Below are 72,089 nucleotides of genomic sequence, written 5' to 3' on the forward strand. Positions count from 1 at the left end.
GAGGTAGGTTACAGAAATGTAAACATACATTTACAGCAGAGGGAGATTTTGACAATATTAACTGGAATACTGTCTTTGAAATTCTGAAGACGGCAGTGATAAAACGGAGGGAGTGAAATGTTATAAACGACTTATACAGAAACCAGTCAGTAGTTACAAGAGTCGAAAGACATGAAATGGTAGCAGTAGATGACCAGGGAGTAAGACAAGGTTGTAGCCCATTCCGGAGGTTAAAATAAAGAAGATATTTTAGCAGGGAATCAATCTTCAGTGAAAAGGATTAAAAACTCTTAAGTTCGCAGACAGCACTGAAATTATGTCAGAGGGAGAGAACTTTGAAGAACAGTTTCACAGAATGGACAGTATCTAGAATAAGATACAGTTGAATTAAACCAGCCGGCCGGTGTGTCCGAGCGGATTCTAGGAGCTACAGTTTTGAACCGCGTGACCGCTACGGTCGCAGGTTCGAATCCTGCCGCGGGCATGGATGTGTGTGATGTCCTTAGGTTAGTTAGGTTTAAGTAGTTCTAGGTTCTAGGGGACTGATGACCTCAGAAGTTAAGTCCCATAATGCTCAGAGCCATTTGAACTAAACCAGGTGGCCTTGCATTAATTACAAGAGGAAATCAGGCACTAAAAGCTGTAGATGGGTTATTCTTGAAATTAAAGCTAACATTCGACAGAACACCTTTTGCATATGGACCACAGACGCAGACCACAAACCAACAGACATCAACACCGACCTAAGAATTCTCAAATGCAGTAACAGCTCGCCACCAAATACAGAAAACCATAATTGAAAGAAAACAAGTAATAAACGAGTACACAGCTCTTTGCAACGGAACTCTGTTCTCTGCCCTCAACGAATTCTCAGACGACCCTAACTCATAAACTCGCCTAGACACAAAGAGAGACAGACAAAAATCCACCCCCCCCCCCCCCCCCCACACACAACATAAATTAGTAGAAACCATAACACTCACAGTCGTAAATGTTCGATGTAAATAACTTATCAACCCTTTGTAGTTGCAATGAAAAAATGTGAAAGAAAAAGCACTGTAACGCAAAACACAGAAAACCGCAAGAACCATAACACGTTTTACAAATTTGTAAGTATTTTCTTAAAACCTCAAATTTCTATGTGCACAGACAGCAAACAGCAAAGAGTAAGCCAAAATATTCCTTTTATTGAAGAAATAAAACTAAAAAAGCCCACTGATGATGCTGCAGACTTATCGAAACATGTCTGGCTAAAAAGAAAAACCTGTGTTTCCTCAAGGCGGATTCCATTCAAACACAATGTTTGCGGTAGATGAGTTTTGCTATTTGGTCAGCAAATTATTCGATGATGGCCAAAGTAGAGAGGACATTATATGCATGTTGGCACTACTAAGAAAAGTATAACTGACAAACAGAAAATCGTTAATACTCAACGTAAATTTATGTTTTAGAAAGAAATTTCTGAAGGTGTTTATTTTGAGTGTAGCTTAGCACGAAAGTGAAAAATGGACGATAAACAGTTCAGATAGGAATAGAAGCTTTTGAAAAGTGATGCTGCAGAAGAATACTAAAGGTTAAATGGGTAGATCGAATAACTAGTGCCGGCCGTTGTGGCCGAGCGGTTCTAGGCGCTTCAGTCCGGAACCGCCCTGCTGCTACGGTCGCAGGGTCGAATCCTGCCTCGGGCATGGATGTGTGTGATGTCCTTAGGTTAGTTAGGTTTATGTACTTCTAAGTCTAGGGGACTAATGACCTCAGATGTTAAGTCCCATAGTGCTCAGAGCCATTTGAACCATTTTTGAATAACTGGTAAGGAGGTACTAAAGTGAACTTTAGTAAGAAGAAATTTTTGGACAACCTAATTAAAAGTTGGGATCGGTTAAGAAGACACATCCTGAGACCTCAGGGAGTCGTGAATTTGGTAATAGAGGGAAGTATGTCGGGAATTTAAGGGGGGGGGAGGTATAATAACAATTATGTAGGGAGACTTAGGCTCGAATGCAGTGCGTTCAGGTGAGGGTTGCAATAGTTATGTAGAGTTGAAAACCATCGCACAGCATAGATTAGCTTGGAAAACTGCATGAAACCCATCTTGAGACAAGACAATAACTTCTTCTTATAACACACTGTTTCCAGTTCTCTAAGGTACTGATATCTTATCTGTCTTCTGTAGCCACGCAGATTCTGACAAGCATTCTTTTAGTTTTGCGCGTCAAGAGCGCCCCAAGTAATACGAGCGGACAGCCCTGCTTTAGATGCCTTCCAAATAATTAAATTCCGGGACCCAGTCTGACCAGGCGGAATTCTTGGCAATCCCTGGTATAAGCGTTCTCGCCAAGAAAAGAAAAAAATTCTCGCCAACCCTACTTCAGTGCTGCAGTTTTACTTCCACTGATAACAGTGCTCTAAATATCAAGACGAATGTTGAGCGCCAGCAGTTTCCAAATGACTCTGTCCTCACCACACAGAGCTTTTCACAATAAGGCTGGAAGTCTTAAGTATTTTAGCGGCCTTCTGGAAATTTCATTCAGCGACGCAGCGGAGCACTGTTAAAATGGAGGGAACACCTACGTCCATCTCGACCCCTGGACTTGTTTTCCTGTGGGCATTTCAGAATGTGGTATTATATGGTAGCTGACGGATGTGAGACAATGATTTATTTCGCCAGTATACATAGCTAAGGAAGATTATCGAGCTGTGTTACCCAGCTTGCAGCGAGTGCGGCCTTCGATAGAACGCTAATGTCAGACATGCTGCAATTCTGGAGAACATTTAGCAGTGCCTGTAATTTTGATTGTTTCATTTCGTCATTTATTTCAACAACAGTGGCTACTTCCAACATGTTTACGGATTACAGTAGGTTTATTTATGTTTCCTTTCGTTTTCATAAAGGAAAGTTGTCGAATTTTTCGGATCCTTATAGTTATGTAAGGGTTTTGACAGACTGCTACAGTAATGATAGAAATGGCGATAGGTGGCATACTGCTAAGTGTAGCTTCGAATAATACGATGTGAAGTGATTTTCGAAGTAATCAATATATAGCATAGGAAGTCTTTTCTATTCCATTGCGAGTTTCAGAAAGATTCAACCTATATCAAGAAAGTACATCTCCTTCATGAAAGAAGATACAAACATGGAGTGAAATTTAACTTACTCGTTGGAACACAAAGTTTTCATTTTGAAAAGAGCCGTCACTTTCAGGGGTATATTTCTTACAAAAATGCACAACCGACCAAGGGGTACGTTTTACAAAATTTAGAATCGAAGTTTTCAGTTATAATGTTTAAACTTATCTCATTCTTTTTCGAGGATGTATGCAGGTTTGTTTTCTTGCCACGAACTCCTCTCCTACGCTAGCCTCTTTATGTCACAATCACACTTGCACCACGCGTCCTCATTTATTTGATGGATGTTTTCCCCTACTGTTTTTACCCTGTACCGTGAAGGTTACTCCACGCTGTCTTAACACACATCTGATCACCCTGTCCCTTTTTCCTGTCAGAGTTTACCTCATTTTCCTTTCTCCACCGATTCTGCAGAGGACCTCCTCATTCCTTATCTTATCAGACGACCATAAAGAATGAGGCGGTTCCTTAGCAGTTAATGAAAAGTAACTGTGGTCTAGGATATCGTCTTTGGTAAATAATCAGAACGTGTACAGCTCCGGGTTCGAAGCCCGCCACCGCTTAAATTTCGAATAAAATCATCAGCAGTGGCAATCGAAGACTTCTAGGATAAGAAATCACCCACAGTCAACTAACGCCTTACCAAAGAGAACGGAGGATCTGACATAGGATCAGAGCACTGTCATCACCTGGAGTGGAAGACTCAGCAATGATCAACAGCATAAGGGTGCAAAAGGAATGGAAACCAATGGATTAACGATAGACAGTGTGTATCCACAGGACATGTAACCTGTAATTGGGAAAGTGCCACGATGATCTCTCCATTGCTAAAATATTCCAGACTAGTCCCCATTCAGATTCCTGGGAGGGGATTGCCAAAGGGGAATGTGACCATGAGAAAAAGATTGAATGACCAACAAAAAGATAGCGTTCTACGAGATGGGGTGTGGAATGCCAGGTAATTTAACGTGTTTGGGAAAGTAGGAAATGCTAAAGGAGAAATGCTGAGGTTCAGTCCGGATATAGTGAGGTTCAGCAAAGTGAAATCGAAACAAGTCAAGTATTTCTGGTCCGATGACTGTAGGGTAATATCAACAGCAGCAGTAAATGGTATACCTGGACAAGGATTCGTTATGAATAGGAAGGTAGGACAGAGAGTGAGTTACTGTGAACAGTTCGGCGATAGGATTGTTCGCATCAGAATCGACAGCAAATCAACACTGACAACAATAGTTCTGGTATTCGTGCCGAGTGCGGTTAAAGGCGCTGCAGTCTGGAACCGCAAGACCGCTACGGTCACAGGTTCGAATCCTGCCTCGGGCATGGATGTTTGTGATGTCCTTAGGTTAGTTAGGTTTAACTAGTTCTAAGTTCTAGGGGACTAATGACCTCAGCAGTTGAGTCCCATAGTGCTCAGAACCATATGAACCATTTTTTTTATTCGTGCCGATGTCGCAAGCCGAGGATGAAGAGACAGAGAATGTATGAGGATACTGAACGGCTAATTCAGTACGTAAAGAGAGATGAAAATTTAATATTCATGGAGGATTGGAATGTAGTTGTAGGGGAAGGAGTAGAAGAAAAGGTTACGAGAGAATATGGCCTTGGTACTAGGAATGAGAGCGAAAGAAAGACTGAGTTATGGAATAAATTTGAGCTATCAACGGCGAATACTCTGTTCAAGAATTACAAGAGGAGGAGGTATACTTGGAAAAGGCTGGGAGATACGGCAATATTTCAGTTAGATTACATCATGGTCAGGCAGAGCTTCTGAAATCAGATAGTGGATCGTAAGGCGTACACAGGAGTAGATGTAGACTCAAATCACAATTTAATAATTATGAAGCATAAGCTGAAGTTTAAGAGATTAATGAGGAAGAATCAATACGCAAAGAAGTGGGATACGGAAGTGCTAAGCAATGACGAGATACGCTTGAAGTTCTCTAAGGCTGAAGATATAGCACTGAAGAAGAGTCCAGTAGACAGTACAGATGAAGAGAAATGAACATCTCTAAAAAGAACAATCACAAAATGTTTCAAATGGCTCTGAGCACTATGCGACTTAACTTCTGAGGCCATCAGTCGCCTAGAACTTAGAACTAATTAAACCTAACTAACCTAAGAATATCACACACATCCATGCCCGAGGCAGGATTCGAACCTGCGACCGTAGCGGTCGCTCGGCTCCAGACTGCAGCGCCTAGAACAATCACAGAAGTTGGAAAGAAAAACGTAGGTACAAAGAACGTAGAGGCGAAGAAGCTATCGATAATAGAAAAAATACTTCAACTGGTCGATGGAAGAAGGAAGTAAAAAAAATGTTCAGGAAAATTCAGGACTACAGAAATAAAAACTACTTACGAATGAAATAAACACGCAGTACAGGGAAGGTAAGGCGAATCTGTTGCGTGAAAAATGTGAAAAATTCAAAAAGAGAAATATTGGTCTGAAGAATTGACTCAGCATATACAAGTCGAAACAACCTGAGGTAAAATTAAAGGTAATGGCGCCAACATTAAGAGTGCAATGGGAATTCCACTATTAAAGCAGGGGAAAGATCGGATAGGTGGAAAGAGAACATTGAAGGCCTCTCTTAGTGGGAAGACTCGTCTGATGACTTGATAGTAGAAGGAAAGGGAGTCGATACAGAGGAAATAGGGGATCCAATATTAGAATCAGAAATTAAAACAGCTTTGGAAGACTTAAGATCGAATAAGACAGTAGCGGTAGACAATATTCCATAGGAATTCCGAAAGTCATTGGGGTAAGTGGTAACAAAACGACTATTCTCGTTGGTGTGTAAAATGAATGGGCATGGCGATATACCATCAGACTTTCGGAAGAACATCATCCACGCAATTACGAATACTGCTAGAGCTGACAAGTGCGAGAATTCTCGCACAATCAGCTTAACAGCTCATGCATACAAATTGCTGACAAGAACAAAGAAGGATGGAAAAGAAAATTAGGGATGTGTAAGACGATGATCAGTTTGGCTTTAGGGAAGGTACAGACGCCAGAGAGATAGCTCTGACGCTGCGGTTGATAATGGAAGCAAGACTAAAGAAAATCGCGACACGTTTATAGATTTTTCGACCTGGAAAAAGCGTTCGACAATATCAAATCGTGCAAAACGTGCTAAATGAATGGGGGTAAGCTATAGGGAAAGATGGGTAATATACAATACGCACAGGAGCCATAAAAGGAACAATAAAATTGAAATAGCAAGAACGAAGTGCTTGGATTAAAAGGTTGTGTGACAGGCGTGTAATCTTTCGCCCCTACTGCTCAATCTATACATAGTAGAAGCAATTGCGGAGATGAAAGAAAGGTTCAAGAGCGGAATTATAATTCAAGGTGAAAGAGTATGAATGATAAGATTCGCTGATGACACTGCTATCCGCAGTGAAATTGAGGAAGAATTAAAGGATCGTCTGAATCATTTAATTTGAGTGAGAGATTTCTGAGAATCTACGTTTGGAGCACATTGTATGGTAGTGAAATATGGACTGTTGGAAAACTGGAAAAGAAGAGAATCGATGCATTTGAGATGTGGTGCCACAGAAGAATGTTAAAAATTAGGTAGACTGATAAGGTAGGTTCTCTCAAATCGGCGAGGAAAGGAATGTATGGAAAACAGAGAAGAAAAGGGACAGGATGATATGAGATTAGAGCGCGCACGGAGGCTTTCAGACAGTCGTTCTTCCCGCGAACCATACGCGACTGGAACAGGAAAGGGAGGTAATGACAGTGGCACGTAAAGTGCCCTTCGCCACACACCGTTGGGTGGCTTGCGGAGTATAAATGTAGATGTAGATGTAGAAGACATCATTGTATAACTTCCATTGCACTGGAGAGACCTCTAGAGAGTAAGGACGTATGTTGCAAGTGCTACTCTGAGACGAAGAGGTTGTCACAGGAGAGGAGTTTGTGGCGGGTCGCGTCAGACCGGTCTGAAGATTCAAAAATAACTAAATAAATAAAAAATAGGTATCTGAAGAGCATAATAAGTGTAGAGGAAGACAGAGACTGGAATACATCCACCAAGTAATTAAGAGTCGCGCGGGATTAGCCGAGCGGTCTGGGGCGCTGCAGGCACGGACTGTGCGGCTGGTCCCGGCGGAGGTTCGAGTCCTCCCTCGGGCATGGGTGTGTGTGTTTGTCCTTAGGGTAATTTAGGTTAAGTAGTGTGTAAGCTTAGGGACTGATGACCTTAGCAGTTAGGTCCCATAAGATTTCACACACATTTGAACATTTTTGAGTAATTAAGAAAGTGTGTTGCAAAAAATACTCTAAGATGAATCGGTTGACCTAGAAGAGGAATACGTGGCAGGCTGTACTTAAAAAAATTTAAAAATACAGTGACGTAATTTTCAACATTACTCCGTAGCACAGCATTTCAAACACTTCTCTTCTCTTCTGTTCCGGTTTTCCCACCGTCCATTATTCGTGCTCCAAACGCACATTCTCAGAAATGGAGTTACTGCATTCAATTTTCGCTGCTGTGCGGCATTGTAGGTTACGCAACGTTGTTTAAGGGGGGGGGGGGGGGGGGGGGGGGTAGGACGTCAGACGGGCCGACTTGGAGCAGGAGAGGCATCACACGACACTTTAATTTCCCGTGTCTACACTTTTACAAATAAGTTCCTAAAACTTTGTCAGCATCACCGGGAAGGGTTCCGGATTCACACTCATTGCAGTGGAAGTTCGAAAACATAACGAAATAATTTTCTTTTTTACGTGCGAAATTTCATTATTTTTTCACTTACTAATGGCTGCATTTGTTGCTATAGGTACACGTTTCTTCATAAGTTATAGAGATTCTTCGATGAATTTTGCACAGCATACATACCATACTTACAGGTGTATGAAACTCTAGAATTTATTTAATTTATGAAAAAACGAAAAAGCTGTTATATTTTAAACTTCATGTTTAGGAAAAACACAAATTTTATAGTTAATTACCTCAATTTTTACCACAGTTTTTAATAGATTTGTAAAATTCTAGAGTTTCATACACCTTTAAGTATGGTTTGTATGCCGTGTAAAATTCATCGAAGAATCTCTCTTACTTATGAAGAAAAGTGCACCTATAGCAACAAATGCTGCCATTAGTAAGTGAAAAAAATGATGAAATTTCACGTTTAAAAAAATTACTTCGTTACGTTTTCGAACTTCCACTGCTATGAATGTGAATTCTGAATCCTTCCTGGTCATGCTGACAAAGTTTCATGAATTTATTTGTAAAAGTATAGACAGTGCAAATTAAAATGTTCTGTGTTGCCTCTACTGTTGCAAGTCGGCCCGTTTGATGTCCTCCCCCCTTAAATGAGAGGGAAATAGATCGCGTCTTTCACACACATACATAATCAAATTTCATGAGATATGGATACGTTTGAGGCCAATCGTGTAGTACTCTCGCTACTGTCGACGCATCGTTGAGGCGACTCACTGTTAAGAAATGCTCTTACATAGAGTTGCTAGAGGGGCACTGCTCAAACCAGTTGCAAAATAAAATTTTCGACGATGACAAACACAGGAATCTTTGGAGAGTCTCTCCTGCTCGACGACGTTAGGTGGCTGCAGCGTTCCCCGTGCTCTTACGCTGTGGTTCACTTTTCCAAGTGTATCTAAGATAGCCTCATCACTAAATTCTAGCCGTGAAAGGAAATATTGTCTTCCACCTCCTCATCCGGAACGAATTTACAAAAGTCTACTCGTTGTTATTTACCAGCGTGGTGAGGGACTTGTCACGATTCAGTTATGTGTGGTTTGGAAAACAAACATCGCTGCAAAACACGTCAGACACAGACATGACGAACGGCTGGTTCTCTGCTGGCGCAACGAGTAGAGTCCCGTGGAGTGCGTGCAAAAACTCTGATGTATGCGGCCAAGGTCTTCGACGAGCACAGTAGGTGAGCTCGTGGCTTCCCCTAACAAACGTACCCTATGTCTTGAATCTACTGGTGCCACTGTCGAATGGCTTGCGCTTTATGAGCTGCATTGCAGCATAGCATTCTCGACGACAGATACTCCGCACACTGTTAACTGGGTTGCACCTGTAGATAAGCAGAAAGCTAACCACGTTTTGTTGCTGTGTTACCGCCACATCGACTCCAGTCGCACAGGGTATGAACGGAAGAGCCAGTAGCTAGCTGTGACGGACCGTCAAATGAAAACGAGACAGATGGAAAAAAAGTAAGTAAACTTTTTATTATTTTAAAAGTAATCGCCATCCCACTGTGAGACAAGACGGTCAATACCTCCATACGGAACCGTAATTGTACTCAGGCATGCACCAGGTCGTCCGAAGTAAATCGATGGCCACGAACTTCTCCAGGGCTCCAAAGATATGGACATCGTTTGGGGAGATATCGGGACTGTATGAACGCAATTGAAGGGCTTTCCAATGAAACTTTTGCACCAAAGTCGAAACAATATTGACAACACGTGGGCGGGCATTACCCTGCAACAGAACAATGCCGCCCGTGAGTGTTCCTGGGCGTTAGGACTTGATGGCCCGCTTCAATTTTTGTAAAATGTTCCGTACCGCAGTATGTTAATTGCGGATCCGTGTTACAGAAAAGTCAACGAGCAGCGGCTCTTGCACTCAAAGGAAAATTTCATAATGACTTTTCCAGAGCTGGCTTGCCCGTTGTTTTCACTACGATGCCGAAGTTTCGCTCGGAAAGCTTTACTCACCCTCCATACACTTCCGATACCTCCTCATGTGATTTCCATAGCTCTGGAGCCCCCAAGAAAGGCATTCGTGTCTGTCTATTTGCTTCGGGCGAAGAGGTACAATCATGGATCCGTAGGCAACCACAAACTTCACTTCATGAAGGCACTGACCCTGATGTCTCACAGTCATCATCATCATCAACATCATCATTTAAGACTAATTATGTCTTTCAGCGTTCAGTCTGGAGCATAGCCCCCCTTACAAAATTCCTCCATGATCCCCTATTCAGTGCTAACATTGGTGCCTCTTCTGATGTTATCCTATTACCTCAAAATCATTCTTAGCCGAATCCAGGTACCTTCTCCTTGGTCTACCCGGACTCCTCTTACCCTCTACTGCTGAACCCATGAGGCTCTTTGGTAACCTTGCTTCTCCCATGCGTGTAACATGACCCCATCATCTAAGCCTGTTCGCCCTGACTGCTACATCTATAGAGTTCATTCCCAGTTTTTCTTTGATTTCCTCATTGTGGACACCCTCCTGCCATTGTTCCCATCTACTAGTACCTGCAATCATCCTAGCTACTTTCATATCCGTAACCTCAACCTTATTGATAAGGTAACCTGAATCCACCCAGCTTTCACTCCTATACAACAAAGTTGGTCGAAAGATTGAACGGTGCACAGATAACTTAGTCTTGGTATTGACTTCCTTCTTGCAGAAGAGAGTAGATCGTAGCTGAGCGCTCACTGCATTAGCTTTGCTACACCTCGCTTCCAGGTCTTTCACTATGTTGCCATCCTGTGAGAATATGCATCCTAAGTACTTGAAACCGTCCACCTGTTCTAACTTTGTTCCTACTATTTGGCACTCAATCCGTTTATATCTCTTTCCCATTGACATTACTTTCGGTTTTGAGATGCTAATCTTGAAACGTGTACCAGCGATGGCGAGGCATGACAGAATCTCTGACCAGAGAGTTATTTATCGTTGGTAGTCTGCGCTTGACCGCGCGAGTGTTCAGTTGTGAGTTGGACTCAGTCGGAAGTTGTGTGTGAGGAGTCGGCAGTAGCAGTAGCGAGTGGACAGTTGTACTGAGCGGGCGTCGACATGGGTCTCTGGTCACGGTTCTGGACGAGGTATATTGTTATCGAAGGTAATGAAGCAGCATTGCGCTCAGCTAATAACATATGTTAATTGTAATTAATTTTGTTCAAGAATTGCCGCAATAATAATTTTTCTACAAAGTAACCTTTTTTAAAGAAAAAGATTCATTTCAAGTTAAATAATATTTCCTATGCATTCCCTCCAAGAATCAAAATTAAACATGGGCCAGCATTGCACGAAGCTGTGCCATAAAATAAGAGCAGATATAGATGCAGTTTACTGAGGTAAGAATTTTGGTTTTTGTGTTCAGGTTTAATTATTGCACAGGGCCGAAGGTCAGCGCAGGTGGCCTTATAAAATTTATCAGGTTCATCTTAACGTTAATTTTGTGGGGACTTAACATTTTTGCACATTTTTATTATCATTGGGTTTTATTACTGTGGGAAGCTAACATTTGGCACTATTTGCATTTTTATTCAATTCTTTTCATTTTAAATATTCTTACGGAGAGGTTACACTTGGCGACATCCGGTCCAGGACCGTATTTCTTTGAGAATCTTCTGAAAAGTAGCCAGATATCTGCTCTTATTTACTAAAATATAATTAGCATTTGGCGCAACGCTTTTACTAATTTTGTGACTTTCTTTCCTCAGATCATCGGCAATTCGTTGCTCTTTGTTGTATTTGTATTTGATGGATTTTGCATTGACTTTGTCTCATTTGTGACTAATTGTGACTAGTGTAAAAATGCCGCGAAAGACTATTAATAGTGCATCGCGAGGTATAATGAGCGAAATAACCGACTTAAATAACTTCACCGATAGTACTTGTGACACACAATGTATTGATGACAATCCTCCGTTTACTGACAATCAGTACGTACCGACCACTAATGTTAATTTTGATCCTAGTGATGAACAGACGAACTCAATTGTGTCCTATGTTAATTTGACGACAATTGATGACGCGAGGCGTTCTGTTGCAATGAGTGCTGCCCAGCTTAACGCACCCGGTTTGCAAAATTTAAGTAATGAACAGACAAATTTGTCTAATGAAACCGAACAGTGTAATCAGAATGCGTCGGATTTATTTAATTCCGAGATGATGACTGTCAGTGCACATCCGATTAGCAAACCTTTTCAAGAATCACAGAATATCCAAATGGATACACAAAACGTGACAATTGTAGGTACACCATCAAACAACCCAGAGAATAGAAATGCTAGTTTTGGGTCGGATCAAATTATTGCATTGTTGCTACAAATGGATGAACGTCTTAAAAAACAAGACGAAAATTCCAAACAGTTGAATGGTGGACAAGAAAAAAGTTTCAAACAACTTAGTGAAAAAATAGACAGCAATTCAAAACGGTCGGATGAAAAACAAGATAACCTTAATGAAAACGTCAACAACTTAGTGAACAGAACAAACGACAAATTAATGAGATTAATGAAAAAATAGACATCAATTCCAGGCAGCTTAGTGAACAGATTAGAGCCGTTGCCGCACAGTGTCATGATACTAAGGAACAATTACGCGAGGAAATTGAGGCTTGTGCTAGGAAAAGTAGCGAAAAAATTAGATCTGTTGCTCAAGAATTAAGGGATATGCAAACAGCTACAACAGAAACACTTAGAGAGGAAATTAGTGCAGTCGGTAAACAATGCTCTGAAAAAGCAACACAATTACGCGACGAGTTTAAACGAATGACAGCAGAACTTTCGCGCACAGTGGATGCAAAGATTGACGCGAAATTCGACCAACAGAACACTCAAATTGACGAACGTTTTAATCTTCACCTACAAATCAGTGATACGCGTTTCCGCAAATTTATACAGGATCAAAATAAAGTAAAACGTCAAGTCATGGAAACAATCACTGCACAGAGACAAGAAGATAAACGTAAAATGTTTGCCAAGGCAAAAACATACGTAGACAACAATTCTGCTAAGGTATCGGACAAAATTAATACCATCGCACAGTTGAACACCGAATTACGTGATGAAATTTCTGATCTTAAACCAAAAACAGATACACACACAGTAGATATTCAAACAGTGACCGACAGACTCGAACAATTAGAACTAACACAGGATTCCAATGTCATCAAAGCTGACGTAAAAAAATTGAACGAAACCACACGTAAATTACAAAAACAGATTAATACTTCTGACACTAAAAACGATGATCAGGTAAAAACACTGACTGAAAAATGTGATGAATTGGCCAGTCGTATTGATATTATTGAAAGTAATAATGACAGCAAATCAGACGATACTGCACCGATTTTGTTTAACCAAACACCTCAATTCCAAAATTTACAGCAGACAATCAATGAGATCGATTCGTCTAATAACACATTGCGTAGAAAATTGTCAAGTTTACAGCAAGAAGTAACAGAGATAAAAAATATTTCAGTTAATAACACATCACAGCAGACGCCACTTTGCAGACATTTGTCAGACTCACGCAGCGTGTATAATTTGGGTAATCTACAGAGTGTACGCGTCTTAGATTCCAAACAGTCACAGTCAAACAGATTTCCATACAATCCTGAATCTGTTCCGTCATACAGAGATGATAATTTTGATTACAAACATTTTCTATGAGTGAGAAAATTTAAAGTATTTAAAAATGACAGAACACAGATTCACCCTCTGGATTGGATACAACAATTCAGCTTTGCTTTTCCACTGACTTGGCCTGTAACACATAAACTTGAATTTATTTGCAGTTTTTTGGAAGGCGAACCGGCAACTCGTATGAGACCGATCGCGAGACAATGCTATTCGGTAGAAGAGTTTCAGAATGCTTTTCGATCAGCGTATTGGCCGAAGACGACACAGCACGGAATTAAAGATCAGTTAATTAGTTTACCAAATTATGAGAACTCAAATTTTCCCAGTGTCACCCAATTTTTTGAGCACATGGTCCAACAAAACCAATACCTAAGTGAACCATACAGCGAATCTGCACTTATTCAACTATGTATCTCTAAATTACCACGATCATTACGAGTGTCTCTTTTAACGGGTCAGCAGAAGGAAAACATTTCGGCATTCAGAGATCTGTTACAGCTTTTGGAAGTACAGCAATCGGATTATTCCTTTATAAACAAACATTTTTCTTATAATAACCAAGGTCAACAAACGTACAGCAATTACGATGAGCCATGTAATTTCAATAGCAAAGGTAACAGACGCTTTAGGAACGACAACCACCAGAACTTTAATAACAGACAAAATTTTAATTATCAATGTCATCAAAATTATCAGCAACAGGAACCACATTTTGGTAATAATAGACGTTTTTCACCACAACAGCATGAAAGCCAGCCGGTTAGTATACTTGACCAACAATGCAGTGTGCAAGGTCAGCCAGGCTTTAATGTTTCGCCGCGTGCACGTATAGTCCCAGCTACAACAAATAGTAACGCACGCCTGGGATAAGCAAGCACATTCTGAATTTATGAATCTGAAACATGCTTTGTTGAATGCACCACTTTTATCGCATCCAGATCTTACCAGAAATTTTTCCATTGCCACCGACAGTTCTAACACCACTTTAGGAGTACATATTTTCCAGGAAATTGAAGAAGATGGCTCTACAATAATTAAAAACATCGCATTTGCAAGTCGCATTCTGTCACCTGCTGAACGAAATTATTCTGTTACAGAACTGGAAACATTATGTGTCGTTTGGGCTTTTACAAGATTTAGGCACTTTCTTTATGGAAGTAATACCACCGTCTACACTAACCACAGAGCGATACAACTTTTACTTTCAGCTAAATTTACTCACGACAGGTTAAGCAGATGGAAACTTTATTTGCAAGAATTTAATTTTTCAGTTGTTCACATTCCCGGCACACAAAATATTGTAGCAGACGCACTATCTCGCTCTCTCAGCAACAATCAGCAAAACATCGCAACCAACTTCTGGGAAGCAAATTTCAGCAAGTTGCATTTGAAAATTTTATTTCGTCGTGATTACAGGACATAGCACAAGAGCAAAATAAAGACAACGTGTGGAAAGAGATTAAACACCTCTGGCAAGATAGGAATAATGTTACGATTAGAAACCATTACACTGTACGCAATGACATTCTATTTCGCCCCTCTCATCCTGACAGCAACAATTGGTTATTATGCATTCCTGACGAGCTGGTTAACAAATTAATCTGGTACACTCATTTAAGTTACGCACATTACGGAGCTAGAAAATGTTTTCTTATACTGAGACAGAACTGTTATTTTGCCAACATGGAGAAACGTATACGACGAGTTTTAGCGTCATGTAAAATCTGTCAGAAAGGTAAGTCAGACACAACTTCACATATTCCTCCATTATATCCCACCGTACCTGTTAAATTGAGACATATGGCCACTGTAGACATTTTTGGTCCGATTCCCAGAACCAATAGAGGTTTTTGCTACATCTTTGTCGCTGTTGAACTCACTTCAAAATTTGTTACCTTCACTCCGTTACGCAAAGCTACTGCTAAAACTGTTTCGAAAGCATTTGTAATACATTTTCTATTTCATGTAAGGCATGTGATGAAAGTAATTTCCGACAATGGATCACAATTTCGTTCTGCTATGTGGACACGTATGTTACGAGCTAGAAACATTTCTCCGATCTATATATCCAGGTACCATGCTTCTTCGAACCCTTGTGAACGATAAATGAAAGAAATTGGTAATCTGTGTAGAATATACTGCCATAAAAGACATATTGATTGGGACACACACATACTCTCATTCCAGGATGTAATTAATTCCATACCAGATGAATCTACTATGCTATCTCCGTCTGTTATATTGAAAAATGTTGAACCATCTAACAAAATTACAGAATTAGTAAACTTTCCTACATCTCGTCGACTACGACACCATGAAATAATTGACATTGCGCTGAACAACATCAAACGTGCCGCAGAGCGCCGGAGAAGACAGCAAAAACGGGTTTGTATACGCCGTGACTTTCACATTGGACAGAAGATATTAGTACGTACACACCATTTATCTAATAAAGGAAAAGGTAGGTGCAGTAAATTTGAACTTCTATACGCAGGACCATATCGGATTCGCAGCATTCCTCACCCCAATGTTGTACACGTCGAAACTTTGAGAACCAGAAAATCGAAAGGAAACCACCACAGGTCAAACATCAAACCTTTTATTGAATGAAGATACTTTATGATTTAACATGTTATAATGCCATTTGCTAATTTTATGATCACTTATGCAATTATATTCACATGACTACTTACTGATGATTATCGTATTTTTTCTTGGCAAGTACCCGCCAAGGCAAGGTTAGCAGGTCGCTTTTCTTGTCGTTACACATCAGACCGTGCATATTTTTCCAGATGAATTTACACATTTTATGACCATTTATGCAATTATATTTATGTGATTTCTTACTGATGACTGTCGTATTTTTTCTTGGCAAGTGCCCCGCAAGGTAAGGTTAGCAGGTCGCTCTTCTTGTCGTTACATATCAGATTGTGCACATTTTTCCACATAAAATTACGTATGCTATGAATAATTATGCAATTTTATCTAGTGACATATTAATTTTATTAAATTCTTTCTCCATTAAAGTCTTTAATTCTCGCCTCTATTAAGTACACAACATACAAGTTGAACTCAAAGAAGGTCACATTTCTTGTCATCATTTTTTTTATGTATGTACGATTGTTTTCATATTTTGTTTGTATGCACTGTGAAATAGTTAAGATATAACACACACCAGCTGACTTGGACATTTTTGCCTTATGATATCTCAACATCGTGACTGTTTTACATTTTTTGCTGCTGCATTGTGATATTCTGTGTACATTTTTGGATTTGAACACTGTCTATTTCTTTCACATATTACGTTTTCTGTCATGTTATGCTGTATGCTCAATTATGTTACCATAAACCAGTCATTATTTAGTGAGTATATGATGTAAATGCAAGACATTAATCTTTGTTCATCAATTTCAGAAAGAAATGATGCGTGAAAGACATAAATTAAACAAAAATGGGAATTTCACCTTCGGAATGGTCGAAAGAAGATGCAAACCTTGTGAGGAAGAGTAAATGGATCAGAATTAACAAGTATTGACAAGAATATACTATACACATCGTAGAATAGCAGTCTTAACTAATTTTTTCTTTCAGAATACAAGGCGATTGATGCAGGCTGTCTGACAGAACTACACATCTTAGTTTTAATGATGAAATATGATAGAAATAAGGAATAGTTGTATAATGAGTAATGAAGTGATTTTTTTTCCAGATGATAATGAATGGCGATGAATAATGATGAAGAATATGCTACTACGAATAATGTAGTTTTTCTTTACAGGTGATGATAATAATGGAGTTATGATAATATGGATAATGAAGTGATGGATAATGAAGTTTTTTCTTTACAGATGAGGATAATGTTGAAGTTATGTATTTATGCTATGTAGTTATTTAAGTATTTCTTGCAGTTCGTTTTGACAGTATGTGTTATATTGCATAGTAGGATGAATGAAGGTTTTGGAAGGGACAGCTATGGAACTCATTTTTATACACATTTCACTGCCTGTTAATTCGAGGTCACTACTTTTCAGCACAAAATGCGTTTCTTCCTTCAGATTAATAATCCATTTTTTGTATATTTTTTACAGGAGAAATTATTTATGAAATTAATGTGCTATAAACAGTTGTTCATTAAGTCTATGTCATTTATGAATGTGATCACATATACTCTACTTGTTTCGTAACCTTGCTACAGCTGACTCATGACGAATGACGTTACACATCTTCATTTGCAGCAATAAGTCAAATGCAAATATTATTATCCCCCAGCAATTAGTTATCGATCTCAACGCAATGCATTGCTAGCAAATAATAAAAAATATAATAATACCTTGTAACTAGGAAATGGGTGCCAATGTTCTCTGTAAAACACCATATGAATATTTTGACTTCTGATGATTTATAATTAGGCAATGTGTGCCAACGTTCTGTGTAAAATGCCAATTTATGAACATTATTCTGTAATACTACATACATGGTACAGAAATGTTCAATAACTGGGCGATGAATGTCGCAAACTACTAATGTAATTCTCAGTGAAGACTAGTATGTGACTTAATGTCCTTCACCTTCTGGCCTAACTACCCTGAATTACTGCAATATCCGTTTATCCTGTATATCCTCTTGATCATGGAGCACTATATTTGGGTTTTGCACTAATTCTACGTTGGTGTACCTTACAAGAACGTGGTGTTGACACGACATGCTGTCCACCACCTTGAGCGATGGAGATGTTATTATGGTCCCACTGTTTGGTGTACCTAATGTACTGCTAAAATGATAACATGGAATATTACTACGACATTTCAGTGTCTTGGCTACGCTGATAAATACTTCTGGGAAAAGAACTTCAGATTGTTTCACTTGGTGTTGTGCTACAGTAGAAAGATATGGACTTTCAGTGCAGCTGCGTGCAACCTAAAGTGCTACAACCATGATGCAATCCTTCCCTTTACTATCCTAATTCTTGTAACATAGTGAAAATCATTTTTTGCCAATATGATTTGCATTCATGACTAATGCGTTTTTTTTTCATTTGCTGATATGTTCTGAACTACAGTACATGTGCACTTATGTCATTTGTCAGTGAGATTTGTACTCATTATGTCTATTTGTTGTGCAAACTTTGAAGAATTTTTCAGTGCATATGCACTTATGTCATTTGTTAATATGTTTTGTACTCACATTTTGTTATTGCCTAATATGTATTGTACTCGGTGCGTGTGCACCATATTTACTTCATGTTCTTTATCTGTATATTCTCTGTTTGTAAAGTTAATTAGTTAAGAAAAAATTTGTTGCTCATGGCAAGTCCAAATGACTCACCATCGCTGCCAAATTTTTGCCCCCCCCAGTGGAGGGTTATGAAACGTGTACCAGCGATGGCGAGGCATGACAGAATCTCTGACCAGAGAGTTATTTATCGTTGGTAGTCTGCGCTTGACCGCGCGAGTGTTCAGTTGTGAGTTGGACTCAGTCGGAAGTTGTGTGTGAGGAGTCGGCAGTAGCAGTAGCGAGTGGACGGTTGTACTGAGCGGGCGTCGACATGGGTCTCTGGTCACGGTTCTGGACGAGGTATATTGTTATCGAAGGTAATGAAGCAGCATTGCGCTCAGCTAATAACATATGTTAATTGTAATTAATTTGTTCAAGAATTGCCACAATAATAATTTTTCTACAAAGTAACCTTTTTTGAAGAAAAAGATTCATTTCAAGTTAAATAATATTTTCTATGCATTCCCTCCAAGAATCAAAATTAAACATGGGCCAGCATTGCACGAAGCTGTGCCATAAAATAAGAGCAGATATAGATGCAGTTTACTGAGGTAAGAATTTTGGTTTTTGTGTTCAGGTTTAATTATTGCACAGGGCCGAAGGTCAGCGCAGGTGGCCTTATAAAATTTGTCAGATTCATCTTAACGTTAATTTTGTGGGGACTTAAAATTTTTGCACATTTTTATTATCATTGAGTTTTATTACTGTGGGAAGCTAACATTTGGCACTATTTGCATTTTTATTCAATTCTTTTCATTTTAAATATTCTTGTGGAGAGGTTACAATCTTCATACCATAGTCCTTACATTTCTGATCTAGCTCTGAAATATTACTTTACAAACTTTCAATCGAATCTGCCATCACAACTAAGTCATCCGCATATGCGAGACTGCTTATTTTGTGTTCACATATCTTAATCTCACCCATCCAGTCTATTGTTTTCAACATATAATCCGTAAATAATATGAACAACAGTGGAGACAGGTTGCTGCCTTGTCTTACCCCTGAAACTACTATGAACCATGAACTCAATTTACTGTAAACTCTAACTGCTGCCTGACTATCTAAGTAAAGACCTTTAATTGCTTGCAAAAGTTATCTCCTATTCCATAATCTCGTGGAACAGACAATAACTTCCTTCTAGGAACCCGGTCATATGCCTTTTCTAGATCTATAAAGCATAGATACAATTCCCTGTTCCACTAGTAACACTTCTCCATTATTTGCCATAAGCTAAAGATCTGGTCCTGACAACCTCTAAGAGGCCTAAACCCACACTGATTTTCATCCAATTTGTCCTCAGCTAATAATCACACTTTCCTTTCAACAATTCTGAGAAGATTGTACCCACAACGCTGATTAAAGAGATACCTCTGTAGTTGTTACAATCTTTTCTGTTTCCATGTTTAAAGATTGGTGTGATTACTGCTTTCGTCCAGTCTGATGTCTCACAGTCGGATACATCATTATATTTACAGTAATGGTGATTACTTTTGAACTAACAAACAATTTACTTACTTTTTGCATCTGTCTCGTTTCCATTTGATTATCCTAGCACGAATGAGACTCCTGCTGCAAGCCAAATTACGCGGCACGTTAACACCTGTTGGCAGGTAAAGATTTACTTTCCACGTGTAAGCTAAAATCCTCTCCAAGTTTCTATTTTCAGTCCTGTGATTTGGGGTTAATCTACCTGAAACACACTGTCTAATGAAATATTCAACTAACGGTTATTCACCACTGCAATGAAGTGGTCAGTGCGATTCATTCGCTCTCAGGACGTTTAATAGACAGCCTGCAATATTTCCATTCTACCTGACACTAAATATGTTGAAATAACGGCTAGCAGCACGTTGTCAAATACACTCTAATTGGACATTGCTGTTTTCATTTTCTGTATTAACTGGTCCCAATCCGAAGATATGTGAGTTCAGCTTTAATCAAACAATCTTTCCCAAAATGTATTAAAAATTTGCCCTCGTTTCTATGTTGTCATATATCATACATCTTCCACTACACATATATTCATTAATGCATTTGCTGTTCTATGTAGCGGATTAAGGGGTAGAGGAACCCGGAGGCCATCATCATGTGGCGTAGGTGGTTAATTGCTCCAGCGGTTACATGCAGGGTGCCACAGATGGAATAATCGGTTTTCAGTCATATAACGAGAACGACCATTCTAAGTAAAAAAAGTCTATTAAACACAGACTGTAAAATGAATACCTTAAGAACTTTGAGCACTTTACCATCTTTGATACTATGAAGCAAACCTCTTCTAACGAACGATTGCTTACAATTCTTAAGGTATGCATTTTAGAATCATGTTTACAAGATAATTTTTTCTGGTTTTGATCAATACTACATTCACCCAAAACAGACAAAGCAAAGAACTTGTAGTAGAAGTGATTTGTTTCGCAGTATAGAAGAAGTCCTCATAGTCCTTCAGGTATGCTTTTTGGACCCATGGTTACTACACCTTTTTGCTTCTGATGACTGTTCCTCTCATATCCCCGGAGCTTGACCATTCCTCCTGGAACACGCTACACTCGTATTTGTGAGTAATATATACACAGTCACGAACACATAGCTCTATTATTGTTCACACGTGTTTTTCTGGATATGGTGTAACTGAAAATTTCATTTATCATCAAGTTCTATGTTAAATTAACGTTGATGAATATGTAAAACTTTTTCTTTACTTACAAAAATACTCTCGAAATATTAAAAACATGGAGCTAAATAATATTTCTAGTGCATATAGATTTCATTCCTTTTTCTGTGTAAAAGAGGAATGGTATAGCTGTATAACGGGAAGTAATGAGCTTGTTGATAATTTCAATTCCTTATGCTTCTGCAAGTAATTGGCCACAGTTTACATTTTAATGATGATTCGCATATTGTTAATGCGGTACTCTGTGTTTAGTATTTAACAACAAATAATGCCCATCTCATATCAGTAATTACCAGCTTGTTCACAAACTGCAGCATCTCCTGAATTTTTCAAAGTAATTAAAGCCATAGGAACGTGGTCTTTCTCGAATGTAATTCTGACCAAAAGGCGATACTGGTAGTTGTGGTCCAAGGAATTGGTCATACCTTTTGCCTTTTTGGGGTCATATTTCCATAGGAACTTTCATCCTGTAACTAATATTTCTTTTCATCTAACAGACAAGTAAAACACCGATTCTCGTAGATGTAGCCTACAAATGCTGCAGTAGTTCTTTAATAATTATTTATTTCCAAAAAAAGCTTTCGCACAGTATTTTACTTTCATAATTGAATTTCCAAAAATGTTGAAACGCTTTTTTTTTATTTCTCACAGAAATCAAATATCACTTTTCGTATTCCTGTCTCCAAACATTGCCCCAATAGTGAAAAATTTTCAAAACACGTTTCATTCCCAATTTCATCCCCTTGGGAGCTGAATTTCGAACAATTCCTTCTTAAAAGATACCTACACTATTAGATCCACGCTAGATTTAGTTTTAAAAATGGTTTAACAGTGAATTCTTTTCATAAAACATTTCAACTCCTGTTTCATCCCCTTATAGGTTTGAATTTCCAAAAACACTGAAACACGCATTTTTTATTTGTAACCGAGAAGCCAAATACCAATTTTCATACATTTAGCTTTAAAAATGCTTTGACAGTTAATAATGAAATCTTTTCATAAAACATTTCACCCCCTGTTTTACACCACTAGGTGTTGTTTTTCCAAAAACAATGACATGCGTATATCTTTTACTTTTAACAAAGAAACCAGTACAAATTATCATAGATTTAGCTTCAAAAATGCTTGCGTAATGAAATAATTCCACAAAGACCTTCCTCGTCCTACTTCCAAAAACAGTGACAAACATGTTTATTATTTCTAACTAAGAAGCCAAATACAAATTTTAATAAATGTAGCTTTGAAAATGCGTTCATAATGAACTATTTCATAAAATATTTCATCTCCTATTCCACCCACCTAGGGGCTGAATTTCAAAAAACGTCGATGTGATGATGAAGTCCCATACTCCTTGACAGAGCTTGGGGGACGATGCGGGAGACCCGCACCGCATTTGCAACCGAGAAGTCAAAAACCAATTTTCGTAGATGTAGCTTTAAAAATACTTTATTAGTTCATTTACAATAATTTATTTTTTAAATGAAACTTTCACCGAATGTTTCACCCGCCTCCCCCTCCTCTCCCTAAGGTATAAACTTCCAAGAATGCTGAAACACGGATTTCCTTAATTCTGACCGAGAAACCAAATGCCAATTTTCGTAAGTCTGACTTAAAAATTACCTTAATAGCGACACATTTTCAAAAAAACATTTCATCTCCTGTTTCACACTCTCAGGGATGGAATTTCGAAATGTCTCACCCATATTTTAAGTTTATATCCTTAACCTTTTGAGCTGGGCGATGATGGGTCAGTCAGTTAGGACTTTGCCTTTTATATATGGAGATGATACTTACTTCTCACCAAATGATGGGAGACCAATTGATTTTGCGAGCGTTCCTGTTGAGAGGAAACTGCTGGCATAGACTATTTTCCAGAAAAAAAGAAAGGCATGGTAACCGTGGTAAACATCGCATGTCGAGTTGGGTATATAAGAAACAATAGCAAGGGAACTTTTTCTAATACTCATTGTGGATATCCTGCTCCATATCTCTTTCTGTAATTCCAAGCTTTAAGTCGTTTATGTCTCCAAACTGTACACAAATATCGGTGTGTCGATATGGGTTCAGAACAGATATTACGATTTGACCTACTAACTGAGCGGAATTGACCACACACGCTACTGTGACCGATAACATCAGAAAAAGGCAAATATTACGACTTCTATATCGCAACCCACTCAGAATTAGTGACTTCCATTTTTAAGCATGTTGCAGATATCTTCCCACATTAAATTAATAATTCACTTAATCAGTTTGTCTGCGTAGTTGTAAATTTTCGCTGAAACTCATCCTATCCGACACATTTTTCACTTATAAACTGACCTCTAACGGAAGACAATTACGAAACGTATTTTTCTTTCCATCCGTACATAAAGTCCACGACGAAAGCATGTGCAGATAATTTTGGATTTTATCACCGATAATGCTATTATTATTATTATTATTAGTTGAACAGTAGTTGAGAGACATTACATTACGCCGAAGTATACAGTCTTGTAAACAAAGCGCAAGCATGTACAAAGAAACATGTATCATCAATATGAATAATTATTGCTGTTAACTGATACTGTGATTATATTACACATACCATACCTCCACAGTCAGATATACCAATAGGCATACAGCTCTATTTACAATAATTCACCCACATATGTTTATAATTCTTCTTTCACCATTCTCGCTGCACTTGGTTGCCGTGTGGCCAATAGTACCGAAACCGTTTAGAAACATTCTAATACACTAAACACTGTTACTTATTTAGGGCCTATGATCTCTCTCTCGGAAGGAACGAATTAGACGTCTTTGTAAGGTGGTCAAGTGTTGAATGTAGCAATAAATTATATCGGTCAAGAAGTAATTATTGTATTTTGCCGACAGTGTTCCGTCAAGAATAGAGTCACACCGGCAGCAAAATGCAGTGCTTGCAGGGAGATAAGGCAGCTTTCTGTACTGCCGGTAGCTGGTCGTCGTAGTTCGTAAAGCGGCCGCCAGATAGCACGACGCGTACCTTATTTTGTGTCGATGAACTGCTTAGCGATGAAAATTATGACAGGAAATACAAAAATGAACAAGACACACTCCTCTGCGCAGCAAATGTTCAATTTGTAGTTATCACTTTGCTCAGAACCTATCAAGTCATAAGCTTCTCGTGCAGTGATAATAAGTGTATACAGCAGTGGTTGGAAACATGTTATATTACGATATGGAAGATTATCTTTGTAGACACAGAAGATGCTCATGGGAACTATAACGCAATGTTGTCCTTTGAGATATGACCGCTTTCTTTGTCTACCGGCTAGTTTTACTAGGTCAATTTCTTCAGTCTCTCAATTTGCTAGAAAATAAGTGGCTCAAGCATACTGTTGTCATCGGCGAAGACTTTAATCATCCAACAGTTAGTTGGAAAAATTACAGTGTCGTACGCAGTGCGCATGGTCTAAGGCGTCCTGTGAAACATTAGGCCTACCAATCGCCTGCTATGAAAACTACTTAGAATAAATACTTCGGAAACCAACTTATGATTGAAATACGAGGCTCGTTCAATAAGTAACGCCCAATTTTTCCACCCGTTAATACAGATAGTAAAACGACCTTTTAGGTACTTAAAATCTATTTTTACTTGTACGCGTGCGAAATTTCGAAAAATTTCGACAGATGCAGAACAGTAGTGAAGAATCAAAAGGGCGCCTAACCTAGATGCACGTTACAACCAACTTGCTGTAACTGATTTTTGATTTCGTAGAAAGAACAGTCATAAACGTTTGTGAGCATAGTATGGTTACGATTAAGTTGACTGAATGGAGTGCAGAAACTGAGCTCCTTGATCGCCCACGTTATGGACGTCCTACCACAGCCGCAGCTTCCGACATGGTGGCTCGCATGGGACTATTCATGCAGATCGATGCCTCACAACTCGACAGTTGGCTCTACACACTTCGAAGATGACGAGAGTGTACGTCGTTCATTGACATGGCTGGGAGAACAGGACAAGGGCTTTTACAAGTAGGGAATACGGGTTTTCCACAACGCTGGCATAAGGCCAGACAGCATGATGGAGATTGTAGAAATATAGTACACATAATGTAAATGTTGATAGAGCTTGTCGCTAAATTCTAATTGTTAACAATAAAAACCTTCTGAGAAAACATTGTGCTTTATTATTCATTGACCTACTCTCGTATATTATGAGTAGATATAACGACAACGAATGTATCTGACCTCTTTAAAGATACCCACATTGAAACGTATCAGTGAGCACGAGCCAGTTCTAGCAACAATGAGTATCAAAGTACAAAGGGCAACTGAAACAAGCAGAACGGCTGATAAGTTCATCCAGCGAGACAAAGAGGCAGTGGTGTCATATCCAACAGTGAACTTCAAACATTTGTCTTATGAGAGGAGCATGTAGAGAAACTATGCCTCAAGCTTGAAAGAATAGTTGACAATGACCTTGACTGATGTGTACTTAGTAGAGCGGTTCATGACTGGAGGGTCTTCCGTGATATACAGTCAATGTATAAAAACGTCTAAAGAAACGGAGGCTACTGGATAGTAAGTGTAAAACAAAGAATACGACTATCGACAGAGAGACGCTAAATGAAACGCATTTGGCTGTCAGCAGAGCAATGCTTGAAGCCCTCAACGATCGGTGTAGCAGAATATTATCGAAAGATCTCTCACATAGCCCAAAGTAATTCTGGTCATATTAAAAGTTCCAAGTGGAACCAAAGTTAGTGGCCAGACTCTCATGGACGAGACGAGAACTAATACTGAGGATAGCAAAGCAAAAGCAGAAATGCTGAACTCCTTTTTCAATTGTTTCTTCATAATGGAAAGTACACCCAATTGGACTCTCGCACCACTGCAATTATACGTATATATTTAAGTGATCCATTGAGAAACAACTGAAATCGGTAAAATCAAACAAAGATCGAGGACACGATAGAATTCCTGTCAGATTCTACACAGAATTTCCACCCGAGATAGTTCCTCTTCAAACCATAATGACAACGAAATCCTAAGATCAGATTGGAATGTTTATCGTAAGGATAGGTTAGCCGCCAATGGTGGTGGCGCGTTTATTGCAGTGAAAAATTCGATAGAATCTACCGAGGTGTGTCAACAACATAAATTCCTAATGTAAATTAATCTGCGTGATATTGAGTACCAAATAACGGTAAGAAATTATGATCGGAAGCTTTTACAGATCACCTGGGTCAGCATCTGTAGTTGTAGAGCGCTTCAGACAGAATGTGCAGAATATTGTTAGTAATTTTCCTGATCATGCCTTTGTAATAGGGGATGATTTCAACTTGCCAGGTATAGAGTGTGAGTGTTATGCCATCAAAGTTACCTTGAGCAGACAGTTAGAGAACCAACTCGCGAGGGTAACGTCTTAGACCTTCTGGCAACAAACAGACCGCAACTTATGGAATCAGTTAACTTAGAGGAAGGTATGTGGCTGTGACAGCATCTGTGACGACGGATCCTACATGGAATGTTAAGAAAGGCAGGAAGATATATTTCCTCAGCAAGGGTGACAGGATACAAATTTCAGAATATCTCTTGCAGTCAGTATCAAATATTCGGTGATGAAGACGAAGGTGTGCAGAAAAATGGAAAAAATTCAAAGCTATCGTTCAGTATGCCCTAGACAAGTACGTTCTGAGTAAGATTTTAAGCATCGAGTATAGATTTAAGTGTCAAGAAGTCCTTTCTGAAACTATTTGTATGGAGTGTAACCATGTATTGAAGTCAAACATGGACGATAAATAGTGTGGTGTCACCGCCAGACACCACACTTGCTAGGTGGTAGCTTTAAATCGGCCGCGGTCCCTTAGTACATGTCGGACCCGCGTGTCGCCACTGTGTGATCGCAGACCGAGCGCCACCACAAGGCAGGTCTCGAGATACGGACTAGCACTCGCCCCAGTTGTACGACGACTTTGCTAGCGACTACACTGACGAAGCCTTTCTCTCATTTGCCGAGAGACAGTTAGAATAGCCTTCAGCTAAGTCAATGGCTACGACCTAGCAAGGCGCCATTAACCATTTTAAGATAGAGTCTCACTTGTATCATCAAGGAATGCTGTATACAAATGATGGATTAAAAGTTAAGTATTATAGCAGCTACGTACTTTTCTTGCTACCATTCATTACGTATCCTGTTTCAGACCTCTCTCTAGCCTACGTGAGATTAACGCGTGCCTTTAGGCTACTTCAGTGTGGCGTAGCTGTCTTGTTACGCCACAACAAATAGTTTAGACAAGAAGAGAATAGAAGCTTTCGAAATGTGGTGCTACAGAAGAATGCTGAAGATTGGGTGGGTAGATCACATATCTAATGAGAAGGTACTGAACAGAAATGGGGAGAAGAAGAATTTGTGGCACAACTTGACTAGGATAAAGGATCGGTTGCTAGGACACATTCTGAGGCATCAAGGGATCACCAACTCAGTATTGGAGGGAAGCGTGGAGGGTAAAAATCGCAGAGAGAGACCAAGGAATGAGTACACTGAGCAGATTCAGAAGGATGTAAGTTGCAGTACTTACTCAGAGACGAAGTACCTTGCACAGGATAGGGTAGCATGGAGAGCTGCATCAAACCAGTCTCTGGACTGAAGATCATAACAACAACAACAACAACATGGTTTTAAGGGATGGGAAAGTTCCACCGTGATTTAATAGCGCTGTTTAAACAAAGAACACTTCATCTCACATTCAAGAGAATTAAAAACCTTGCTGACAAACAAAAGCTGAACGAAGCGAAAATGAGCGTATGGAGAATAATTAGAGATGTATTTAATGATTTTGAAAGTAAGGCGTTGTCAACCGACCTGAGGAAAAACCCTAAAAGAGTTTGATCGTATTTAAAATCAGTAAGTTGCGTCAAAATCGTCTGTTCATTCTCTAAGCGACCCCACCGGCACCGAAACTTAAGATGACAGAGAGAAGGCCGAAATACTGAATTCGATCTTCCGAAGTTGTTTCACCGAAGAAGATCGTAACACTGTCCCTCCTTTCAATCCTCGTACGAACGTCGAAATGGCAGATATTGAGGCAACCGTTCGTGGAACTGAAAAGCAGCCACAATCGCTTAATACCGGAAAGGCTTGAGGACCAGATGAGATACCTATAAGATTCTATAAGGATTATGCGAAAGAACTTGCTCCCCTTCTAGCAGTAATTTAACGAAAGGTACCTAACGACTGGAAAAAAGCGTAAGTCATTCCCGTTTGCAAGGTAGGCCATAACACACATCCAGACAATTATAGACCTGTATCGTTGACGTCATTCTGTTGTAGAATTATGGCACATGTGTCATGCTCAAGAATTATGACGTTTTTGGAAAATGAACATCTTCTCTATAAAAATCGACATGGATTCCGCAGAGATCCTTCGAAACTCAGTTCGCTCTGTTCCTCCACAAGATCCACAGCATAGTGGAGAACGGCACTCAGGTTGATGTCATGTTCCTTGATTTCAGTACGGCATATGACGCCGTCCCGCATAGCTGTTTAATGAAAAAAATATGAGCTTACAGAGTATCGGAGCAGCCCTGCGATTGGAATCAGGACTTTCTTGCAGATAGAACTCACCACGTCGCTCTTATCGGAACTAAATCGACAGATGTAAAGGTAATATCCGGAGTACCACAGGGATGTCTGATAGGACCGTTGCTGTTTACAATATATATAAATGAACCAGTAGAAAGCAACGGATGCTCTTTAAGGCTATTCGCAGATGATGCAGTTGTCTGTACCAAAGTACCAACTCTAGAAGATAGTAAGAATTTGCAGAACGACCTGCAGAGAATTGATGAATGGTGCAGGCTTTGGAAATTGATCCTGAACGTAAATAAATGTAACATATTGCGCATATATAGGAAAAGAAATCCACTGCTGTACAGCTACACTATTGATACAAACAGCTGGAGACAGCGTCTGTCGTAAAATATCTAGAAATTAGAGCCAATACAGAGGCTTACAGACAATGATTCTTCGCACGCGATATTCGCGAATGGTATAGGGTCGTAGGGATCAGATAGTGATGCCGAAAGTACCCTCTGTCACACACCATTAGGTAGCTTGCGTAGTATGATGTAGATGTAAATGTAATATATCACGGATCACTCGAACAAAAAAATCATTCCCGCATTTAGAGCAAAATACAGGTCACATCCGTCTACAAGAAGAGTAGCAGAAGTGATCTACAAAACTACCGTCCAATATCCCTGCCATCCATTTGTTGTAGAATTTTAGAGCATATTCTTGAGATCAGTTATAACGAGACATCTCTAACAGAAGGACCTGTTTCGTGCCAGTCAACACAGATTCCGAGAGCATCGCTCATGTAAAACCCAACTCGTACTTTTCTTACATGACATCCTGAAAGTCATGGATGGTGGAAGTCAGGTACATACGGTATTTCTTGACTTCCGAAAAAAATCTTACTCAGGACTACACCCACAGTTATTACCGTAAGTATGATCTGTTGGGTATCAAGCGAAATTAATCACTGGATTGAGGATTTTTGGGTAGCGAGGACTCGGCATGTTACCAGAATGGAAAGTCATTGACAGACGTAGATAGAACTTTAGGTTTTCCCCAGGAAATTTGTTGGGACCCTTGTCGTTAATGCTGTACCTTTATAATCTCACATACAATATCAACAGTAACCTCAGACTTTTCACACATGATGAGATTACGTGTAAAGAAGTGCTGTCTGAAAAAAAGTGGTACAGATGTTCAGTCAGATCTTGCTAAGATTTTATAGTGCCTAAGATACTAGAAACTTGCTTCAAACGTACAGAAACGTAAAACATTGCACTTCACGAAACGAAAACACGTAGTATCTTATGACGACAACATCAACGAGTCTTAGTTGCAGTCGGTCAACTGATACAAATACCTCTGTGTAACTCTTTTTAGGAACTGAAATGGAGCTATCACATAGGCTCAGTCACAGGTAAGGCAAGTTGCAGATTTCGGTTCGTTGGCAGAATACCATGGAGACAATCAATCTACAAAGGGGACTGCTCATAAAACCTCGTGAAACACTTCCAATAATTTTATAAAATAAAACATGGTCCTTTGTCGTGTGATTAACTAATTTCGAACGTAATTCATTGTCCAGAACATGCATGAGGACACGTATGGTGTAGCTATCAGATTCTTTTGTCCTACATGTATAAAACCAGACATAGTCTTCCATAACTGCATTAGGATTGATCCACATAGAAAAATATTACAACATCTTATGTTACAAACTGGTAACCATACTCTAAGTACTGCAGCTTGTCAACTAATCAAGTTTACAAGCTGTATGGTGGTAGCCAGTATGGTTACCAGTGTGTCACGTAAGATGTATCACTTTTTATGTGGATCAGTCCTAATGTAATTACGGAGTATTATGTCTGGTTTTATATGTGTAAGACAAACTCTAAAAGTACACTATACATGACGTCACACATGTGCTTGAAAATGACTTACGGTTGGAATTAGCTAATCACCCAATTTAAATAAACAATGGTACGGTACGTAAGACGTATCACTTTTTATGTGGATCAGTCCTAATGTAATTACGGAGTATTATGTCTGGTTTTATATGTGTAAGACAAACTCTAAAAGTACACTATACATGACGTCACACATGTGCTTGAAAATGACTTACGGTTGAAATTAGCTAATCACCCAATTTAAATAAACAATGTTACGGTACGTAAGATGTATCACTTCTTATGTGGATCAGTCCTAATGTAATTACGGAGTATTATGTCTGGTTTTATATGTGTAAGACAAACTATAAAAGTACACTGTACATAACGCCACGCATGTGCTTGAAAATGACTTGCGGTTGAAATTAGCTAATCACCCAATTTAAATAAACAGTGTTACGGTACAGCCTGTAAGGGACCATGTTTTCTTTCAATAGTATACAGAGGCCACATATCCTCAAAGAAAAAAATAAAATAAAATTCCATCCAAGAATATCGCTTTTAAAAGTGTGAGATTCGCACCAAACAGGACTAACAGAGGATAATGGCTGTATAAAATGAAACGCAGAACGAATGATCAAAGGTTTATTTGACCTATGGGGCGGCATTACGGAGCTGCTGAAGAAACTAAACTGCTGAGAAAACCCAACTACAAAGTTTCAAGAAATAGCTCTAAGTGATAAATCTAGGAATGTGCTACAATCCCCTCCGTATAGCTCCATTGAGGATAGCAAGGACAAGATTAAATTAATTACAGTGTGCACAGATGCGTTTAAGCAAACATCGATCTTAGGCCTCATACATGAATGGAACGGGAAGAACCTAATAAATGGTACAACGAGACGTACTCTCTTCCATAAAATTGACAGTGCCATGGATGTTGGTGGACAGACGTGGAACTTCCGCTTTCGATTCCCGACGATCGACTCATAATTTCCTGTGACTGAAAGGTCTGAAAATGAATTCAATCCACTTCACCAAACAGATTTGACCCCACAATCGTCACGCCACCAGCCTTCCAGTCCTATGCGATTATATCGTAGTCACTCTGCAGATTAATCCAACTACGACTTCAAGCTTCAACATTCAACATTCTTATGGGGCCAAAATTAATAATTCAAGAACAACTCAAATACAAGAAAACTCTTTGTAAATACAGCCCCAGAGAATCCTTTCAATAAGGCATAATACTACTACTTGCTGTCGACAAGGTTAAAAGTAACCAATTGATCTGAAAACATCATAAGCTTTCTGAAGACAGCCATGAACTACGCCTTTACAAGTTTGATGTGAGTTAAACCTCAGCATCGGAAACCACCCAAATCTCAAGGATATGGCTCCCGATTGATGCCCAAAACGTTTCACTTGAAAGAGACCTTGGTTTCTGCAATAGACAGTGAAACCAGTTGCCATTTTCACTTATCAACAAAGGGCAAACGAATCTAATACGCATTATATTGAAGATGAACTATAAATACGAAAAATCGTACGTAATTTATGAATTGTTTTCATTTTCATTACTATGGTATAATTTGATAGCAAATGTTTGCGGGAAAAATCCTTCTAATGATGCAAAAAGAAAAGCTGCTTCCTGAATGAAACTGACACACGAAGCTTCACTAAATTGAATGATGTTATATATACCATAGCTCCTCGTATTATGATGCTATAATGTGTGTGAAGATTAGACAGTAGTACAGTATTAACAGCTTTTCCGTTAACGGAACAGAATATTTTCGTCGTCGGAATGTTGTTGACGGTAATTTTGACTGCACTCTAATGATTTTTTATTCCACTTTATGTCCCTTTCCTTGGTGAGTCATCATTTTGACCTTAGATGAAATACGATTTTTACACATTAAGACGTAAACACTGAGCCAAGTTCTTACTGAACAAAATGGCTAACACAATTATTCGCTGTGCAGATGAGCAATCTTCTTTTTTTACATAAGTGCGGCCAGAGTGGCCGAGCGGTTCTAGGCGCTACAGTCTGGAACCGCGCGACCGCTACCGTCGCAGGTTCGAATCCTGCCTCGGGCATGGATGTGTGTGATGTCCTTAGGTTAGTTAGGTTTAAGTAGTTCTAAGTTCTAGGGGACTGATGACCTCAGAAGTCAAGTCCCATAGTGCTCAGAGCCATTTGAACCCATTTTTTACATAAGTGAATGTAACAAATAACGCTTTTCAATGTAGTGTAACGTTTGTGGTGTTCTGTGATTCCAAGGAAGAAAAGAATGATGTAGAACAAATTCTAGAGCTAGTGCAAAGGATACTACATTCAAAGAGCATGAAGGGAATTGCTAAACCTTACGTCTGACTAACGTAACAGCATTAATATTGTCTCAGCCTATCGTGCCTTGAGACACAGTTTAGATGTTCTGGATCTAACCCATGACAGCGACAAACAGCCCGTTTGTAAGAAACTCCCATAGTGCTCAGAGCCATTTTTGTAAGAAACTGTAACCCACCTCCTCACTAAAATCTAAAGATAAAAAAATTATGTATCGCACAATGGTACCCACTCTCATGTTACCGTAAAGGTCGATCATTAACCATCAAAAGAATTTGTCGTCAAAGAGTGCAATATCAGTACGTGCGTGAGTTCCAGTGGAGAACTTTTCATGCAGTTTAATGCACAATGCGCTTGCTTACGAAACTGAGAAGTGAATCAGACCGTTGGTCTTGTACACCAGCCAGTGTGAGTGTGGATCTTAGAGTATTTCATGCTATTACTTAGGCAAATGTTTGGTCGGTCTCAATCTTTGCCTCAAGAAATGAAATGATCGTAAGGGATTATTCGCCGGGAGAACCCTAGGTCGTTCGGACGCCCAATGAAAGTCTTTGTATCTGACACCACTTCGGTGACACGCGCGTAGATGAAGATGAGATGAAATGATCCGACATGGTGGGTAGTCGAGCCTAGGGTGCCGCGAAATGAAGGCAGCGACGGGTATCACTAGACCACAACATGCAGACGTTTCAAAAAACGGCATATAAAAACAATTAAGACACAACATACAGAAGGAAGTGTCCTCGATCGATGGCGCTCGTGACATTCCTTCCTTCCTTAGGCTAACTGACGTCTGTGTGGATAAATGGCTCTGAGCACTATGGGACTTAAATTCTGAGGTTATTAGTCCCCTAGCACTTAGAACTACTTAAACCTAACTAACCTAAGGACATCACACACATCCATGCCCAGGGCAGGATTCGAACCTGCGACCGTAGCTGTCGCGCGGTTCCAGACTGTAGCGCTTAGAACCGCTCGGTCACTTCGGCCGGCATCTGTGTGGATAGGAAGGGAATGTGGCCACGAAGTTAAAATGAAAAAAAATATCCCAAAACAAGAAAATAGCGGGTGCAGTTATAGCACTATTTGTTTATGGTTCATCAAAATTTTTATAATTGTTTGCTATATAATTTTCGCATATTGGTGCTATGTTTTCTGTACATGTAAAGTGTGCTATTAGAGGTTGAAGTTCTTTGCATTGCATGTAATGTATGTAAAATACTATGTAAATTGCTTGCTACGTTAAATAATTTTCTGATGACATTTTGAATTTAAAAATATTTGTGCCTATAAACTGTTCATGTTGATGTAAATTTGACAATTGTTAGAAATGGTCACGCTTAGGAACAATGTAAGAAATATGAGTTATGCTTCCGCTTGTAACGAAAGTAGCTATGGGGAGTGGAAAAGGTGGCAAGGGCGAATTGGCACGCTACCTAGACCAAGCGCGGGAAGTACGTCATAAAGTCTGTAGGCAACAATGATTGAGGCAACACCCTAGTGGAGCAGGAGAAGCTTTGCCTCAAATTTACACAAAAATGCCTGGGATGAAGACTGCAAACAGCTCACGGCATAGATGCGTGTTGTTGGGCTGCTGTATGCAAAATTCAACCACGCCAAGAACAGAAATTGAGCCCATACAGCAAGAAACCTGCAGGCCGTGCTGTGGGTAGTGAAGCCGTCGTAATTGTTCGCCACACACAAGCCTACAGCGACCAGATAAAATGTTTTTTGGTATTTTACTTCTGTACAGCGTGAACCATTAATTTAAATTGTGTTTTATTAAGGAAATAACGATTCTTGAACTTTAAAGAAACTTGTTCACCCTGTTAATTCATCCAAATCGTACACCTATATAGAGTCCCTTTCTGGTGTTTGATTTATCCGAGTATCCTGTTTTAAAGACTTATGAAGTGCCAAGTTAATATAAAGAGGCAAAATTAAAATGGTTTTTGTGTAAAAAGTTGTTTCACTGAAAGGCGTAATCAGAATTTTAGATAAAGTAATAATACGTACATGCTTTAGTGTATTACAGAGAAATAAAGTGAAACTACTCTTGTTTTAGAAGTTTTCTTAACTATTGCAAAGTGTTATTGTAAAAGTTTGCTTGCATACAATTCACTCAGAGCGAAGCCAAGTAATTAGAATCTGTTAAATGACTATACAGATTTAGTTCAAAGAGTAATAGCTTCTGAAAGTAAATTTCGGTTAGAAAGAGGTTTTCTTTATGTGTAATTTTCAGTATAAAAAGTATGTGCTTTAGCATCTAAGTATTTTAGTATTTAAGTTTTTTGGTTATGGAAACTGCTTTTCTAAAGGTCTCCCCTGGCCAAAAGATTTTTAGCTTCCTTGAAGTTATCCACTGGGCTTTTTTTAAAACCGTAATATATAAGATTGTAGTCCAACGTTGTTTACATGGAGTCATATTTATTTGAAGAAGCAACTTAAACAGTAGAAAGAAAGTAGGAAAAATTCATACTTCTGCTGTTGTAATACTTCACTGTTTCATTGCCTGGATAGGCTGGCGACCGTTAGTACATGTTTTAAACCACCAAGTGAACTTGGTACTGAGTTGTCCTAGCTTCAATATAATATTATTTATACTGTGTTTCTTTCTAACCGCTAGGTAAGATCTTAGGATAAGAATTGAACAATCTGAGTTACTTATCCGTTAGACACAACAAACGGTCAGATCCAGTAAAAAGGGTAACTCTATTGATTAGTTTATTCTATTAAGAGAAATAGACTCCCATAGTGTACTTTATTTGGAAACCAACCTAAATTTAGTAAGAGGGTTATGCTTGGCAACATAGAGATGGTGTTTTCTGTTATTTAGGTAAGAGCATACTAAATTACAATAGTAATTGTAGGGTTATACGTGGTGCCTGGTGACAGGGCTTTTTACAGCAATTAATAGTCTACATGTATTTAAGCACTGTTATATATTTTACAGATTCTTTTGGAAGATGTATAAAAATCTCATGGGCACGAATTTGTTAAAGCAGTTAAGAGAAAGGTACAGCAGTGTAAATTGTTATATGTGTGGTTCACGCAAAATGGATGAAGTATATGCAGTATAGAGAAGTAAAGTTGGAGGATAAGAGTGATGACACTTCTGTAAACAGTGTTCAGGAGCCGGACAGAGAGGAATCGATTTTACTGATGGGAAATCAGGTACAAATTATTGATTTGGGGAATGAGACTTCTATGCTGTTAAGCCCATCTCAGATTAAGAGAGAAGTAGATTCAGAGGAGGAAGACAAATGGGTAGAAAATAATCAGCAAAATGAACAACAACCGATTGATTTGTGTGCATTACTACACAGTATCCATACACAGCTGATAGCACAAAACAAGAACACTGCAATTCTAAGCGAGAAAATGCTAGCACAAAACAAGAACACTTCAATTTTAAGCGAACAAATGCAGGCTCAAAACGAGAAACTTATGGAAAAACAGTCGGAAACTCCTGCCAGTATAAACGAACAACTTAAGAAACAGAGTGAACAAATGGAAACGAATAACCAAGAGTTAGAAAAAGTTAATAATAAGATACGTAGGTTTTCTGTCCGCAGCTTGCTGTCTTGCGGTAGCGTTCTCGCTCCCGCATGCGGGGTCCCGCATTCGATTCCCAGCGGGCTCAGGGATTTTTCCTGCCTCTAGATGACTGGGTGTTGTGTCGTCTTCATTATCATCATCATTCGTCCCCATTACGTTCGGAGGAAGGCAATGGTAAACCACCTCCACTAGGACCTTGCCTAGTACGTTGGTGAGGGTCTCCCGCTTTGTCCTTTACGCTCCTTAGAGTATGAGACCTCATCATCATCATTCTGACTGAGGAACTTTTTAACACGAAGAAAGAGTTGAAAGATTTAGGTGAAACAATTAATAATACACAGGTATAAATAGTGGACATTAATGACAGTTTTGAAACAGAAGTAGTGAAAATACACGAACGGGTTGAACCTATGGTAGAGTCAAAGATTGAGGAACAGATTTCCCATGTTAAGAAAGCAATAACAAAAGCGAATGCAGAACAGATTGCTCAACTGAGAATCACTGTTCAAGAACCTGAAAAAAACATAGACATGAATGTAGATCATTGCGAAGAGAAGTATTGCAATAACACTTCTAGTACATAAGAAAAAGTTAGTGGCCTAGAAAGAAAGATTACGTGTAATGGCCCTTATGTGGTAGACAGAACACCAATTTACAAGGTACTAGAGGCTGAAGGAAAATTCGACCCTTACCAAAAACACAGTGGATTAGCCGCTGCGATTTTATTGAGAAATGCGAGAGGCTATTACCCGAAAATATCACAGATCAGGAAAAAGTAAATAATGTAATTAGTGGCTTAGCAGGAGATGCTAAACGATAGGGAATTAACTTATACACTGAAGTAATGACCTTCAGTGAATTTAGACGAAATTCTTGGACAAGTATTGGTCCAAGGAGGTACAAAATAACCTCTGGCATGAGTTTATAAATGTGAGAATGATCTAAGGTAAAGGCCGAATGAACATGAAATAATTTGTGAGTCATCGTATTGGAGATTAGCTCACTTAAGAAATAGAAGGAATGATTCCGAGATCATATGGGAACTCTGGAAGGAATTGCCAGAAGACTCCAAAAGATATGTGGGTAGTAACCACCGTACTTTTTCTGCATTTGTAGATAAAGTGATTGACGAAGACCACTGGCGAGAAAACAACTTCCGTCAGAGTAATAACTGCCGAAACGAAAGGAACGATCGGAATAACAGCAATGATGAACAGAATGATAACCTGTACAGTGTTAATACTGTTCAAAGAGGAAGAGGCAGAGGAAGATTTTTCTCTAACCATCGCAGAAGAGTACATAAACCGCGAAATAACTCCATAAGGGAGAAGTTAAACTAAATAACGTGACTGTTGAGGGTCGGACGGATGCAGGAACAAAATACAGGAGGCCCAAACGCAAGAAATATTCTCGACATAGACTGAGAAGCTTCGATACGCTGCAGTAAGGTGCAGATGAGATGCCGGGCACTAGAACTGCCGCGACAGATGGTACTGCAGGTGAATCACAGTCGGCTAGGAACGAACATATTTCGTGTACTGACAAACTGCTGCAGTGGACCGCTGTTGCGAGAGTTAATTCTGTAGCAGTGCAGACAGAGAGTGATGTCACAGGGCAATAAGGTGAGGCTGTGAGTAACCCAGTAGACGGGGCATCGCCCGCTGTAACCAGTTCAGAGGCTACGGACAGACAACGTGCAGTAACTGAGACAGAGGAGAGTTTGAACGGAGTTGGTAATTGGCGTATACAAATGAGTAATCTGTATGACGGTGTAAAGCAGTGTAACGAAAAGGAAGATAGCATAACTACGACCGGAAAGGAGGTAATTGTGAAAGATTTGTTGTCTGGAGCCACGCAGAGTATGGCAGCTGCCAATTCAGTTGAATTAAAAAGCACTCAGCAGAGGAAGGCGTCGCTGATTTTAGGGAACTAGGAGATGCAGATTAACCCTTTGCTGAAGAATCATTCCGTGACAATGAATCTGTGGGTAACGTTTCTGTCATTCATAAGCCTCATTTGAAGGAAAACGAATTTGTGCGACTGATAGAATTCCACAAAGTGTTTGTGAAGTGCAGGCTGATGACATTAGGGAAGATAAGGAAGACAGTTCTGATGCAGACGAACTACCAACAGAGGATAACAATCTGCCTGCTACAAAAGATAAACAAGAGAAACTCGTTATTATAGAACGAATCCATAAATGCATGAATTACGAGACTAGCGACGAAATTTCTGAAAGAAATTAAGAAGGGCGTTCATGATAGAAGCCAACAGTGTTAGTGAAGACGCTGACTTAAATGAAACTGAAGACATCAATCAATCTAGTGAGTCAGAATCGCAGGAAACGAAGCTTACTGAAAAACTCTGTCTGATAGAAATGAGAATATCAGAGAATGAGAATATTTCGTGTGAAAAGCTGCCAAAACTGGACAGCAAACAGGAAAAAAAGTTAGCCAAGAGGAAACAAAATCTGTAAATGGCGAGACCTGTGAAGAAGCAGTAATGTCAATACAGGATCTGGAAGACATAACGGATCCTAAGAAAATGATTAGTAAACAGCAACAACTAAAGAATGTAAAGGATTTTGCGATCGAAAAGAAGAAAGAACCACCCGACTTAGAATGTAAAGAAATGAATACTATTTCATGGGAAGGTGTAATGGTAGACCGAGACTTATTGTGGGAGGAGGAAGAGGACAAGGAAGTGATACTGATTAAACAAACCATAATCAAAAATGGCTCTAAGGACTATGGGACTTAACATCTGAGGCCATCAGCCCACTATACTTAGAACTACCTAAACCTAACTAAACTGAGGACATCACACACATCCATGCCCGATGCTGGATTCGAATGTGCGACTGCAGCAACAGCGCGGTTCCGGACAGAAGCGCCGAGATCCGCTCGTTCGCAACGGCCGGCAAACCATAATTCCGACTGAGGTTTATGGTTACAAAATTAGAGTATTATTGGACACTGGTTCCCAGATTAGTGCAACGTCTCAATCTTTCTACGAATACATTAAAGACAAGCCAAGAATAGTCATAATGTCAGTACAGGGAATCAGAATAGTGGGCGCGACTGGAAGAAAAAGCAAACTGATTAAGACGCAAATTATGATAGAATTTGTAATAAAGGACCGTCCTTTTACACACAATTTTCTGATGGTTTCGGAACTTAGCATCGAGATAATTATGGGCATAGATTGGCTACAGAAATTTAGTGAAGAGGAAATAAAAACTAAATGGCGAGACCTGTGAAGAAGCATTAATGTCTGAACAGGATCAGTAAGACATAACGGATCCTAAGAAAAAGGAACCACCGTGCAAATGAAATTGTTAGCGTCATGAGTGAGGAAGGGGCTGTGAACATAGGGTTTGATGAAACCGACGAAGACCTTGAACCAGAATTGCAATCTATGATGACGGAGAGAGATACTAATAATGAAGGATTATTAGAAATGTTTGAAGGTTATCACGTAAGAAGCATCAAAATTTTAGGCCAGATGTTAGAAAAATTTCGTAAAATTATCACTGACATACCATATTCGGATCCAGTGCAGAAAAACGAGTTACTGAAAATACTGGATCAAAATTACAGCTTATTTTCTGATACTTCTGGTAGAGTGAAAGATTTTGATTATCACATGGAAATTCTGCCACGTACAGCGTTTTTCGTTCACCCATATCCGGTACCAACAGCGAAAAAAACAGGCCGTTCAAGCCAAAATTGACAAGAAGTTTGAATGGGGAGTTATAGCGCGTAGCAACAGTGAATGCAATAATTCACTTATTATTGTAATTAACAAGGACTGTGGGGCGAGAGTGGTAATTGATACCAGAACTTTAAACGAGATAGTGACGAGGGAAAGAGATCGTCCTGAGTCCTTAGACGAAATGTTCAAAAGGATCTATGATATAAAATATTTATCCAGCTTAGACATAACGGTTGGATACTGGTAAATCGCAATGGATGCCGAGACAAGAAAATATACAGCTTTCCTTTTTGCTAGCAAGCGTTATCATTACAAGGGGGGTACTATTTGGCCCAAATACATGAGTTTTTGTGTTCATACATGCTTTGGATTGGGTGTTAGGAAGGGAACTAAGCTGTAAACTTACAGTTTATGTGGACGATTTGTTGATAGCTACTCATAAATGGAGGGAACGTTGCGATTTATTGGAACAGGTATTTGTTGCATTACAGAATAGAGACATGACGTTGAAGTTTAAGAAATGTGAACTTATGGGAAAAGAAATCAAATTTTTGGAACATATTATTACCACAGAAGGGATAGAGAAGGACCCTGAGAAGCTAAAAGCTATCGAAAGGTGTCCTCCTCCAAAGAACAGGAAACAGTTAAAAGATTATTTCGGATTATGTGAGATTTATAGAAAATTTGTAGAAGGGCAAGCTTTTAATAGTCACGCTTTAAATTATGTGCTACGAAAGAATGGTGCATTCATTTGGACTACTGAATGTCAAAGAAATTTCGAAGAACTAAAAAGGGAATTACTTAGATATAACATATTACATCATCCTGGCTTGTCATTGACATTCCACATGAGCGCAAATAGCAGCAGTTATTGGACTGGAGTAGAAATCTTTCACGAAGTGGAGTCTGAAGAGGAAATTGTTCACAAAACCATTGCCTTCACAAGCAGGACATTGATATATTATGAACGAAATTATACTGTTTCAGAAAGGGAGGCGCTATATCTACATTGGGGATTGAAAAAATCTCGTAATTGTTTATGGGGGCACAAAATTATTATACATGCGAACCATAAGGCTCTCACATTTTTGAAGGACTGCAGACTGTTGAACCAGAGACTGTCTCGTTGGGCTTTTACTTACAGCAATAATATTATGAAATAATGTATGTGAAAGGAACAGAAAACCAAATTTCTGATGCACTGTCAAGACTGACTGAAGGCAGTGAGCAAACCAACTTAGAAACCAATGAGAATTGAACTTTTAAAACGTTATACTTAAAAGAGGTAGTTGGTAGAAAAAGAATAACCGTATATAAAAGTATTAGGAGATTCCAAAACGAAGATGAAGTGTGGAAATCAGTGAAGGTCAAATTTGACAGCAATGATTGGCCACAGATACCAAATTTTTACAAAATATTTAAAGGGATACTGTTTATTAGGAAAGGGAAAAGTAGTGAAGAATGACAAGTCTGCTGGCCATCACAGTTTGAAATAGAATCAACTGTTTTACTTTCATTTGGCATACGACATTGTGAAGCGAAAAAGTGCAATGAGAAAATAGCAAGTGTTGCCAAAACTAGGAGCAGAGCTCTGAAAAAGGTTACAGAACGTTTAAAGTCATGCAATGTTTGTCAAAGGGCTAAAGTTCCCAACAATACCAACAGAGGTGATATGCAGAGTTTCAAACCATTAGATAACTTAGAGTTACTGTCTGTGGTCTTATATGGGCCCTACCTGAAACCGCTGAAAATTTCACCTACATTCTAGTTATTTTAGATGCATTTTCAAAATTTATTAAACTATATCCAATCAGGAAAGCCACAGCTAAAGCAGTTTTCCATAAAATGTTGGAGTAGTAAAACCAGGGAGAGTACTACCTGACAATGGTCCGCAATTTATTGCAAAAATATAGTTAGAAGGAATGGAGCAAAAAGGAATACAAGTAAGGCACATTTCATCCTATCATCCATCTAGTAATCCGTAGGACGCTATATGTGAGAATTAGGAAAGCTTTGCAGGACATACTCTCACCAAAACCATAGAACTTCCGACAAATTTATTCAAAAATTTGAAGTAATCATGACCTCATTACAATATGAAACCACTGGTTTCACACCTGAAGAAATTACGTTAGGCCATAAAACTAAGAGTTTGGTAAAAGAAGTGTTAGAATACCTACCCAGTAAAGAAATGGATTTGGTAAAGAAAATGGAGATGGTGAGAGAACTAAGTTGACAAAAAGCAGAAGCAAGAGCCAAAGGCACGCTGAAAATGTATAATTTTTGAAATTTAACATAGGTGAAGTGGTACTTGTTAAAGCTCACGAAAAATCTAGAGAGGTAAATCAGGAGATTTCAAAATTGAAATACATTTACTATGGTCCTTTTGAAACTCAAGGAACACCACATTCTAATGCATGCTTTCTCGTTTATCGTAAGTGCAGAAAACCACTAGGTACTAGAAACGTTGACCTAAAAAAGTCTATAGCCAGAAATATGTAAAAATTTGTAAATGTTATTATCATCCAATGTCTGTATTAACTATAAATTTTATTGCAACGATATTAATACCTGTCAAGTTTCAGGTTCTGAGATATTTTTGTATGAATGTGCGATATTTGGAAATTGAAACAAATGTTTCACTTAGAGGACTCTTAGATGAAATAATGGAGCTAAGAGGTGTAATAAACCCATGGTTTTTGACGAAAACAGACTGCCAAAAATTATGTCAAATAAAGGGGCAGCCTACAAGGAAGAAGCCACAAAACGTTCTTACAGAAAATGTAGAAGGGAGTGCTTTTGAGCCCATAAAGAGGCAGTCAAAAGAAAAGTGTATGCTATTGGTTCACACGAGAGAGCAAGACTGCCATAATACCCATACTGGGAGCAGCAAATTTTTCTATTAAAGTGTAGTAATTTTGTGTTATTAATGCTAAAATGTTTATGTGTAAAGTGTGTTTTTATGATGTAACTTGTAACAGACTTAAGTGTATAGTTCAGGAGGGAACTGCTTTAATGTAAATGAACCAATGAAACCTATTACACAGGCCAACGAAAAAGTTTTTTGAGACACTTTTTTTACTTTGATAGCTGATCTTTATAGATTTTTATGAGCTGAATCCAAGTCTAGACTTAGTTTTTTTCTATAACCCATAGTTTTCGAGAAATATGCTTTTTTCTGTATACTATAAAAATTCTATGCTGTACAGTAAACACGGAAATTAATGAAACGCTTTTTTATAAAATAAGCTTCGTTTGTATTTACAGTAAGCTACTTAAAACAATGATATGTGTTAATAGGGGTTTCATTTGTCAGCTGGTATTGGTTTGTATTTTCTTTCTCTTTTAGATCGCCACATATCATACAACCATGAGTGGAATAGCCTATTTTATTTAGCACAATTTCTAGGTTTTTACAGCTTTCTTTCATATGTACAGAATGTCCAACAGATATACATGCATACATGTTGCCATTGTGTAATAAAACAGCCTTTAAACTATGCTCATAGTTTTGGATTAATCAAAAAACATCCTCCAGTCTTCCTTTTTGTATTCAATACCAAACTCATTCATGAGACTGGGAATGTCTGAGCAGTACACTAAATCAACTTCTTCTTGAAAAAACTTGGAAAATTGCTGCTCTCTCTTTCTATACATGTACATGCTGGTTACAACTGCCAATAAGTTCTTTTCTTTTAGTATAGAGCCAAGCAATTCAGCTTTTCCATTCATCTCTAACCAAACGTCTGCAGTCGCTTGTAACAGATAGTGAGCGGTCATCAGATCAGTTTCAAAGTAACAAAAGGACACAACTAAATCAATCCACAGTGCTAATCCACGAATCCATAACGAGTTTCAAAAATTGCCAACTGTACGTTGCAGTCCTTGAAAGCCTCCTTGAGCAATGCTATATACAGGGCACACAGCACTTAAAAGAGGCACGTCCATGTGCGCCAGACACATTTATTTCGGTAAGATGCGAAACACCGTCCGGCCCTCTCGTCCTCTGGTTATCGCCATTCTCTCGTCGTCCACAGCCGCCAGCTGCCACTAAAAAGGAGAACGCCTCACAATCCGGAGGAAGAGGAGATTAGTCTTTAACGCTCCGTTGACAAGGAGGTTATTAGAAACGAAGCACAAGCTCGGATTTCGTAAGGATGGAGAATGAAATCGGCCGTTCCCTTTCAAAGGAACCATCCCGGCATTTGCCTGAAGTGATTTACGGAAATCAAGGAAAACCTAAATCTGCATGGCCAGATGCGGGTTTGAACAGTCGATATCTTGAATGCGAGTCCAGTGTGCTAACCACGGCGCCACCTAGCTCGGTACGACAATCTGGGTTTTCAAATTTTTTTATATTTATGAGACATAGCGTACAGAACTGGAACGTTAATCTCCCAAAGCTGTTTCATGCAACTCTAAAAAATTCTTGATTAAATCGACTCAGAAGTTTAATAAGCGCCTCTATTCTTCGAGTGACTCTGAGGTAGAATACTCATCTGCCATGTGGACGGCCTCTGTTCGATTTCTGGCCAGCGCAAATTTTTAAACAAACGTGCATTATCTACGTTCGCTTGGGTGAAGTGTAATGACCATATTATGAAAAGGATACTTGAAGCGTAAACTATATAAAGATGGAAAAAAAACCGGCAGCGTCCGAAAGCGTCATCCAACGACGCTACAGAGTGCCAATGTTATAAACGTAGGCGCCTATATATATATATATATATATATATATATATATATATATATATATATATATATAGGGTGGTCCATTGACAGTGACCGGGCCAAATATCTCACGAAATAAGCATCAAACAAAAAAAACTGCAAAGAACGAAACTCGTATGGCTTGAAGGGGGAAACCAGATGGCGCTATGGTTGGCCCGCTAGATGGCGTTGCCATAGGTCAAACGGATATCAACCGCATTTTTAAAAATAGGAACCCCCATTTGTTATTACATATTCGTGTAGTACGTAACGAAATATGAATGTTTTAGTTGGACCACTTTTTCGCTTTGTGATAGATGGCGCTGTAATAGCCACAAACGTATAAGTACGTGGTATCACGTAATATTCTGCCACTGCGGACGGTATTTGCTTCGTGATACATTACCCGTGTTAAAATGGACCGTTTACCAATTGCGGAAAAGGTCGATATCGTGTTGATGTATGGCTATTGTGATCTAAAGGTCCAACGGGCGTGGGCTATGTATGCTGCTCGGTATCGTGGACGACATCATCCAAGTGTCCGGACCGTTCGCCGGATAGTTACGTTATTTAAGGAAACAGGAAGTGTTCAGTCACATGTGAAACGTCAACGACGACGTGCAACAAATGATGATGCCCAAGTATGTGTTTTAGCTGCTGTCGCGGCATCAGTAGGAGACAAATTGCGCGAGAATCGGGAATCTCAAAAACGTCGGTGTTGAGAATGCTACATCAACATCGATTGCACCCGTACCATATTTTTATGCACCAGGAATTGCATGGCGACGACTTGGAACGTCGTGTAGAGTTCTGCCACTGGGCACAAGAGAAATTACGAGACGATGACAGATTTTTTGCACGCGTTCTATTTAGCGACGAAGCGTCATTCACCAACAGCGGTAACGTACACTGGCATAATATCCACTATTGGGCAACCGAAAATCCACGATGGCTACAAGTGGAACATCAGCGACCTCGGCGGGTTAATGTATGGTGAGGCATTATGGGAGGAAGGATAATTGGCCCCCATTTTATCGATGTCAATCTAAATGGTGCAATGTATGCTGATTTCCTACGTAATGTTCTACCGATGTTACTACAAGATGTTTCACTGCATGACAGAATGGCGATGTACTTCCAACATGATGGATGTCCGGCACATAACTTGCGTGCGGTTGAAACGGTATTGAATAGCATATTTCATGACAGGTGGATTGGTCATCGAAGCACCATAACATGGCTCGAGCGTTCACGAGATCTGACGTCCCCGGACTTCTTTCTGTGGGGAAAGTTGAAGGATATTTGCTATCGTGATCCATCGACAACACCTGACAACATGCGTCAACGCATTGTCAATGCACGTGCGAACATTACGGAAGGCGAACTATTCGCTGTTGAGAGGAATGTCGTTACACGTATTGCCAAATGCATTGTGGTTGGTCGAAATCATTTTGAGCATTTATAGCATTAATGTGGTATTTACAGGTAATCACGCTGTAACAGCATGCGTTCTCAGAATTGGTAAGTTCACAAAGATACATATATCACATTGGAACAACCGAAATAAAATGTTCAAACGTAGCTACGTTCTGTATTTTAATTTAAAAAAACCTACCTGTTATCAACTGTTCGCCGCGCGGGATTAGCCGAGCGGTCTTAGGCGCTGCAGTCATGGGCTGTGCGGCTGGTCCCGGCGGAGGTTCGAATCCTCCCTCGGGCATGGGCGTGTGTGTGTTTGTCCTTAGGATAATTTAGGTTAAGTAGTGTGTAAGCTTAGGGACTGATGACCTTACTAGTTAAGTCCCATAAGATTTCACAGACATTTGAACATTTGAACCAAGTGTTCTTCTAAAATTGTGAGCCATATGTTTGTGACTATTACTGTGCCATCTATCACAAAGCGAAAAGAGTGGTCCAACTAAAACATTCATATTTCTTTAAGTACTACACGAATATGTAATAAAAATGGGGGTTCCTATTTAAAAAAAAACGCAGTTGATATCCGTTTGACCTATGGCAGCGCCATCTAGCGGGCCAACCATAGCGCCATCTGGTTTCCCCCTTCAAGCTAGACAAGTTTCGCTCTTTGTAGTTTTTTCGTGTGACGCTATTTCGTGAGATATTTGTCCCGGTTACGATCAATGGACCACCCTGTATATGATCTCGTGATGATTTTAGTAACTTTCTAGGATGAACGATAAATGCATCAATTTGAGGTAAGGCTTCTTGGTTCGGAAACGAGCGAGTCGATATTTACAAGGGAAGATCATTTTGATGCTTTTGATAGTGGAATACATGTAATGGCACTGCTGTTGCTTAGAATCTAGGATATATAAGTTTCTGACGTGATAGTAGGAATCAAAACAAGAAAAAAGTCTAGTAAACATTGGCTCTAAAATTCATACCTTTAGAGCTATGAGCACTTGTTCACCTTCGCTAGCGTGGAACACATCTCCTCCATTGAACAAGTGCTCAAAGCTGTTAAGGTATGCATTTTAGAGCTCATCTTTACAAGACCTTTTTTCCTTGCTTTGGTCGATACCACCACCTCTGAAAGTTGCCTATCCTCAATTTTAGCAACAACAGTACCGGTACATGTATTCCACTGTCAGAGGTATCAGAACAGTTTTCGCTTGCAAATTTCGATTCGTTCGTTTCCAACGCAGGGACCCTTACCCCACATTCATACATTTATCCTTCTCCGTCGTACTTGAAAGCTTGTAACATCATCACGGAATCATCCTGTATATACCCAAGTTTACAGGTGCCTATAACTTTGATGCTCTGTAGCGTCGTTGGATGACGTTGCAGGATACGGAGTCCTATTCAGAATATTACCTACTCACCCCCTCTACCAAGTCCTAGAAGTTTGTAACGGGAATTTCCAAAGACCCTGTGTATGCCAAATGACATATACATGTGTAAGATGCAACTTAATGACGAGGCAGTACAGTACTTAGGAGTCGAACATTTAACGCTGTGTGTGTTGACTGAATTTCTACACAACTGACTGTTTCTTTTTAATGTTTTTCTCACGTGAAAGGAGGTATCTATGTGTGCACGTAATTAATAGGTAAATATGTTACGCAAACAACTTTGCCTTTAAGTCAATGTCCTGGAAATAATGCAATGCTTTGAACATTGCACTATAAGTTTGTATCTGCATTCTGATTGATTTCTTTTATCTCCCGAAACGTGTTTGCTTATGCAGATAGTTTACAGAGCATCTCCCATATTCCTCTTTCCTCCCATAGTCTATCTTTCAGGTTCTCCCCCACTGCAGTTCTCTTTCCTTCACATCATTCACATCGTCTCTCCACCTTGTTCGTGGTTCACCAATTGGTCTTCGTCCGAATCCTGTCTAACCTAGGGATCTTCTTGGAAGTCTTCCTGGTTCCATTTTTTAATGTAGCCAAAGCATTTAAACCTATTTCTCTCCAAAGCTCATTTTAGTGGCTTGATCTGCAGAGTCTTTCGCATTGTTTCTTTAGTTATTTTGTCCCTTCTCATCTTACCTAGGACGCCTCGTAGAAAGTACATCAGTGTTGCTTGTATTCTGCTTACGTCGTTCTTTGTCGAAGTCCAACATTCTGAAACGTAGGTCAAACTGGCCGATAATATGGATCGTATATCATGATCATTGCTTCGGTAGATATTTCCCAATTTCTATTTATTTCCGATACAAATAATAAAATTTCGAACAATATTCTATTCTATTCGAAATTTCATCTTCCCTGTTTCCTTTCCTGGTTAAATTAATTCCTAAACAATTGATTTAATGCAAATTACATCCCTCATTTTTACTAATGAGTTTTCTTACCTCACTTTTTATTAAGCTTATTTTCATGCCTTCTTCTTCAATTACTCTCTGTCATGTATTTAGTTGTTCTTCCAGCTTCTCCCTCTTCTTCTACGCAAATCATCACATTATATGCATATGCTGTGATTTTCATAGAATTTGCTGTTGACCCTCGGTGAACTTTCCTTATGATGTTGTCCATGACTACATTAAAAAGCACTGGTGACATCACACTTCCTTGCCAATCCTCCCTGTCCGTTCTATTCAATCTATTTTTGCCTTCTGTTATAACACAAGTCAGGCCATTTTGTACGTGTTTCAGGTTCTCAGTTGCATTCCTTTTGAAAATTCCTGTCTATTCAGATCTCACGAAATATCTTCCCTTCTATGAAAAGCGTATTTATACCTATGAATGCAACTACGATATCTTTCCCAAATCAACATTTTTTTCTACAACTTGTCTAGCTGTAAATACGGCATCTACAGCTGACGTCGAAATCCTTGTCATTCTTCACAGAATTGTGGCTCTATCTTAGTCCTGATTTTCTGTAAAATTATCTTTTCATAAATGTTTTTAATTGACTGCTACCTTTTAACGTTTTGATATGATTACCTGGAGAGGGAGAGGGATGGCGTGTCTAGCGTTAAAAGGTTTTTTGCTTTTCGTATTTAACCAAATATAACATTGATGATGATAATTTATGGCAATGTTTGCCGACAAGATAGAGAATGCAACCTTTTAACACTAGATTGCATACTCACGGCAGTTCTCCTTGGCAGTTTTTTTTTTTTTTTTTTTGGTACGACTTGGAAAGAGAGGAAAATTAATGAGTGATCGACGATGCGTCGGTTCTCGATTGTGTTCAGGAGACGTACAGATCGACTGCGTGAAAATAGTTTCTCAAATGACCTCTTAACCCGGATTGCTTTCACGCAATCAGACTCTTCAATGAAATTACCTAAGGGACCTATTTGAATAATAAAAAAAATGCAAAACAGTGAAATTTTGTAAAAAAAAGTTGTCAGATCGGAAACTGAACACATTAATGGTCCCCCAAATACAATCGAGACACCGCGATAAAGAGCGAACCTGTGACAAAGTTCATTTAAACATAAACATTATTTGTCGTTAATTTAAAGAAAAGAATAAGCATAGATTTTCTGTACAGTGATGCATCAATATCTTCTCAAAGAACAAAGGCGTTAAACTATAAACATTAACAAATTTACAATGAATACAAAACTCACATTTTTATGTTTTTCTCATACATGGAGCAGTCCAACAATCGCTGCTTTTGTATGTGTGATATTTTGTAAAAATTAAATATCCTGGCGTGCGCGTAAGTATTTTTTATCGTCACAAGGTTTACAAAAGTGTTTTTTTTTCTTGATGATAACGTGGTTTTTCACACTAAATGAAATATAACTTGTAGCGGTGCTACACAATACGTCTTAACAAGTCGGCGACCAAACATCAAAGGTAATGAAGTACATGTTAACATATCGGCGACCAGAAGTACAACTAACTTATAGTTAGTTACAGACTCTAGAATTTTCCTAACAAATGATAAATTGTTCTTTCTTCTGTTTCGCAGCTTCTTGCTATCAAGCGCTGCGGCAATGATTTTAAATATCTGCGCCCAGCGAGTCATAGTGTTTAAAAGTACCTTTTAAACGCTGGCCGCGCGTCTTGGTATAGGCAAGTTATAAACAGATTTCGTTTCTTTACTCTCGCGTTGTCATGCTTAGTATCATTACAAACTACAGCTCGATGGCTGTCCTTTTCTCATATGCAAAATGTCTGAAATCCAATAATATCACATTGCTTCCCGCGTGAGGAGCGATGACTCCGTCAGAATCATTGCGACTCACGCGTAGTCGTGATACTATTGCTTTCGTGAAACAAGTTAGTATTATTTGCAAAAATGCTTTACAATAGATTTTACACACTACATCAGGCAAAGTGGTTAACATACAGAGTATCAGGTAAGTGTATTCGTACGACTGAAGTAGATAGAAATTTGTCCATAGGGTAACTACATGACAATTGAACTGTACTCTTTCTAATGTATTGTACAAGGATAACAAATGTTCATTTCTCGGTAAAAGATAATGAAATTAAGATAAAGATACACACACATAGATACATTATATATGGCATAATAAATATTAAAAAATAACAAAGAAATAAATTACTTGACTTCGCAGGAAGTCTGGCTGCTGTGTGCACTCGTGGAAAAAATATGTTACAAAAAATTGACATTCTTGTTTTACAATGACATATTACAGGAATATTTTTGTCGTTGTTTCGTCGAAGATTTCTTGCAGTAAATACGTAGCACTTTACTTATTTGTAGCTTTCGTGACCTGCAAAAAAAAATGTTTCACTACATTTGGGTAGGTATGAGTTGCACTGGGAGTGGTAGAACTTCGGGTATAAATGATAGCACTGCACTTGAGTGGGGAAATTGATTACACTTTCACAGTGGAGGAAAAGGAGGGCATCACTTTCACTGTGGAAGTTGGAGTCGTTGTCGGGGTGTGATGTTGCGTTGGAAATACGTCGTGGGTCAGGAACTGGAAGACTGGTTCTGCAACATGTTGAGCCGTATGGTGGCGGTCTCTATTTCACTTGACACATGTCCGTGCTTCCATTTATGTTTTCGTACATGAAAAATACAGAAATAAATTTGTATTAGAATGTGCTTACATACTAATAACTTAGTCTATAAGAAAATTGGATTAGGTAAGGATAACAATTGTTTATGTACATAAGGTCTCATTCTCTTAGGAATGCCTAGTTCTCATATTTATCTATTTTTCTGGTTTTATTTGGTTCGACACGTTTTCGTCATTACTCGGCCTGGTCAGTAAATTCGGTAGTAATTGTCAAAATCGAGCTTAAGACTCTTCCGATTAGTGTCTTTATGATTTCAAAAGGTACATGAGTGCTTAATTCATTGCTTTATCATATTTTATTTTGAATGCATTTCAAACACATTTGGCGTCCGCGCTCGTTGTGCAAAGAAAAATTGATTGTTGAGCGTTCAGCGTACACAGTGTTACGTCCGTTGGTCACAATTACGTGGTAATAACTTGACAGTTCCACAACGCTAGCAGCAGTGTTCTGCGAGAAGCAGAGCGTTTGGTGTCTACTAGCTGTGGTGTGAGTTTTTACACAGTTTTTCATCGACTCTGGATTACGGAAGCAGCCAGATGCGGCGACTCCGCAGCTGTTTCGAAGAATGTGTCTGTGGAAAGGCGTACAGTACCGTTTGTGGTAAGTACAACACTTATTCACTTTCACTCTTCGGCTTTCTACATCGTGGTTTCGTGGTACAAGTACTTATAACATTACTTCACACGTGGTATTTCACACGTGTCCTTGGAGTTATCATCTTTTCAGTTCACACGTTATTGTTAATTCGTGTTCATATTTATTTGGTCGTCATGTTAAGGTTCACACGCACCACTTTTATACGTGTCCATTAATTACTTGTCTATAGTCGGTTCACACGCAGCAGCATATACGTGTCCATTTATTACTGACTGCATTATTACTACAAAGTACAGTTAACATTTAGTATATATATCATGTCTAAAAATTATTTACGAAGAAATATTTAGTCTGTGTGACTACAAGGCCTGACGAAAAGCGTGTCTCTTGTTCGTAGTTTGTGCTTCCTAGGCACTTTAGGTTTACACTTTGTTCGAAATCTTGTTATTCTTTTCATTTTAGAATAGTTACTCTTTTCTCAAGTTCAGCTCTTTTATTTTCTCTCTATTACGTCGTTAGTTTGAAGACATAGTCAATGTGGCTTCGTTTAGGTGATGAACAGTTCGTGTTCAAACCACCATTAGGGAAATTAGGAAGCTGGGTGTTCCCTGTCGTGCAATTGCACATAACAAATCTTAACTGAACTTGCAATTTGCGGAGAATAAGCATAGCCCGTCGACAACCAATGTGTCACGACTATCCATTCGTATAGCCTGTATGTATCAATCATGCAACCACCCCGTAAAATTCACTTCTCTACTGGATAAGGTAGGATGGTAAGGATACTGGTTAGAGGAAAACACAAAAGACTTTTATGGAGTGAAGAGATTTAAAGACACAGTGTTAATGACGTATGATATGATGAGCTTAACATAAATTATTATCACCTTAGTTTTTCATAACAAATAGTATAATTAAATCGATACAGTAGTTTCAATGTCGTCTGATCCAGCTCTCTAAACAATTTTCTATGCATATCTAAAATTACTTAAACCATGCATTAGCAGTGAACTGTGTCTGTTAACTATCTTCTGTTCCATGTATCGTAAAATTGGTTTTTTAAAAAAAAATCGTCGTATCTCGATAGATATTTCTAGTACTAAATTAGTTTATTTATAAATGATCTTTGTAAGTATTTCAGCTGCACTGTGCCGTAAAATTGTTATGAGCGTATACGGTTTTCTCCGTATTATAATAAAATAATTGAGTTGCGCACTTCTTTCCTGCTACCTGGATCGTTATTAACTTACTTGATTCTTATATGCTAAGCTGCTGCTTTTTGTCTGCTGCGTTTTATAGGTGGTCTCATAAAATTTGTTGTCACACACTCCTTATGCATAACATGACATATACCTCATTAGAGTAAGCGACCTTAATCATTTTTTTTAACCTACGAGCAATCATTCTGGTCTGAATGATCATTTTAATTTATTTCATTCAAGAGGAGAGAGCTTTGCTATACTTAAAACTATTGATAGCAGGTGGCACTTAGCACGTCCCTACTATAATATTTATTTGTCAGCTCTTTCGGCTGTGGCCGTTCATGGCTCAATTAACTTAAAACTAACTTACATCTAAGGCAAATCTTGCTCTCCTACAATAAATGTGTTTTACTTAAGGTGCTCATATAAATTACTTATCTTGTTGTGGCAGGTCGACAGGGTGTTAGTCCTGTGCATTACTCTTACATACGTTGGTACTTCACACATAGTATGACAACTTATAGTGTGTGTATATTTTATTTTAGCAGCTTAACAGATATTTTCAATGGTTGACTCGGTATTTCTTCAAGTCTGCGTGATGAAACAACCCTTTTATTCGTCCAGATACAGGGTCAGCTAGTAGATAGCAACCAATGTGCGGCTTTCGTAATATAATATATGGTCCTTCATACAAGTGCTGCCACTTGCGATTCTTATGATGAATCAAAGATGGTTTGAAGTGGGTCTTTAATAGCACTCGTTCATTTATACGATACGATAAGACTTTGCTAATGTGTTTGTCATGCGCCTTTTTTCTTAGGTTGGCATGAGTGGTTAAAGATATGAGAGCTTGTCTTAACTTGTCGCCTAATGTTATTTCAGGGTGTTGTAATTTCGGTCCGCAGCTTCTCCGTGGAGGCATAAAGAAGCTACTAATGGTTTTCCGACTTGGGTGGAGTAGAAATGTCAGTTATTTTTACTTGATTAGTATTTTGTGTCATACCAGGTCGAAAATTTGCGTTCGTATCCCATACGACTTGTGCATCTCTTGATTGCGTGTTATTTGACATCGCGTTTGGTGCTTGGTTCGCCTGTGTGTAGAAAATGGTTGGATTTCCTTGGCTATTATGACCGGCCGTGTCAGGAAAAGCATCCGACGAATTGTCCTGACTATTGTTCCTGAACTGTTGGTTGGGTTGGTGAGAAAATGTCGCATTTTTCGGCTGTGAAAAATTCATTTGGTGAGAGGGAGTGAAGTGACTCGGCTGACTGTACTGTTGTGGTCCGTTGTAATTGTTCCATTTCTTTCCCTTGTGACGATTTCCATTATTCGTCTTGTTGTTCTGGTACTGGTAATTACCGTTGTGATTTATCGGTGAATTACCGTATTGTTGCTGTGTGTTTTGATAAATCGGATTGTATCTATTCTGGTGTGGATATTTGTTATATTGTTTTCCATTACGGCGGTTGAAACTGTTATGATTGCCGTAAGGCTGACCGTTTGGTTGTCCCGTGTTATGTTGGTACGACATTCCATTGACGCAATTTGTTATGTGCTGCTGCGGAGCGGGCGGTCCATTATTATAATTACTCCGCGCGCTCGCACGCACATCCTCATAGATCATATCCAAACTGTCAAGAACAGAAAGAAAGGCTTCTAGGTCTTCTTCACTCACATTAACTAGTTTTTCTCTTATTGACACAGGAAGTTTTGACTTTAAGATCATGATTACATCTTTGGTTGAAATGGGCGTGTCCCAATACTGAATTTTACGTAGATATTTTTCAAAATAACGTCTCAAACCTCCTGCTTTGGTGTTGAAAGGTTCGGCGTTGTAAACCTCCTTTCGGAGTCTTTGTTGTATACCTGAACTCCAGAATTTATTCAAAAAATGCTTTTCAAAATCTGCATAGGTGTGACATTTGTCTATTATTTCTGTACCCCAAATTGATCCTTCACCGTGTACATAGCCTAAGATGAACTGTATCCGCTGCCTGTCGTTCCATGATTCTGGAAAAGCGCCTGTGAATGATTTTAAAAATACCATGGGATGTATATCTCGTTTTTCAGGTATAAAAGGCTGAAAAACTCTGTGTTTTAGCACACTCTCGTCTCGCATTAGTTCAACGAGTGTTAGTTGATCGCCATGACTACGTGATGTAGAAGTTTCGCCACGCGTATTATTTACTGATGGTGAGAATTGTACCTGACACTCGGGATATTGACGATTATCGTGTTCTGGCGGTAGCGAATACTCACTTTGATTGTCACCTTGCAATTCCGTAACTTGTCGTTTCAGTTGATCTATATCATTGCTTAGCTGACGTTTCCATTCCGGAAGATCGTGGCTAAATGCTCGTCAGATTTCACCTAATTCACTGGTGAAAGTGTCACCAGAAGTACCGGGAGCGGTTAAGATTTCTGCTGTAGCAGATTTAACCGTACCCTTTAGTTCAGCGTGTACCTTGCTGACAATGTACTGTTCTTCGGATTGCATCCACTCTTCAAATTCCCTATTAAGTGTATTGCTTATAACGGTGTTGACATCTGCGATCTTTTTGTCAATATTGACATCGGATATTTGTTGAGCAGGGTCTTCAACTCGCTCGCCAACGTGGTTGACACCTTCTGTCAATTGGCTCACTCTTTGAAACATCACTGTAATGTTTCAAAGAGTCACTCGCAGTTGATTTACACACATCTATTTGGGCCTGCATATCTATGAACTTGCTACCAATATTTCTCTCGGCGGATTCCACCATCGAAAGAACACTATCAATTGTTGCGTGTACGCTTGCGTTTAGCTCGCTTGCATAAGCTTTAATTTTTTCCTCCATGGTGTTATTCGAATTTTTGATTTGTGCTTGGATGTCGGTAACGACAGAATTTATATTGTTCATTCGCACTTGAGTGTCCTCTATCCTTGAACCTGCTGTTACTTTGATTTGCTAACTGACTGATTTGCGTTTCAATATTGTCACTTTGGTTTGTTAACTGTGCCATTCGAGTGTCAAGATTACCCATGTGAGCTTCAATGTTATAACTCTTGTTTGTAAGCTGTGCCATGTTTGCTTCAAAACTGGTTTTCATATCAGCAAACAATTTTAGTATGACAGCGAGCATTCACGTGACTGCGACGCGGGCTGTGGCGCCGACAGCTCACGTGTCGCTTCGTCCTCTGTTGTTCCCTCACTACGAGATTCAGGTTTGTTTACACCCGCGCGCGGTCTAAGTTGACTTGCTTGCTCATCAGCCATTGTAAACTTAAAGTAGTTACACTGCACGAGCTAGAAAACATAATTTTTTTTTAATTATGATTTTCAGTTGTCAGGCGCGTCAAGGTTTCGCGTCCTGATTTCTCAGATATTGCTTGCGCGTTATAAACAATCGAAACTCTGTCACACGAAAATGCCAATATGGCAACGGGAGTGATAAAATAAATGAAAAACACTTACAGAGTACTGAAACTGGCACAGATAGCGGCCATTGTGATTCACTAAAATGCACAACAATAGAAATTCTTACTAACTATTTCTAACTATTGTAAGCGAAATGATGTGATAGAGGCGAATCTAATAGCAAAAGGAAACAGAAATTTGGAAATTAAATTGCTTGAGGAAAAGGAAAAAAAAAGCGTAGAGAGTGAATGTCACGAGCCGACTGAATGCTCGGTACGCAAAGCTTCAAACGTAATGAAAAGTCGTACTCACATTAGTTGTCTTGCGCGCTGCTATTTATTGCTGTTGTGGATTCTTACTGCGATTTTCTGCATGTGCGTCCTTTTTTTTTTTCCAATCACTGGTTTTGGCTTCCAATTTTCTCCAGATGGTAGCATGAAAATAAAAAGAACAAATTAGTTTTTCAGTTAGGTCCCTGTTCGGGCGCCACATCTAGCGTTAAAAGGTTTTTTGCTTTTCGTATTTAACCAAATATAACACTGATGATGATAATTTATGGCAATGTTTGCCGACAAGATAGAGAATGCAACCTTTTAACACTAGATTGCGTACTCACGGCAGTTCTCCTTGGCCGTTTTTTTTTTGGTACGACTTGGAAAGAGAGGAAAATTAATGAATGATCGACGATGCGTCGGTTCTCGATTGTTTTCAGGAGACGTACAGATTGACTGCGTGAAAATAGTTTCTCAAATGACCTCTTAAACCGGATTGCTTTCACGCAATCAGACTCTTCAATGAAATTACCTAAGGGACCTATTTGAACAATAAAAAAAATGCAAAACAGTGAAATTTTGTAAAAAAAAGTTGTCAGATCGGAAACTGAACACATTAATGGTCCCCCAAATACAATCGAGACACCGCGATAAAGAGCGAACCTGTGACAAAGTTCATTTAAACATAAACATTATTTGTGGTTAATTTAAAGAAAAGAATAAGCATAGATTTTCTGTACAGTGATGCATCAATATCTTCTCAAAGAACAAAGGCGTTAAACTATAAACATTAACAAATTTACAATGAATACAAAACTCACATTTTTATGTTTTTCTCATACATGGAGCAGTCCAACAATCGCTGCTTTTGTATGTGTGATATTTTGTAAAAATTAAATGTCCTGGCGTGCGCGTAAGTATTTTTTATCATCACAAGGTTTACAAAAGCGTTTTTTTTCTTGATGATAACGTGGTTTTTCACACTAAATGAAATATAACTTGTAGCGGTGCTACACAACACGTCTTAACAAGTCGGCGACCAAACATCAAAGGTAATGAAGTACATGTTAACATATCGGCGCCCAGAAGTACAACTAACTTATAGTTAGTTACAGACCCTAGAATTTTCCTAACAAATGATAAATTGTTCTTTCTTCTGTTTCGCAGCTTCTTGCTATCAAGCGCTGCGGCAATGATTTTAAATATCTGCGCCCAGCGAGTCATAGTGTTTAAAAGTACCTTTTAAACGCTGGCCGCGCGTCTTGGTATAGGCGCAAGTTATAAACAGATTTCGTTTCTTTACTCTCGCGTTGTCATGCTTAGTATCATTACAAACTACAGCTCGATGGCTGTCCTTTCCTCATATGCAAAATCTCTGAAATCCAATAATATCACACGTGAGAGGATGTAATGGTGCACCATACTGAACTTTTTTTCAGATTCCCACTAGCACAACTGGCTTATTGCCGCCGTCACGGATTTTGATTGCCTGGCGAGCCAGGGAGGGGGAAAGGGGACAGTGGTTGACACGAAATGGTTCAAATGGCTCTGAGCACTATGGGAATTAACGTCTGAGGTCATCAGTCCCCTAGAACTTAGAACTACTTGAACCTAACTAACCTAAGGACATCACACACATCCATGCCGGAGGCAGGATTCGCACCTGCGACCGTAGAGGTCGCACGGTTCCAGACTAAAGCGCATAGAACCGCTCGACCAGACCGCCGGCGGTTGACACGAGATGACATCATCGACAAAGGGGTGGGATATTCCAGCATCTTGGATTGTTCATGTATGTTGGTAATCCAGACTGGCATTTTCACTTTTAACGGTTAAGTGGCTTCCATTCTGGACTGTGAAAGCAGTGGCATCGCATAGTTCAATTCCTCATTTATGTGAAATGTCCAAGAGTCTCTATTGAAATATTACTGCTGCATTCATTTCTGTTTGTTGCTAAATTAAACATAACGTGGTGGTCATGATGTATGAATATTCGGCCATAAAGAAGTATGGGAGGATTTGTTTCAAGAAAATGTTTAGTGATAAAATTTTCATGGGACGGGAGGAGGTTCAAATGTCTCCCACCTTCCCTCTATGTAGCCCTGATCATATCCAATGTAACTTGAATGTAATGTTTCGTCGTTCAGGCTAACGAATTTTAGAAGTAAATGTTAGAAGCTCTTATGACCAGTGGATAACAATAAAATGAAATAGTGCACGATATTTTCAATACCGTTGCACGCTGCAGCTATGCACGTCAATGTGGCACAAGAGTACACAAGGAAGTGTCTATATATGGAAGTCCAACGATATATTTTCAACATATACCAGCGAGGACGAAATCTGTCAATGAACAGCATGCTTTAAAGATGTGTGAGATGAGGAAAGGAATAAAAGCTATACTCTGACCAAATGTGTAACTGATTTACATACCTACGTGTTATAATTTATTGAATACTTCATAAGTGCATACTTTCGACAACACATCGTAGAAACTGTAGTGTATAGTGAACACTGTATCATTAAGAAAAGCTTTGGCAGTTGTAACACTTTAACAGCTCTTTTTTTCCCTTTTCTCTACAGCTTGGTAGTTGGTATTCGGCGTGTTTTCCATAGAGCGGGAATGTCTGTGGAGTGAGCGTACTGCACATGTCGCCAATATCAAACGGAATTCGTCACATGATTAGTGATAACGCCTTATCTGTTCAGATTTAGAGCTTAGAGACTGAACCATACGTCACACTTATTCGGCCTGTTTTTACACGTTTCTGTAATAAGTTACGCATTTTGTCCCTCTCTAAGAGCATTCCGTAATAAGAGTGGCTCATAGCCGGAAGAGACGACATCTTGTTGGGAGTGAAATGGAGCGAAAATTAGAAAAGTACTCCTAAGTTGAAGTAGGAGGGATAGTACGGTTCTTGTGCGGAAAACGTTAAAATTACAAACAAATTCACCATGAAATTGTAGCGGTTTAAAGGGCAAATTCAACGTCGCGTCCTTCCGTAGTGAAATGGTGCCAGCAACGTGACCAAGGCCGCATAGAGGTGGGTGATGCTGATGAGGAAGGAACGCATCGACATCGTCCACGGCAATGGGCAGGCAGTCGAAGAACTGATTCGCAGCAGCTGCTGATTTCCCGTCGATGGTGGTGAGGGTGGTAAGTTCCTCTGGGACCAAACTGCTGAGGTCATCGGTCCCTAGGCTTACACTCGACTTAATCTAACTTAAACTAACTTGCGCTAAGGACAACACACACACTCATGCCTTACAGAGGACTCGAACTTCCGACGAGGGGAGCCGCGTGAACCGTGGCAAGACGCCCCTAGACCGCGTGTCTATCCCGCGCGGCTCCCGTCGATGAGGACGTTCGCAAAGCGGTTCTCAAATGGCTCCGTGGTCAACGAGCGGATTTATATCATCGAATCGAGGAACTGACACATTGGAAGACACTTGCAAACCTTGTTTACAGACACTTGGTGACTGAGCCGTGGTAAAAATTGCTGTTTTGAAGAGCACGCCGCAGTGCGTAGTGTGAAGCAGTCGCCCTCCATTTCTGGCGGTGGCGCCGCTGTGGCAGTCGTAGCTTTGGTGTCTCCCTCTGGTGGAATAGGGAAAAGGTTGCCTGTTCACGTGCATTTAAGGGGCGCTACGAGCTCACCAGTCGGTCAGTCTGGGTCAGTCTCTCGTTCACAGCTTGCTAGTCTGTCTCTCGTCCGCATTTGTTAGGCACTTAGTGTCTGTCTGTCTGTCGTTCACAGTGCTAGTATGTCTGTCGTTCGGATCAACCTTTAAAGCCGGCAAAATGAGAGTCTTTCCACTGCGCCAGTAAGAGAACTCAGCGAGTGGTCACCCGGTCCGGGCTTAGTTCCTGCATCTGAGTCCGCGCGTTAGGCCGCCAGTCTGCTCGAGTTTGCTCAGGCAATGGTCATTGGCAGTTGGTTCGATCGGTTGGTCGGTCGCGCAATGAGACACAAGATGATTGGCCGTCCTCAGCGTCGGCGCATGTGAGGTCGCCACGTGAGTCCAGTGGGCCGCGTCATATAGCTAGGGGTAGTTACTTCGCGGTCGACACGAGAACAACAGGAGTTAACCCACATCAGTCTGGCCGGTAGGAGCTGCGACACCGTGAGACGGGAGATCGGCGCGCCTTTCTGCGTCCGTTGAAGCGGCTGGCAGCGGACGGTTCGGTAGAGCGATTTGGGGGTGCTGCGCCAGATCTTCTCGAGAAATCACAGTTTATCAGAAGTTACGTGGTTGGTGATATGTTTTTGATTTACTCTTGTTAAATTCTACTTGTTTTCTTGGTGAGGTCACCAGCCGTTTTGCTTTGGGGTCGTCCCACCATTCTTCTCTGTTTGCCCACCCGCGGGAAGGTGGTTGTTTATAAATTGGGTGGTCCGTTTTTCCCTTGTGGAGTAGGGGCAGGTTAGAGCAACCTTCGGTTCGGGTTGTTCGGTAATCTCCCTATCAATCTACCGTACGTTAGTAGCTGTCTCTGTCATGTTTGTCGGATTTGGTGTGTTAACGAATTTATTGCTTGGAGTGTAACGGCCTAATACCTGAAATATGTTTTGATCTTTGGAAACCTTGATATTATTGCCTATGATCTTGAGAGGCGGTATCTGTGTACTGTAGAGCATCTTAACTATTGTTTGGCCGACCTTGCAGAATTTTATATAAGATTGCATTTCATGGACTTTTATTGAAATGATCATTTTAGTATATAAAGTTGCCACCCTTTCACCGTAAGACTTTTCTTAGAAGTTAAAATCAAGTTGCAACTTCGGTGGCAAGGTTAAAAATTTAAATGTTAGTGTTTTGTACCATTTCCATCCCTCCTACTGGGGGTGCATAGTTTGTGTGCTTGTGTAAATCGTTAAAACTCTTAGTTTAAAGTTATCTGGTGTGTTGCAGATTTGCCCCAGTGTAGTCTTTCAGAGGCTGTTGTGAGCGGTCGTAACTGCGGCCATGTCAAAAGGGAGTGGCAAGGTTCTCTGCCCTAAAGCTCATGCAGTCAAAACTTGTTTCTTTCTGCCTCTGAATATATTGTAATTTTGATATTTAGAGGGTGCTTTCTGATTATAATTTTAAATCTGTTTCTTTTAAAAAAATGCTTTTAGGCACTATTAAAGTGAATAAAATTCCCATTTGTTAAAAGGAATTTGGTTATGATTTCATCAATTACTCCCAGGCAACTACTTCCATGCTTACATAGTGTGATTAAATGTGTTAATGTTCTTGATGAATCGCTAGTAAATAAAATAAATTCTGAAGAATATTCTTTGAAAATAAATCACGGTTCAGTGACTACGTTGAAAAATAGTATCCTGCATCTCCGTCATTTTGAAACGTAGTGCAAAGTTCAATAGAAGTTACTTGTCTGTCGTAACACCGTGTATCGATTCCCCTCATTCGTGGGAAGAACAGCTTTTCATAAGTAAGCTCTACATAGGTCTAATTCGACGTATCACGCCAGAAAGAGCTGCATTTTGTCATCAGAGTATTGAGATACAGGGTACTAAAGAGTTAATAACTTAGGGCTAATTAATATGACTATGTGGCCAGGTAGTTGCGTGGCAAGAGCCACATAAATTAGGTAGTGTGTTGCCAGCAGTTAAGGTCTATACACTAGAATCTGAGATATTTCTTCGAGATGATACTAATCCCCAAACAATTTTCCTTCTTTTAAGGCAAAAACTCCTGTTAGCTCCTATGTCAACGAGAATAAGCACGTACGATTAATAATTTACTGTTCGAAAAGTGAATGAAGATAAAATATATGATACCAGAAAAGGAAAACGAAAGAATTTTTTTACTAAATGTATTTCAGTGTGTGATAAATTGGTAATTTGCTCTGTGTCGTAGCTCCAAATTAGATGTTTTTAAAGGACACTTCAATTTGACGTACTAGAAAGTTATTTCAAAACGAAGCCGCAGCGAGGTGTTTTGAAACGGAGACTCGACAATACGACCAGGTCCAGCACAAAATCTAAAAATAACAGTGGCTATCTCTTATTTTCCTATAACAAAAATTAAATAAATTTCTTCTCCTACATTGTGGAGCAGTTTCCGCAACTGTAGTATTGATTTTCAATAGAATAAACGCAACAATTGCAGTCTTATTTTTCTTTTCTTTACCGAATGCGTCTGAGTACTTGCGAGAAACCGCGAGTGTGATTTTACCTGGATGATATAACTGATACAACAACGGAATAGGACTTGCTCCCCAGCAGCCAGCCCTGACTAATTAAGTTCCGCAACGGAATTTAGAGAACACAAGTTATGGCGGCCTGAGCGTGGAATTTAGAGAACACGACAAGTTATGGGACCCAGGGCACCGTATCCTGAGAGGGTCTCAATTAACTTTCTATTAATTCTGTTTATGGATATAAGTTTCATTAACTACGAAAGGGAAATCAAATATAATCATGATTTATTCCGTAATTGCCATGTTAAATACCGAAGGAATTAAATATTCGTTGTAATTAGTTGTGAGTCAAGTAGTACATAGGTGATCACAGCGTAATCCTATCACGAAGCTAAAGAACAAATACACAGTAAATGCGAGGCGAGAGGATGATCACCAGTGAAGGAAATTGTATTACTGAGGCAGCCACCGAACGAAGGTCTGCTACGTCAATAAAGTTAGCGAATTAACATAGCCATCTAGCACTGTCATGCTGCTGCTGCAGGGCCAGAGCATTCACTCGAGGAGGCGCTCTGTCTCTGTTCAAAGCCTGGACCTCACGCGTCCTCTGTCCCTGTCTACAGGACCTATGTGTCCTCTGTCATCTTCCCAGGACGAGTTCGTGTTCTTCTGTCGCGACCGCTTGAGTCTCTCCTCGTCCATCTCCGCAGGTTGTTTACTTCCTCTTCTGTCTCCCCATGCTGAGTTTAAAAACCCAACACCTCTCAACCTGGCAGCCGTTTCTCGTGCGCTTACGATTTCTTAGTCTAATCACTTAATTTGCCACCAACGCTACCCAGTTATACAGTTTTGTAATATTTCCCATCTTATCTCCAGCCGGCGAATTTCCGCCGACACAAAAAGAAATACCGTTCTAATGTCTTGGCGTTGGCTTTGTGAGCCTTAAGCTACGCGATAAGAAGTCAAAATCAGTAGCATTTTGGGTACTCTCTCTAAAGATGTTATCTGTGGCTGGAACCTATGATTTTCCAGGCCCTGAAATACCGGCAGCTCTTCTCTTTGCCCGCATCTCGTGGTCGTGCGGTAGCGTTCTCGCTTCCCACGCACGGGTTCCCGGGTTCGATTCCCGGCGGGGTCAGGGATTTTCTCTGCCTCGTGATGGCTGGGTGTTGTGTGCTGTCCTTAGGTTAGTTAGGTTTAAGTAGTTCTAAGTTCTAGGGGACTGATGACCATAGCTGTTAAGTCCCATAGTGCTCAGAGCCATTTGAACCATTTTTTTTTCTTCTCTTATATCCATCACACCACCGAGAAAATTTTTCTCATTAAACTGTGGTCGCATGGCCCGACCCGCAAGTTAGACTGGCGTAGTAAGAGGGGGGGGGTTGCATTTTAACGTCTTGGTGTCATCTTTTTGCACTGTCCCTCGGCAGTAGCAGTTCGTGGCCGAGTCTGCCTAGCACGTGCACTGCCGTCCGAGACTCAAGGAAACCAGCACCACCGTTTTTTGTGATCTCCGCTGGCCATGAGTTAAATGTCCGGCATGGAAGGACACTACCTACTATACCCCAATGGGCAACCCCTAGGACCGCTAATAGTCTCCCTCCAGCACTCGCTCTCCCCTGACAGCCTTCCGTCTGGCTCCACACATCGTTATTACAAAAATGCAGGAAATGCAATCTCTAGATGTAGACTGATTCACAGACTCGTTATCACTCAGCCCAAACCACTAAGGATAGCAACTTGAAATTTGCAAGTGTTGATCTTATACTATAGGCGTCACTTAAGAAAGTATTTTTTGAAATTCTATCCCTAAGGGGGTGAAATAGGCGATGAAAGTTTTTTTGAGAATATGTCGCTGGTAAGGCAATTTTAAGGATAGACCAACGAAAATTGGTATGTGGTTTCTTGATCAAACGTAAAGAAATACGTGTTTCAATATTTTAAGAAATTTAACCGCTGCGAGAGTGAATAATGGGTGAAAGTTATTTTTGAAAATAAATCATTATTAAAGAATTGAGGAAGTATTTGTAACTCTGAATCTATGAAAACTTCTGACTTTTCGGTTCCAAATAATAAACCTACAACTTCCACTGTTTTTGGAAATCGAACCCTTAAGACGGTGAAACAGGGCCATCGTCATTGACCCCAGACCGCTAAGGAGAGAAGCTTGAAATTTCAAGACAGTGTTGGTCTTTTACTGTACGCATTGTTTAAGACGGACCTGTTTGAAACTTTATTCCTAAGGGGGAGAAATAAGGGATGAAAATTTTTATGAAATTATTTCATTATGAAAGCATTTGCAAAGCTAAATCAATGATATTTGTAGTTGGGTTCTCTATTAGAAATAAGAGAAGGTGTTCCACTGGTTCTGGAAATTAAATCGCCAAGGGGGTGAAAAAGTGGACGACAATTTTTGAGAAAATATTTCGTTGAATTAAAAGAAGCTAAATCTATAAAAATTGGTATTTCACTTCTCGGTTACATACAAAGAAATATTAGTTAGGGGATGAAACTTTCTATGAAAATACTGTATCACCAATAGAACGTAAAAGGCATGATTAATATAAATGTTGGGTTCCAGCTACCAGAATCGCTTTTTGTTGGACGTACATTCCGAAAAGACATTGTTTCTGTACCATTAGTTAGCGTGTAAAGTTTACAAGGCGTTGCAATTTGTGAACAACGTAAAAATTCCATTAAAGAAAAAAATTGTGCAGACCATACAGTCTATGCGTGAGAATCAGCTTGTACTAAGCAAGTCAGAATATAAAAGCACAGAGTTAGGTGACATTTCAATAACTACAATATCGCTCGTTTAAATTTCAAGTGCAATAGTCGAGTTTTGTTGTGAAAATGCTAATTAGTGCCATCACATGTTATGCAGATGAGATTTAACTAGTTGGATTGCTTAGCCATCTCTCATACTGTACTCAACAACAAACGTATAACCACTGGAAAATGGCCTAGGGTCTAAAGCCGGTCGAGACATTTGTAAGAAACTGGTTCATTAGTTCGGCTACAAAATAACAAACTTCAGAGCTGCGAGATTTATTATGACAAGAGACATGTCCTTCTATTTATCTCTCCAATGCTAAACCAAGCTGAATTCAGAAATCGAAAGAAAATTATGATATTATGTAAACGGAAGGTGGAGGTTGAAGAAAGGATAGGAAAGGAAGGGGAAAGAACTAATGGTATCAGCTGCATCGGGACTTTAAGCAAATGCAATGTGGCTGATATCAATAGTTCCTTCCCTTTCCTTTCTTCCTCCTCCACATTCAGTTTACATAATTTGCATCACAGCTGCGGATTCCGCATGATGTCTAATCTTTCAGACATCTCCGAAAGAAAAGACCTCGTAATGGATTCACCTCGATGGGCAATGAATCCACCACCTTAAGTACGGACGCACAATAACGTTCGTCCTCATGCATGAATCTCAAAGTAGCGTGCATGGACGAGATGGACTGGAACAGCGGATGGTTGAGAATGTGAGTCTGCCGAAAGGGCTGCCGAAACAGTCCGCGCAATTGCGATAAACACTATATGTGGGTGGTGCACTGACTGACGCAAATGCCTGCTGAGGCCAAGATTTCGAACTCCGGTCCGGCGCACACTTTCACTTATCACCTCTGATTCCGCATAAATTTCCGATTCATCTGATATCATTAGTTCCTTCCCTTTGCTTTCCTTGCTTCCTCCTCCACCTTCAATTCATGTACACAGAAGAGCCAAATAAATTGGTAGGCCTGCCTAATGTCATTTACGGCCCTCGCCAGCACTCATAAGTGCTGCAACACGATCTGGCATGGACCCGGTTAACGTCTGAAATAGTGCTGAAGGGAACTGATACCATGAATCCTTCAGGGCTGTCCACAAATCCGTAAGAGTACGAGGGGGTGAAGATCTCTTCTGAACAGCATGTTGCAATTTTGGGCCGGCCGAAATGTTTAAAGTCAGAAGAGTCTTACAGGAGCCACTCTGTAGCAATTCTGGATGTATGGGGTGTCGCATTGTTCTGCTGGAATTGCTGAACTCCGTCAGAATGCACAGTGGACGAAAGGGTGCAAAAAAGGGCAGCTCGTTTTGTATTATCACGTAATAGGGGAGAGAGTGTTTCAGAAATGATACGCGAGTTGGGATGGGAGTCATTAAAGCAAAGACGTTTTTCATCGCGGCGAGATCTATTTACAAAATTTCAGTCACCAACTTTCTCTTCCGAATGCGAAAATATTTTGTTGAGCCCAACCTACAGAGGTAGGAATGATCATCAAAATAAAATAAGAGAAATCAGAGCTCCAACAGAAAGGTTTAGGTGTTTGTTTTTCCCGCGCGCTGTTCGGAAGTGGAATGGTAGAGAGATAGTATGATTGTGGTTCGATGAACCCTCTGCCAAGCACTTAAATGTGAATTGCAGAGTAGTCATGTAGATGTAGATGTTGATGTAGAATGGATGTAGGTGATCAGACAGGATGTTTACGTAAGTGTCACCAGTCAGAGTTGTGTATTGACGTATCAGGGATCCCATATCGATCCAATTGCACACGCCCCACACCATTACATAGCCGCCACCAGCCTGAACAGTCCCCTAGTGACCTGCAGCCCGAGCGGTTCTAGGTGCTACGGCCTGAAACCCCGCAACCGCTACGGCCGCAGGTTCGAATCCTGTGTGTGATGTCCTTAGGTTAGTTAGGTTTAAGTAGTTCTAAGTTCTAGGGGACTGATGACCCCAGAAGTTAATTCCATAGTGCTCAGAGCCATTTTTTGACCTGCAGGATCCACGGATTCATGAGGTTGTCTCCATGCCCGTACACGTCCATCCGCTACATACAATTTGGAACGAGACTCGTCCGACCAGGCAACAAGTTTCCAATCATGATCCATAATCGGTGTCGACGGGCCCAGGCGAGGCGTAAAGCTTTATGTCGTGCAGTTATGAAGGGTATACGGGTGGGCCTTAGGCTCCGAAAAGCCATATCGATGATGTTTCTTTGAATGGTTCACACGGTGATACTTGTTGATGGCCCAGAATTGATATCTGCACCAATATGCGGAAAGAGTGCACTTCTGTCACGTTGAACGATTCTCTTCAGTCGTCGTTGGTCCCTTTCTTGCAGGATCTTTTTCCGGCCGCGGCAATGTCGGAGATTTTATGTTTTACCGGATTCCTAATATTTATGGTATGTACACTTGTGAAATGGTCGTACGGGAAAATCCCCACTCCATCGATACCTCGGAGATGCTGTGTCGCAGCGCTAGTGCGCCAACTATAACACCACGTTCAAAGTCACTCAAACCTTGGTAACCTGCCATTGTAGCAGCAGTAACCGATCTAACAACAGCGCCAGACACTTGTTGTATTACATAGACGTTGCCGAACGCAGCACCCTATTCTGCCTGTTTACATATCTCTGTCTTTGAATACGCTTTCTTATACCAGTTTCTTTGGTGCTTTAGTGTAATATGTATCACAGCTGCGAAGCCCGCAGACATACACCATGCATTCACACAATTGTTAAAACACCTCTGGAACATGTCTACAGAATCTGTGGTATTTTTGGTCGTGATTTGGTCACGTGATGAATATTTAGATTCTACGGAGCATATCTGAGAAAGCCTTACGCCGCTCCACTGTCGAGGAACAAAAACCCAATCGGCGCATCTGAATGCTTTCTCTCTGAATGCTTTATTCGTAGGTATTCGTACTCTGTGTGATCCCCTAGAGAAGGATGATCGCGACTATGGTGACGCTCTATATCTACGCCTGTCATCTCTCAGAGATATGAAGGTCGTATGAGCCGGCGGAGCTGGCGAATGGAGGCGTGTTAAAGCCAGACGGCGACTGCGCTGTGGCGAGTGTTGGCCGTGTGGCTGGTGCGGCTATAATTGCGCGGCTGTGTTAGCGGGCCGCAGACGACGGCCGGGCGCTGGAAATAAATATTAATTTCGTCGGCGGCGCCGGCCGCGGCTTTACTGCGGCTATCTGCGCCGCAGTGGCCGGAGTAATTGTTTTAAGGCGCGGTGTGTGGCGGAGGGTGGGAACGCCGACGCCGTAAATTGGCGCTAATCTGCGCCGCGTGTTTGTCCGCCGCCAGATAGAGAGCCGGCCGTATCTGCTGCCAGTAAATCCACAGCACAGCACAGCCGGGAAGCACCGCGGTCGCCCGCTCCAGGCGGCGTGCAAGCCCGAGTGGGCGGGAAAGGGTATTCCAACGGCGTCGCTGCACAAATCCCTCGACAGCGACTTGCCGCGAGAGTGCTTCTCGCAGTCCGCTAACATTGTCTTAGTTTTCGGTCCAATTCAATCCACTTCATCATCGTGTTCACTAAATTCCATTATAACCGAGGATCTATAGCAGTGGTCGTCAAACTGAAGTCCGCGAGCTGCGTGCAGCCCGAATCAAATGCTTCTCTGGGCCACGGTTCTCACCTTTATTTTATAACAATACAGTGTGTCCCAAAGAAATCAGATGTTGACAGATGTGAAAATTACCGAACTATCAGTTTAATAAGCCACGGCTGCAAAATAAAAATGGTTCAAATGGCTCTGAGCACTATGGGACTCAACTGCTGAGGTCATAAGACACCTAGAACTTAGAACTACTTAAACCTAACTACGCTAAGGACATCACACACGTCCATGCCCGAGGCAGGATTCGAACCTGCGACCGTAGCGATCACGCGATTCCTGACTGTAGGGCCTAGAACCGCTCGGCCACTCCGGCCGGCGCCGCTAAATACTAAAACGAATTCTTTACAGACGAATGGAAAAAACTGGTAGAAGCCGACCTCGGGGAAGATCAGTTTGGATTCCGTAGAAATGTTGGAATACGTGATGCAATACTGACCCTACGACTTATCTTAGAAAAGAAATTATGGAAAGGCAAACCTACGTTTCTAGCATTTGTAGACTTAGAGAAAGCTTTTGACAGTGTTGACTGGAATACTCTCTATCAAATTCTGAAGGTGGCAGGGGTAAAATACAGGGAGCGAAAGGCTATTTACAATTTGTACAAAAACAAGATGGCAGTTGCAGTTATAAGAGTCGAGGGGTATGAAAGGGAGGCAGTGGTTGGGAAGGGAGTGAGATAGGGTTGTAGCCTCTCCCCGATGTTATTCAATCTGTATACTGAGCAAGCAGTAAACGAACAAAAGAAAAATTCGGAGTAGGAATTAAAATCCATGGAGAAGAAATAAAAACTTTGAGGTTCGCCGATGACATTGTAATTCTGTCAGAGACAGCAAAGGACCTGGAAGAGCAGCTGAACGGAATGGACAGTGTCTTGAAAGGAGGATATAAGATGAACATCAACAGAAACAAAACGAGGATAAAGGAATATAGTCGAATTAAATCGGGTGATGCTGCGGGAATTAGATTAGGAAATGAGAGGCTTAAAGTAGTAAATGAGTTTTGCTATTTGGAGAGCAAAATAACTGATGATGGACGAAGTAGAGAGGATATAAAATGTAGACTGGCAATGGCAAGGAAAGCATTTCTGAAGAAGAGAAATTTGTTAACATCGAGTATAGATTTAAGTGTCAGGAAGTCGTTTCTGAATGTACCTGTATGGATTGTAGCCATGTATTGAAGTGAAACATGGGCGATAAATAGTTTAGGCAAGAAGAGAATAGAAGCTTTTGAAATGTGGTGCTACAGGAGAATGCTGAAGATTAGATGGGTGGATCACATAACTAATGAGGAGGTATTGAATAGAATTGGAGAGAAGAGAAATTTGTGGCACAACTTGATTAGAAGAAGGGATCGGTTGGTAGGACATATTCTGAGGCATCAAGCGATCAGCAATTTAGTATTGGAGGGCAGGGTGGAGGGTAAAAATCGTAAAGGGAGACCAAGAGATGAATCTACTAAACAGATTCAGAAGGATGTATGTTGTAATAGGTACTGGGAGTTGAAGAAGCTTGCACAAGATAGAGTAGCATGGAGACCACAACAACAACAACGGTGTGTCCCAATATAATGTATACAATATTTTAAACGAAATCTCTCTTTAAATGTAACAGACAGAAATAATTTTTCCTGGATGATAATTCAGAAGCTAGAGAAAAACATGGTAACGCTTCCATTAGCTATGGCAGTGGAAGTAAAAATGGCGTTTTCGTTTGAACAACGCAAGTGGGTGCTGAAGTGGTACTGGTAAACTGAGAACCTCAGTGAGGTTCCACGACGACGTTGGAGAGTTGTATTTGGAACATTACCTTCAAGGCTAACAACTACAAGTCTGACGTCGATAGAATGGTGAACGGTGTGAAGAATGGACGTAGTGGAAGAATAGTGTTCCACAGAAGACGAAAGTGCTGATGCAGTGACTGAGGCGTACTCCCAGGCCACGAAAAATGAGAGGCAATGTTCTCGTGAGACTGATATCAGCAAAACCAGCGTTCGCAGAATTTTGTAGACTCGGAGACATGAGCTTTACATTCCGACGCTTGTCCACATGTCCAAAATCTTTTTTTTTTTGTTTTTTTTGTTAATGAAGCAGTCTTGAAACTTAACTGAACAGCTAACCACCAACCACCATAATTGTGCTGCTGCTGTGAAGAAAAACGGAAGAAAGGCACGTTAAGCTACCGAGGAATATGTCTGGTGTGGTCTGTCGTGTACATTGTTAATCTGGTAGTACTTCGAAGAGACTGTCATAGCTGCTTCTTATCTAGAAATTTTGCTTAACGACATTTCTGACTACGAAGATTGTTACTTTCAAAAGGTGAGGACGCCACCTAACTCCCAACTTGACGTGAGGGAATTCCTCAGCCGCACATTC

Source organism: Schistocerca americana, chromosome 3 (genome assembly GCF_021461395.2).
Source record: "Schistocerca americana isolate TAMUIC-IGC-003095 chromosome 3, iqSchAmer2.1, whole genome shotgun sequence".
NCBI lineage: Eukaryota > Metazoa > Arthropoda > Insecta > Orthoptera > Acrididae > Schistocerca > Schistocerca americana.